The 72,089-nt window shown below is 47.7% G+C and overlaps 3 protein-coding genes across 8 annotated transcripts; 2 read left to right on the top strand and 1 right to left on the bottom strand.

Moving 5' to 3' along the window:
• The first annotated feature begins 344 nt into the window (after positions 1–344).
• SLC1A5 (solute carrier family 1 member 5) lies at positions 345–8,036 on the top strand. Its single transcript, XM_069985603.1, has 8 exons — positions 345–921; positions 3,977–4,019; positions 4,130–4,222; positions 4,302–4,468; positions 4,546–4,779; positions 5,048–5,242; positions 5,318–5,452; positions 7,166–8,036. The coding sequence occupies exons 1-8, from the start codon at positions 428–430 to the stop codon at positions 7,386–7,388; spliced, it is 1,584 nt and encodes a 527-aa protein (XP_069841704.1). The 5' UTR covers positions 345–427; the 3' UTR covers positions 7,389–8,036.
• A 7,462-nt stretch (positions 8,037–15,498) lies between these two features.
• On the bottom strand, positions 15,499–19,380 carry FKRP (fukutin related protein). 2 transcript variants are annotated; one of them, XM_069942991.1, is made up of 2 exons: positions 19,007–19,380; positions 15,499–17,854 (listed from the first exon to the last, which is right to left on the bottom strand). In XM_069942991.1, the coding sequence occupies exon 2, from the start codon at positions 17,824–17,826 to the stop codon at positions 16,375–16,377; it is 1,452 nt and encodes a 483-aa protein (XP_069799092.1). In that variant the 5' UTR covers positions 17,827–17,854; positions 19,007–19,380; the 3' UTR covers positions 15,499–16,374. The 2 variants fall into 2 exon arrangements, with proteins under 2 accessions (XP_069799092.1, XP_069799093.1); XM_069942992.1 differs by having other exon boundaries at positions 19,017–19,380.
• A 458-nt stretch (positions 19,381–19,838) lies between these two features.
• On the top strand, positions 19,839–38,292 carry LOC138765872 (guanine nucleotide-binding protein G(I)/G(S)/G(O) subunit gamma-8-like). Of its 5 annotated transcripts, XM_069942987.1 has the most exons (6): positions 19,839–20,029; positions 22,939–23,017; positions 26,062–26,175; positions 31,998–32,177; positions 35,561–35,645; positions 38,094–38,183. In XM_069942987.1, the coding sequence occupies exons 1-5, from the start codon at positions 19,892–19,894 to the stop codon at positions 35,614–35,616; spliced, it is 567 nt and encodes a 188-aa protein (XP_069799088.1). In that variant the 5' UTR covers positions 19,839–19,891; the 3' UTR covers positions 35,617–35,645; positions 38,094–38,183. The 5 variants fall into 5 exon arrangements, with proteins under 5 accessions (XP_069799088.1, XP_069799089.1, XP_069799087.1 ...); XM_069942988.1 differs by lacking the exon at positions 31,998–32,177; XM_069942986.1 differs by lacking the exons at positions 31,998–32,177; positions 35,561–35,645; positions 38,094–38,183 and adding an exon at positions 26,265–27,848.
• The last annotated feature ends 33,797 nt before the right edge of the window (positions 38,293–72,089 follow it).

Raw genomic sequence — 72,089 nt, 5'->3', positions numbered from 1 at the left:
GGATGTGGGGGTCATTACCTATCACCTCCAAGGGGTGTGGGTGGAGCTATGCAAATGAGCCCTGAACCCACTCTGTGCTATAACATTTCTGTTGTGTAAGCCTGTAACATCCCAACTGTGGAGGAACCACAAGTCCCAGCAGTTCATGAACGTCAATGGGGAGTAGAAGACGGAGTGATCCTGTAACACGTGACGTCAGCATCTTGGTGGCCGCTACAATCCAGCCTTCTTTTCTTGGGGATGTGGGCGTGGTTATGCTAATCTGCCGGCACACACCCCCTTCGTATGTCCACGTGTTCCCAGTGACATGCCCCGCCCCCTGTAATATAAGGAAGCGGTTCATCAGCCGGTAGCGCATAGGAGAAGCGGCGGCGTGCGCGCGAGGTCACGTGCGGATATCCTGCTGACAGACACGTGTACCGGCACCATGAAGGAATGTAACGGAGACGCCGCCGAGCCCCCGGTGCCCCCCGGCCTGCACCGGCCCCCGCAGCCGTCCGCCTCGTGCTGCGCCCGCACCCGCCGCTTCCTGAGCGGTAACGCGCTGGTGCTGCTGACGGTGGCCGGGGTGCTGCTGGGCGCGGCGCTCGGGATGGCGGTGCGGCCGCTGCAGCTGGACGCCGCGCAGATCTACCGCTTCTCGTTCCCCGGGGAGCTGCTGCTGCGGCTGCTGAAGATGATCATCCTCCCGCTGGTGGTGTGCAGCCTGGTGTCCGGCGCCGCCTCCCTGCAGCCCTCCGCACTGGGCAAGCTCGGCGGCTGGGCCATGCTCTTCTTCCTGGTCACCACACTGCTCGCCTCCGGCCTCGGGGTCTGCCTGGCGCTGCTCATCCGCCCCGGGGACGGAGCTCAGGCCCAGAGCGGGCAGGGGGACGGCGTGCAGAGCAAGGAGGTGGTCGACTCCTTCCTGGACCTCGTCAGGTGAGTCCGGGGACACGGGGAGGAGGGGTGTGAGGGGCCACAGGTAGGAGGGGCCACAGGTAGGAGGGGAGGAGGGGCCACAGGTAGGAGGAGGGGGTGTGAGGGGCCACAGGTAGGAGGAGGGGGTGTGAGGGGCCACAGGTAGGAGGAGGGGGTGTGAGGGGCCACAGGTAGGAGGAGGGGGGTGTGAGGGGCCACAGGTAGGAGAGGGGGTGTGAGGGGCCACAGGTAGGAGAGGAGGAGGGGGTGTGAGGGGCCACAGGTAGGAGAGGGGGTGTGAGGGGCCACAGGTAGGAGAGGAGGTGTGAGGGGCCACAGGTAGGAGAGGAGGAGGGGGTGTGAGGGGCCACGGGTAGGAGGAGGGGGTGTGAGGGGCCACAGGTAGGAGAGGAGGAGGAGTGAGGGGCCACAGGTAGGAGAGGAGGAGGGGGTGTGAGGGGCCACAGGTAGGAGAGGAGGAGGAGTGAGGGGCCACAGGTAGGAGAGGGGGTGTGAGGGGCCACAGGTAGGAGAGGAGGTGTGAGGGGCCACAGGTAGGAGAGGAGGAGGGGGTGTGAGGGGCCACGGGTAGGAGGAGGGGGTGTGAGGGGCCACAGGTAGAGGAGGAGGAGGGGGTGTGAGGGGCCACAGGTAGGAGAGGAGGAGGGGGTGTGAGGGGCCACAGGTAGGAGAGGAGGAGGAGTGAGGGGCCACAGGTAGGAGAGGAGGAGGAGTGAGGGGCCACAGGTAGGAGGGGGGAAGGGGCCACAGGTAGGAGGGGGGAAGGGGCCACAGGTAGGAGGGGTGTGAGGGGCCACAGGTAGGAGAGGAGGAGGAGTGAGGGGCCACAGGTAGGAGGGGGGAAGGGGACACAGGTAGGAGAGGAGGAAGGGCCACAGGTAGGAGAGGAGGAGGAGGGGGTGTGAGGGGCCACAGGTAGGAGGAGGGGGTGTGAGGGGCCACAGGTAGAGGAGGAGGGGGTGTGAGGGGCCACAGGTAGGAGAGGGGGTGTGAGGGGCCACAGGTAGAGGAGGAGGGGGTGTGAGGGGCCACAGGTAGAGGAGGAGGGGGTGTGAGGGGCCACAGGTAGAGGAGGAGGGGGTGTGAGGGGCCACAGGTAGAGGAGGAGGGGGTGTGAGGGGCCACAGGTAGAGGAGGAGGGGGTGTGAGGGGCCACAGGTAGAGGAGGAGGGGGTGTGAGGGGCCACAGGTAGGAGGAGGGGGTGTGAGGGGCCACAGGTAGGAGGAGGGGGTGTGAGGGGCCACAGGTAGGAGAGGAGGAGGGGGTGTGAGGGGCCACAGGTAGGAGGAGGGGGTGTGAGGGGCCACAGGTAGGAGAGGGGGTGTGAGGGGACACAGGTAGGAGAGGAGGAGGGGGTGTGAGGGGCCACAGGTAGGAGGAGGGGGTGTGAGGGGCCACAGGTAGGAGGAGGGGGTGTGAGGGGCCACAGGTAGGAGGAGGGGGTGTGAGGGGCCACAGGTAGGAGGAGGGGGTGTGAGGGGCCAGGAGGAGGGGGTGTGAGGGGCCACAGTTAGGAGAGGAGGAGGGGGTGTGAGGGGCCACAGGTAGGAGGGTCGGAGGGGCCACAGGTAGGAGAGGAGGAGGGGGTGTGAGGGGCCACAGGTAGGAGGGGGGGGCGTGCAGAGCAAGGAGGTGGTCGACTCCTTCCTGGACCTCGTCAAGTGAGTCTGGGGACACAGGTAGGAGAGAACAGGGGCCACAGCATCAGGGGAGACATGTAGGACCTCAGTGGATACAGAGAAATCAGGTGTATAGGGCAGAGGGTGAGTAACCCTGAACCAGGAGGATCTGCCTGCACAGCAGAGGATGGAGGCTGTTACATTGTATCCAGTGCTGTGTATATAGGGGAGACTTGGATTTGCCTGTATCGGTGCACCTCTTGGTTCATTTGGCTCCCCCAGGAGATATTCCTGCTCCGTATAACCCTCCTTTGTATCCCCCCCCCCGGTTTGTTGTGTCTTTTCCCGCTACCCCTGGATTTGCCCGCACCATGCTCCTCTTGGTTTATGTGCCCCCCTGGATTAGCCCGCACCATGCTCCTCTTGGTTTATGTGCCCCCCTAGATTTGCCCGCACCATGCTCCTCTTGGTTTATGTGCCCCCCTGGATTAGCCCGCACCATGCTCCTCTTGGTTTATGTGCCCCGCTGGATTTGCCCGCACCATGCTCCTCTTGGTTTATGTGCCCCCCTAGATTTGCCCGCACCATGCTCCTCTTGGTTTATGTGCCCCCCCCCTGGATTTGCCCGCACCATGCTCCTCTTGGTTTATGTGCCCCCCTAGATTTGCCCGCACCATGCTCCTCTTGGTTTATGTGCCCCCCTAGATTTGCCCGCACCATGCTCCTCTTGGTTTATGTGCCCCCCCTGGATTTGCCCGCACCATGCTCCTCTTGGTTTATGTGCCCCCCCCTGGATTTGCCCGCACCATGCTCCTCCTGGTTTGATTGGCCCAGATTTATCTTGTCTTGTTTCCCGCTTCCTCTGGTTCCCGTAGCAGCAGGTCTCGGCTCTGGCTGATGCAATGTTGACTACTGATTGCTGACAAGTGAGACGCGTGGGGAGGGGGTGTGGCTCTGTGACATCCGTCCCTCCCCTCAGCCCATTGTTTCCCTCGTGTCACTCTCCGTTGCTATGTACACGGGGAGAGTCCTGGCCCCTCCTCCCCTCCAGACGTCATAGTTTCCCTTCCTGGCACTGTGTGCGTGTGTGAGAGCCGGAACAATATTGACGTGTACAAGAGCGACCAGGAATGCATCGTCCGCCCTTCCCTTACGTGGAGGAAAATCTGATGTGGACACAGTTGTAGCAGTGATATTTGAGTGTAGCATCATGTGACGTCATACACTGGGCACTTAGCGTCGTGGTCAGCAATGTTATGTAGTTGGTGCCACAATGGCAGCCGGGGAATAAGATGTCTCCAGTGACTGGGGGCGGCATGAGGCGCACAGTAGCGGAGGACTGTTGTGTATAGATGGTTGGGATCAGCAGATATGGCGCCGTTATGTCTCACTGCGCTGGCGTCCATCACGTCTGACATTCGTTTTCTCTCTACAGAAACATCTTCCCATCGAACTTGGTGTCGGCCGCCTTCCAGTCGGTAAGTATCTTGTCCTCTGTAATCCAGAGATGTAATATGGCGGCGGTGGGTGGAGCAGTTCGCCCACGGTGCTAGCGGTCAGCGTTCTCATCCATGCGTCTCTCTTGCAGTACTCCACGTTCTATAAGGAGGAGGTCGTCAATGCTTCCGGCAGTGAAGTAAATGTATCCGACATCTTGCACGTGAACAAGACATTGATTAAGGTGAGAGGTCACGACAATCGCCACCTGCGTCTCCCCCCTCTCTCTGCCTGCCGCTTCTCACAACTTTGTCATCTTCTAGGTGCCCTATGGTCAGGAGGTGGAGGGCATGAACATCCTGGGCCTGGTGGTCTTTGCCATTGTTTTCGGGGTGGCTCTGCGGAAGTTGGGGGAGGAGGGAGAGATTCTAATCAAGTTCTTCAACTCCTTCAATGAAGCCACCATGGTGCTGGTGACCTGGATCATGTGGTAGGTGCCGCAGTCATGACCGCTGCTCTGGGGATGCTGGATGACCGCCATCCCCTAACAGTCCCTCTGCCCCTCAGGTACGCACCGCTCGGTATCATGTTCCTGGTGGCCGGGAAGATCGTGGAGATGGAGGATGTGGTGCTGCTCTTCACCAGCCTGGGGAAGTACATCTGCTGCTGCCTGGTGGGGCACGCCATCCACGGCCTTATCGTGCTGCCACTCATCTACTTCGCCTTCACCCGGAAGAACCCCTACCGATTCCTGTGGGGTATCGTCAGCGCCCTGGCCACAGCATTTGGCACATCATCTAGGTAGGTCTAGAATACAAACACTAGCAGAATAGTGAGTGCAGCTCTGGAGTACAATACAGGATGGAACTCAGGATTAGTAATGTAATGTATATACACAGTGACCCCATAAGCAGAATAGTGAATGCAGCTCTAGAGTATAATACAGGACATGAATCAAATTAGAGGTAATAGACTGTGTTAGTCGCAGTTTCCACTCGCTGTGTTGTGAAGTTACGTTGTTGCTGTGTCCCGTGGTGCTGTAGGATTAATGTGTCCGTTCTTCCTCCAGCTCAGCCACCCTCCCACTGATGATGAAATGTGTTGAAGAAAAAAACGGTGTTTCCAAACAGATCAGCCGATTCATCCTCCCCATTGGTGCCACAGTAAACATGGACGGAGCTGCGTTATTCCAGTGTGTTGCCGCAGTCTTCATCGCGCAGCTCAACAACCATGATTTGGACTTCATTGCGATCATTACCATCCTGTGAGTGTGGAGCCTGGAAAAGCTTCTATCTGTATTGGGGATGTGTTTCGCCCTCTGACTTCTCTTCCTTCTCAGGGTCACAGCCACAGCATCCAGTGTGGGGGCTGCAGGTATCCCGGCGGGCGGCGTGCTGACACTGGCCATCATCCTCGAGGCGGTCGGCCTTCCTACCAATGACATCTCTCTCATCCTGGCTGTGGACTGGTTGGTGTAAGTATTGGCCCCAAGCAGCCACCATACTGCAGCAATTATGAGAACGTCACGTTCTGATGTGACGTGATGCTATCAGGGATGGAGGCCGGTGTGGGGAGCAGCTGCTGAAACCTGACACCCCAGAGGCTGAAAATAACCCGCATTGCTGGGATTACCCCTCCTCCAGACACAACCAGAAAACAGAACAAATGTAGAAATATTTGCCGAATTACTCACACCCCTGAAACTAACAGAGCAGTCTGTCTAGTCAATGGCACCCGCAGCGTACACCCTGCCCAGTATGAGAGAAGGGTGGATAAAGTCAGGCTGCCGATACTTGATCTAAGCTCTCTAAGTACCTACGGGTGGAAGCTGTCAGTGTGAAGCTTGCCATTCACATTAAAGGGGTACACCGGTGACAATCTTTCAAATCTACTGTTTTCAGAAAGTTCTATAGATTTGTAATCAACTTCTATTTAAAGATCTCGTCTTCCTATAATTATCAGCTGCTGTATGTCCTGCAGGAAGTGGTGTATTCTTTCCTGTCTGACACAGTTCTCTTTGCTGCCACCTGCTCCAGCTGTTCCAATATTCCCATCATGCCTGGACAGCCAAAGCTTACCTGGAGGGCTGAAGGTTCCCCATCCCTGGTATAGCTGTTGTAGATGTCTGGGCAGTAGTCTCATATGTTATAGCTGAGAAGAGATGAGCGAATAGTGAAATATTCGATAATTTGAATTGAATAGCTCCCAATATTCGAATGAATATAGAAACCCATTGTAGTCTATGGGACAAAAATAAGCGGGACCTGGAAATCAATATTCGACCACTAGGAGGTCATCAAGTGCACAATGCACCTCAGGAAATGATGCCAACACCTCTGGATGCATATAAAACGGCAGGGGAAGCATGAATGCCTGGCTGCATCTAACACTAGTAAGAAGCCAACATCCCAATTTACCCAAGTGTATGCCGAAGATTCACGAACAAACTATGAACGTAAAGTAGAAGCGTACGTTTCGGTCTAGCAGTACGCATTTGTGTACATATCAGGTCAGATGAAGTGTAAAATACGTAATAACGAAATTAACGATAACTACAAGTCCATAGTAGCAAGATAACGGCTATTATCGCACACACACAGTATACAGCCGTATACACTATCAGTATATGTCTGAACACACTGCCTGTCTCACAACAGCTTCTAAATATAATATTTGTTATACTTTTAGCCCTAGCAAGGGCTTTAAGGGGTCCCTCCCTACCTAACTTCACGTAAAAGCTTTCTCTCCCTGGTATACAGCCTGTCCCTCTTTCGCTCCAACCAGCAAGTGACACGAATCTGAAATGACTTCTTATATTCAGGAGGTGACATGGTTTAGCCAGCCAATCAGTTAGTCCTGCCTATTCCTAGTGCCTGCCCTCGAATCAAATTTTTACTGCGTTATCATTCGAATAGTGTAATATTCGATCGAATAGCTATTCGCTCATCACTACAGCTGAGTGACATGGAGAGGCCAGAAAACCTTGGTGCTCCTCCAGGTCCAGCAGCCTGTGTAATGGCCTCTAGTCACCAGGCTCTCTACAATTTCCTTTTGGAAAAACATGTGCAGAATAGTGAGCGCAGCTCTGGGGTATTATAGATCAGTGCTTTATAGAGGTAATGTGGCAGGTTGTTGCTCTCCTTTGTTCTTCTACCTCTATATTGACTCCGTGCTTGTTGTCCTCCAGTGACCGCACCTGCACGATATTGAACGTAGAAGGAGACGCCTTTGGTGCTGGCCTGCTCCAGGTGTACAGTGACCGGACAGCAGAGCCCAGCGGTGAGGACGTGAACCTCACAGCGGTACGAGTGATGACAGAGGACCAGCCGGAGGGTGACCCCCTCTTGAAGAAGGACGTGTGTGTAGTGGTGGACGGCAGCAGCCCCTCAGACAAGGAGTCCACCATGTGAGACTGAGCGGATGATGTTTGGACTCATTTATGTTGATGGCCATTTTATTATTTTTTTTTTTAATATATTATAATATTTTTTTTACTGAACTTTTAACTTATGAGCTGCGACTTCAGGGCAAATTGGGTGCGTTCTACTCCAATCAGGGGCCCAGCCTTGCCCCCTGTACCTCCAATCACGGTGATGTAATTATCTGCCAGCAGGTCCTCCTTCCTGCGTCCGCCATGCTGCATGGAGCCACTTCCCAGGCTCCGCCCTCTTTTATAAGTCCGTTAGTGACTCGTGTGTCTGTAATTTTATTTTGAGACATTTGTAATGTTTCTTATTCTATTTTGGGACCAAATTTGAGTTGTGCAGTTTCACAAGCTGCTGTGCTGATTCCCGGGCTGAGGCTGCGGTGCGGTTTACAGGTTGTGGCCTCCTGTCCTGGGTGCGTTCGATCGGCTCTGCGTAAATAATTACCGACCCCCTGTTTTTCCTTAAGGGGCAAATGTGGGTGACATTGCTGCTGATCCAAGATTATGCACTAGGTGTGTACTCCCCAATGTGTCTGTTACGTGTGGAGCCTCCCAGAACCTCCCAAATTTGAGTGAATGGTTGAGAGAATGATGGGAATATAGTTCTCAACAAAATAAAAGTTGGACAACCTCCTCTGTCTTTATTATGAATTATACAATGATCTGAGGATTTATATGGTAATAACTGATCCTGAATACAGATCTGTCACACTGGAGGATTTGGTGCTTCATCCGAGGATAGTTCCGGCTATTTCCTGGAAAACGGCATAATAACTACGGTGCAAGGAATAATCTGGAATACCAAAGTTGCCCCCATCCTGAACAATGTCCACATAAGCAGTGGGAGGTATTCAAGGACTCTGCTGTGAGTTCTGGTCCTGGAAGCAGGAGGTCAGTGGTGCAGCATGAATAGTAGTACAGCCTCTCTGCTTACTGGAGGGGGTGCTGCTGCTCACAACTGACTACAGATGGCAATGGTTGGATGGCAGCAATATCGTTCTGTTAAAACTGATGGGAAGTCATCTGGCAACTGATCAGATGTCAGTGACTGGCAGGTCATCTGTGGCTGTAGTGATTTGCGCCACATGGTAATAACTATGGGGGGCATTTACTAAGGAGTCCAATATGTGTGACTCTTCTACTGAGGATTGGTGAATGTTTTGTTCCAATATCTTGTGATCGATTTATTAAAATGTGTCTCTGCCATAGATACATTTACTAAGTAAAAAGTCTCAAACAAATTCCCCCAGTACTGACCAGGCGTAGGCCTAGGCCAGTTTGTGCGACTTTTTATAAAGTCTGAAATGATAAATTGGGATTATGCGAATTTTTGGGTAAATACTTAAAACAGGCAGATTAAAAAAAAAAAAGTGCATCAATAAAAATATTTACCTGGTTCATAACTAAAACTTAAAAATAGGTACAAAGCCCTTAATAAACGTCCCCCTATATGTTTTATAACTCATTGCCATGAGTTATAAAACATGTTTATGCGATTCTAAACACACGGTGTGGTGTAAAAAAGAAAAAACTGCAATATACACTCACCGGCCACTTTATTAGGTACACCATGCTAGGAATGTGTGGTCTTCTGCTGCTGTAGCCCATCTGCCTCAAAGTTGGCCGTACTGTGCGTTCAGAGATGCTCTTCGGCCTACCTTGGTTGTAACGGTTGGCTATTTGAGTCACTGTTGCCTTTCTATCAGCTGGAACCAGTCTGCCCATTCTCCTCTGACCTCTGGCATCAACAAGGCATTTCCGCCCACAGAACTGCCGCTCACTGGATGGGTTTTTTTTTCCGGACCATTCTCTGTAAACCCTAGAGATGGTTGTGCGTGAAAATCCCAGTAGATCAGCAGTTTCTGAAATACTCAGACCAGCCCTTCTGGCACCAACAACCATGCCACGAGTTGCCGCCATGTGATTGGCTGATTAGAAATTAAGTGGTAACGTGCAGTTGGACAGGTGTACCTAATCAAGTGGCCGGTGAGTGTATAACTTCTACCGGTACAGTCATAGAATTTAGCCCAGTTTTAGATTACATTCTGAATGTTAATCCCATCAGCAGCTGCACAATGACTGTGTTATCGCTCCTGTAAACCTGCAGGACAGGAAAACATTTAATGACAGATTAACTAGAACCTTCCCCCTGAGTATATTAGGTAGTTAGCTGGCCAGCAAGCTAGTTATAAAGTAAAATAAATAAGGGAAATAGAGATGGGCCATACTGAAGCTGAAGCCTGCTCGAGAATAACTGTGGCTTAAGATGTTGGTTTCTACCATAAGGAGTCTTCGAAAACATAGATACAGTTTATGGATGTATCCATGTTTTCAAGGCAGCTTTAAAGAGTTTTTTTTTTTTTTTTTTTTTGCAGAAATCAATAGTCCAGGCGTTTTTACGAAACTTTGTAATTGGGTATTAGGCAAATATGCCATTATCTGCATTCAAAAAGACTTTCCCCAGGTCCCCTCCCTCCTCTTTCTCATCCACTGCTCATTATCAGGAAGCCCTGTGTAATCTATGGAGAGGGGGGGGGGAGGAAGATTAGTTGGCAGCAGAGAACAAAGAATTACACAGTGGGAGCTGTGTGAAAGCCAGTATTCAGTGGTCAGAAAGGTCAGTGCTGACTGTCAGAGGAGATAGCCCGGTGATGTAACTGTAAACTAACTCTTTGTTCTCCTGTCTTGATGCCTCATCTCCCTCAACCCCTCCCCTCTCCATAAGAGAACCATGAAGACGGGGGGGGGGGGGGGGGGGGCTTCAAACTCCTTTTTTATTATAAAAATGCATTTTTCGGTTAATAAACCAAAGTTTCTTAAAATCGCCCGTACTATTGATTTCTGCAAAAATCAATCCAACAACTTCAGCCAGCGGTATACAGAAATACTGATGTTAGACTCAGTTGTGCTCTTCTCTACAAGGTAAGGAAGGTGGTGCTGCTGACTGAACAATAGGAAAACACAATAACATTCAGAATGTGATCTTTCCTTACATTCCCCAGCAGCACAATATGGGGGGATATAACAAGCACAGACCCTCCAACAGACCTAGGAAAGGCTATCTTATTGGCCAACAAAAAAATGGGGTTTAAAGAAAGTTACAGCAATAGAGCAGTTAGCAGACTGGTTAATTTTTTCCCAGAGGAACAAGACTTAACTCATGAGGATCTAGATCCTGGAGTATTACAAGTTATTGCACTAAAGTCCACCTAGAGATGGAAGGTTTAGAACTGGTCGTACTGTTCTCCCCAGACACTTACCCCCTTATCTGTAATAGCTTCATCTGTAAAAGGAGAGCAATGGCCACAATCTGGACTCTGATGATATTAGAAGAAACGTCTGAAGAAACTCCATGACTTCTGAGACTGAGGGGGCACTGGGTTCAATCTTCTTACAGGAAGAACAATTTTGCAATATTCATTTTAATTCTGACATATGACTTCACTCCCTAAGTAAAAAGCCAAGCACAACACCCTGATAGAAGAACCCTCAGACTTTCATAGGGATTGGTCAGTATCTGCTGTCAAACTGAATGACCCCAGATTGTTGCCGATTAGAGATGAGCAAACCTGGAGCATGCTCGAGTCCATTCGAACCCGAACTTTCGGCATTTGATTAGCGGTGGCTGCTGAAGTTGGATAAAGCCCTAAGGCTATGTGGAAAACATGGATATAGTCATTGGCTGTATCCATGTTTTCCAGACAACCTTAGAGCTTTATCCAAGTTCAGCAGCCCCCGCTTATCAAATGCCGATCAATCGGGTTCGAATGGACTCGAACCTGAACCTGGTTCGCTCATCTCTATTGCCGATATACCAGATTCTACAAAACCTCCCTCGACTTATCGACATAAGGTAGGCAAACCAGGCTCTCAGAACAGTTTGAAGATCTGTTTCTACTTTCTGAATTCTAAACTCCTTGTCTGAGTGACTAGTAACAGAAGGAAAAGTGACTGGACTGCTGGAGCCCAGGATGGCACTGCAGGTACATGCCAGCCTAGCACAAGGGAAGCTTCTATCCTCACACAACCTTCCAGCACCCAAGCCAGGGGACAAAAGGGAGCACACAGCATTGGCACTAAAAGCAGCAGGAGATAAATCAATAAACATAAAAAAAAGTCTCTGCTGCCAGAAAGCGATAAAGAAGAGAACAGCGAGTCCTCATCCTAATAGGGGAAAGAAAAGTTCTCAGGCTCCAATAGGTGAGATGTCCTGGTAGTACCAGAGCTTTTTCTTGTAGTTCACCTACACCCTCTCTTACACAGTAGTTCATAGCACTGACAGCACCCAGGACTGAACAGGCTGCCCCTGTGTTGAGGGTTGATTTACATTACCCTACTATGGATGACATGCAGCTTTGCAAGGTGTTTTATAACAGCAGCAGAACAAGGAAGGAGTATAATAAACCCTGAACTGCTGCATATATACAGGAGCTGGTACATAAGTAGTTAAACCAGGGACAGCTGCGCCATGCTTTATGTTTAGTGAAAGAAGCCTTGATTTACCTTTCATGGACAGTGTGGATTGTCTTCAGCAAGTACACTGTCTTTCTCTCCTGCATATAGAAGATGCTAAGCTCGGGGCTCGCATCTCCAACTTCTTCTTGCCACTGGCTAGCTTACCGGAGGACCGAGACAGTGCTGGACAGGCCGCAGCGCAATCTTGGAGCGGAGACAGCGCGCAGCCTAGAAGACAAACCAGGTGCAGCACAGCCATGGCGGGATCAGCGAGGCCGGCTGCAATCCCTGCTCCGGATACCACACCCGCACAGAGGCCCTCGGTACAACAGATCTGGACAGCCGAGACGACAGCTTTAGGTGCAGTACAGGAGGCCGCCATCTTGCTCACACATGAGTCCCCGCTTACAGCCTGCACCGCTCACAGCCGCTTTGGAGCGGCCTCTCTAAGCTGACAGACCGCTCAGCCAATCACTTGCCTGGACCGCCGCGGCCAGTGATTGGCTGAGTGGTCAGCTCAGACAGGCTGCTCTGAAGCTGCTGCTGCGCGCGGAACCGGGGGAAGGAGTGCAAGAGGAGCCCTGGACCATGGTTATGTAAAGTATGCCTTTAAACAAGGGCTGCAAGGACATCGGTAATGATGTCCCTGCAGCCCTTGCTAAAAGATTAATCGGGCCGTGAAATTGGCCCAGTAAACGAACGCCGATCTAGCAGATCAGCGCTCGTTTAAATTATTGATCGGGCCCCCATCGGCCCGTGGAATAGGACCCTTAGGTGTTGTTAAGTCTGATATCACTACAGTGCAAACTCAGGTGCACGACCTGTAGACTTTCCAATCCTCTGTACAGCTCACCTTGGCTGACATGCAAACTCAACTAAAGGCCCAGGAGCATCAACAACAATTGATCTTTGCCCAAATGGACGACCTAGAAAATCACAATAGGAGAAACAATATTCGAATTAGAGGTTTCCCAGAAGCGACTCAAGCAAATGATTTGATCCCTTCTTTACTGGGCATCTTCAATTCTCTTATCGGCAGGCTGCCAGAGACTCATATAGAAATTGATCGGGCTCACAGGGCCCTGCGCCCACAAAAGAGAGATGTAATATGTAGAATCCACTACTGCTCCGTCAAGGAAGAAATTATGAAAAAAAGCACGCATGTCAGCTGAAGTGGACTTTGATGGTGCCAAACTTCTGTTTTTTCCTGATTTATCCAGACGCACCCTCCCATTAAGATCGCCCCTGGAACTACCGGCCCTGTTACAATCTCATAACATTTCTTACCGGAGGGGTTTCCCATTCGCCCTACATGCGCGCAAAACTGCAACACTGCGCACACCTACTGATCTTCCTGCTTTTTTTCAAGCATTCCAACTTCCTTACGTGCAATTACCCGATTGGGAAGCCACAATGGACGACCATTTCTCTATCAGCGGACCACAGCCCTCTTCAAGCTTCCAGCGAGGTAACCGCCTCCAATCCCCTATGCTGCAAGGAACCAAACAGAGGAGGAGAAGCGCTTTTCGGTCTGACTCTGAGCCCCGAGATGTAATCCATCTTATCTCCGACTTATCTAGCCTACACTCCTTATGCTATCAGAATTCTATGATTTATCTGCATTGCCCAATGTATGTTTAATGTCATCTTTTATGTTCTCCCTGATATTTTTCTTGCACAATATTTGTTCAATTGTATTGACCGGTTATGCTGATTGCTAAGATATGGTTTCTTGGTTACCTATCCCCCCAATAGGTTTACAGATATATGTCAGTCATCTGTTGGTTATAGTACCTTTGTTGTACGACTTAGGTTTAGCTCCTCTGAACTTTATCTGTAATTGATTGTGTCAGATTTGTGCTGTTATGTTGAACACTGCAAAGGTAGGCATATTGCCTACCTTATATTCTTGTACCTTATTTGTCGCTCTTCAATAAAACCCTTTAATAACAAAAAAAATGATGCTAAGCTCCACCAACACTTCCTGATTTATGTCCTGATCCGTTACTAAAGACAGATTTAGCCTAACAATGGATGGTTGACAGTCAACTGCAGGAACAGGAGACACCTAGTGGTCTGTTTTTCTTGGCTAAGGCAAGGATCACACTGTGTTTATGCAGCACATGACAGCAATTAGCATGCCCCCTTATACTATAGCATACTCCAGCTAGCCCCAAACATTTCAATGGCAATCATTCAGGCTGCCGGACAATAATTGAGCCATGTAATAATTATTAAATGATCCATGGTGTCCTTGATCAGTGCTCGCTTTGGTAAGTAGTCTGCCTGATGTTCTGGCACATTATAGCCAACTCCTATACTCCTAAAGCCCATGGTACACAACACACAGAACACAGCAGTGAGATTTCTGTGCATTGTGGCGACGACGATACAATTACCTGTCAGAAATGTGTCCACGTCCCAACTACTCCCTGAACAGCAGGAAGGACACTACTATGTCGACCTATGTGTTTTATTTCATCACAGTCCTTGCGATCGTTGCCCAATCTCAGTGGATAGAAGCATTATTTACATTCAGAGGCTGAACACCCATCCTGACCTTTCACAGCTGAGGGTTTGTTTCTCTCTTCGTTGTGACAAAGAGGAAATTATGACATATTGGGGGGGGGGGGGGGTGTTTGAGGATTTTCCCATTAACGGGATGCAGATCCGTCCTTGTGGGCACAGCTGACCCTTCATATCTATATATACATTCCCTGCGGAGGTGACCTATACCAGTAAACCAACACATATATCTGCAGGAGGCATGCCGGGTGTGGCACCTCACGCCTCAATTTACAAAACCAGCTCAAACCCGTCTATGCTTTACTTAGAAAAGCTCAAGGTCAGTGATGCCTATTATCACAGACAGACACTGCTACCCCCTAGTGGTTACACTCATCCACACTATATACATAGTACTGTATGCATATTATCCTTACTGCATATCTATCATCTCACACATATCACCCATATGATAAACTCATCATACTAAACTGCTCATAGAAATTAAGGAATCACCTAACCAACACACAAGATGTTTTATCAGTTCAAGCTAAAAAATCTTTACTTATATAAATTGTCTAACTCATTGAACAATTGATCCAAATCACAGAAAAATATTGATATGTTTGTTTACAGTCCTGGCATCTCACCATGTAGTATAAATGCCCCCATGTGGCGGTATGCACCACTAATGTGTGGGCACGCTACCAATGAGACAGTAGAAGGTACACACTCAGGTCCGGGGAATGTAAGGACCAGTCATTGAAGTCATCCAGGAGCTGTTCACATGCTCTGGCCACGAGGCCGGACATTATCCTGTACCACCAAGCGCCCAGGGTTTGGCAGTCCTCTGAGAAATTTGTCTTGTTAGCTAACAGCAGTGTTCACCGTGACATCTCCAGACTGTGCTCCCATCTGTGTAGAGAACCGGACGCCAATGGCCGTCATACGAGTCCTGGTGTTCTCTGGAGAATGCCAGTCAAGTTGCACGTCGAGCCCAGGTTCCACTAGAGCAGGGATGGGGAACCTTCTGGCCCTTCAGCTGTTGCCAAACTACAATTCCCATCGTACCTGGACAGCCAAAGCGAAGCTTTGGCTGTCCAGGCACGTTGGGAATTGTAGTTTGGCAACAGCTGAAGGGCCAGAAGATTCCCCATCCCTGCTCTAGCGGATATCGGCCCTCATGGAGTCTGTTTTTAGATCCTTTCTCTATATGTACCAGTTTGTTAATTACTATATTGAAGGTTTTTTTCCCTTAATTTTATGAATATATGCCCGTATCATTTGCGATTTGGAATCCAGTCCTCACTTGACGATTTTGATGATTTCCATAGCTACACCATCATTTTGTGAATTACACAGTTTATTTCAGTAAAGAATTCGGGGGGACATTTATCAAGGGCTTTGCGCCTATATTTTAGATGAACAATCTAATTTTTCAACCATTTTTGGTTTCGCCCCAAGTTCTATTTATGAACCAGCATTCGACAGGGGAATATTTTTTAGATGCGACTATTTTTTAATCTGCCTGTATTGAGTATTAAGAAATGGAGTATTCACCCCAAAATTTGCATAATCCGAGATTTGCGCCCAATTTATCATTCACAACTTTTTATACAGTTGCAAAAACTGGTGCAGGCCTCCGTCTGACCAGAACCTTTTTACTTATTTACTCTGACCGTGCGACTTTTCTATAAATCACACACAATATAATGGAACAGAATAAACACCGACCCACATTAGAATAGTCGGACACATTAGACTCCTCAGTACATGCCCCCCTTTGAATTTAAATAGTTTGAGATCCAATACTGCAATGAATCCTCTAGAACAGATTTTCACTTTTCACCGGCCTTCCCCCTCCTAGAAGACCACTTTTCCAGTGTAATGTTTCACCTTAAGTCACAAACATCGACCCATCAATATTTCCTGAGTTTCTTCAGTCCTGTATGTGCACATAGATCTAGTGGTGGCCCCTATAGTGTCCTCCTCATTCCTTCTCTCTGATCTCATCGCCTCGCCATCTTCAGCACAGCGGGGTTTGGATACTGAGGAACCTCTATGGCTTTTTCCCCAAACTTCATCTTCAGCAGCTCCACATGGTGATTTGGGGCCTGAACTAAAGCTCCAGCAAAAGGCAGAGTCTGAAGGGGCTGGAGGAAGCTTTCCGGAAACTCGATGTCCTGCGGGTGACCAGTCCAAGAGTCCCGGGTCATCAGCCCATCTCGGGGGTAAAAGGGCCACAGATCCACATGGAGGTGGTTACTCTGACTGTACTGAACCCTGAAGAAGTCGCCCTCTACGGCTCGTTCCCACACAAAGCCCTCTTCATCGATGAGGGACCCCCCCTGAGCCCCTCGCAGCTCAGGACACAGGGTGACGTCTTCCAGGTAGATGCCCAGATCCACATCATAGTCCCAGGGGATGATGTCTCCGTGCCGGGCGGCTCCCAGCAGACTCCCGCCCTCTAGCCAGTACCGCACGTTGTTTGCCTCCAGGACCTTAATGACATGAAGGGCAGTGAGTCTCAGGGCACGGAGGCAGCACGGAGGGGTCCACCGCCCCTCGTGGAGATATTCTGGGGTCTCGCCAACCACTGTCCCAAAGCAGCGTGGGGTCTCCTTGGTGCAGCCAAACCAGCGATCGCCTCCTTCAGGCCCACGCACCAGCCTCACGTTCAGCACCCGCATAGTGGCCGCTTCCTCCGCTCGCTCTGCCTGTTCTGCCTTCCAGCGGCCGTGGTCTGTGGCCGGGAAAGGAGTGCGAGGAAACATGACATCATCCATCACCTTCACTTGCCACCCCCGCAGAGCTGCCTGAATAAATATGGCTGCCTGCAGGGGGCGTGAGAGTGGAAAGGGCAAGTCAAACAAGTCTCTGGACCGCATGAGAACGACTGCAGCCCCAGACACTGCACCACAAAGCTGCCCGGCTCCTGCCACTCTGTACTGTGCTGTCCACTCCCGCTGAGACACGTTCAGGTGTAGACAGCGCAGGGCAGCGCCAGCTCCGGCCGCCACCAGCCTGACACCAGGGGGGGCATCCCGCAGTCCTCGTGCCATTCGCTCCAGAAGATCAGGAGGATCCAGAGCGCAGCCATCTGGGACCAGAGCCACCAGGCGCGTGTGAATGTGGGTCTCCAGCTGTGACGCTGTGGCAGGCTTCTCCGGAGATGGCTGAAGCCTCAGCAGGGTGATGCCAGGCACAGGCGGGTATGGAGCAGTCTCAGACGCCACAAGGATCTGCAGAGAGGGACGGGCACGCAGAAAGGAGTGGTGCAACTCTGCCAGGCCATGCTCAAAGGAGCGGAACTCCCGCACAAGGATGGTGACACCGGCAGACAGGGAGGATGGGGGGCGGCCAGCCGGGCGGACATGAAGATGCCAGGTGTAGTACAGCAGCAGGACGTTACACAGCAGAGTCACGGCCACCAGGGCATGGCAGAGCGGGCAGCGCATCATGAGCCCATCACACACAGCAGGGCCGGGCCTGGGGGGGGAGAAGACAAGACTATGAATACAGGACGATACCGGGGGTCTCTGCTGTTATTAGCATAAGCTCCTGTCTGACAGTCTGGTTCCTATGGATACAGGGACCTGTGGTTATATGAGAAGCATGGGCCCCCTACCTGACCCTCATGTACAGCTATAGAGGAGCATGGGGCCCCTACCTGTCCCTCATACACAGCTAAGGAGCATGGGGTCCCTACCTGACCCTCATACACAGCTATAGAGGAGCATGGGGCCCCTACCTGACCCTCATACACAGCTATAGAGCATGGGGCCCCTACCTGACCCTCATACACAGCTATAGAGGAGCATGGGGCCCCTACCTGACCCTCATACACAGCTATAGAGCATGGGGCCCCTACCTGACCCTCATACACAGCTATAGAGCATGGGGCCCCTACCTGCCCCTCATACACAGCTATAGAGGAGCATGGGGCCCCTACCTGCCCCTCATACACAGCTATAGAGGAGCATGGGGCCCCTACCTGCCCCTCATACACAGCTATAGAGGAGCATGGGGCCCCTACCTGCCCCTCATACACAGCTATAGAGGAGCATGGGGGCCCTACCTGCCCCTCATACACAGCTATAGAGGAGCATGGGGCCCCTACCTGACCCTCATACACAGCTATAGAGGAGCATGGGGCCCCTACCTGACCCTCATACACAGCTATAGAGCATGGGGCCCCTACCTGACCCTCATACACAGCTATAGAGCATGGGGCCCCTACCTGACCCTCATACACAGCTATAGAACATGGGGCCCCTACCTGACCCTCATACACAGCTATAGAGCATGGGGGCCCTACCTGACCCTCATACACAGCTAAGGAGGAGCATGGGGCCCCTACCTGACCCTTATACACAGCTATAGAGCATGGGGTCCCTACCTGCCCCTCATACACAGCTATAGAGCATGGGGCCCCTACCTGCCCCTCATACACAGCTATAGAGGAGCATGGGGCCCCTACCTGACCCTCATACACAGCTATAGAGGAGCATGGGGCCCCTACCTGACCCTCATACACAGCTATAGAGGAGCATGGAGCCCCTACCTGACCCTCATACACAGCTATAGAGGCGCTGCCCCCCCCCCGTACCCACACACATACGGGGCTTCTGCTATTCTTACCCTTAATTACCGTAATCCCTGGTGCAGACGGGCGCGGGGGCTGAGGGGAGGTTCCCGGGTCTCCCGGTACCGGCACTGACCCCGGGGGAGTCGCTCATTCCCTCAGCATCCTCAGCTGGTTACAATGTAGCGCATCTCATCATTTACATCAGCTGTAACCCACGTGTCTGACTCTTCCCGCCCACCTGACGTCACTTCGTCTAAACTTTATTGTTCTCCTTGGCACAGACATAGATAACGTCGGCTCATCCAGCATCTGACCACGCCCCGCCGCGACCAGTCCCGCCCACTTCTCAAAAGACCTCGTCCGTGAGCCCGAGCTGGCTCCTCCTTCGATCCCGCCTATTAGGAATATTAAGCAGCTCTTCTCTGTGTCTCGGTCTTCTTTTGACGTGGCAGCGTATTGAGGGCGTGGCTTACTGATGGAATGCATATACCTGCAGCCTAGGCAACTGTACAGCTATTGGCTGTCGGGAAACAGGATTCTATCCAGTGATTGGCTGATACAATGGGCGGGCGGATTTTACTGGCACAGAATAATGTCAGTCATGCGATATTAGGCAGGCTATGTACTGGAAGCGCGAGGCGGTATCTATCAGGTGCTGGGCGTGGCTGTGACAATCATGAATATGCAAATAAGTCGCCCTGTAATTGGTTAGGACGCACAGATGAAGAAGGCAGTGAGGGGAGTGTGGGCGGGGTTAATTTTCTTTTGATCCTGTCTGTCCTCAGGGGAGGCGGGATTTGTCACAATCCTCTCACTGTAATTGGGTAAGGCGCAGAGCGTCAAAGGAATAGCTGCTTGTGATTGGTCCCTTCGGCGCTCCGGCCCGCTGAGCTCTAGCTGCGGCTGCTCAGTCAGATCGCAGCCGGCTCGGGGGTGACATGCTGGGCTCAGGCAGCTCAGTGGACCGGGGGCGGCTCCGGCAGTTGTTGCGGGGGAGTGTGGCCGGTCTGTGCGAGCTGAAATTACTGCGGGAGCGGCAGGAGGTGCGAGTGCGGCGGGCGCTGCGGGGCGGAGAGGTAAGAGGGCGGCGATGGCGACAATGGTCCCCGAGATGATGTGTGTGTCCCCGGGCTGTGTCCATGTGTCATACCCTGTCCATGTGATCACAACACCCATCGTATCTGTATATACTGTATACCCTATATCCCCCCTGTATATACTGTATACCACATATCCCCCCTGTATATACTGTATACCACATATCCCCCTGTATATACTGTATACCACATATCCCCCCTGTATATACTGTATACCACATATCCCCCCTGTATATACTGTATACCACATATCCCCCCTGTATATACTGTATACCCTGTATCCCACCTGTATATACTGTATACCCTGTATCCCACCTGTATATACTGTATACCCTGTATCCCACCTGTATATACTGTATACCCCATATCCCCTCTGTATAGACTGTATACCCCATATCCCCTCTGTATAGACTGTATACCCTATATCCCCTCTGTATAGACTGTATACCCTATATCCCCTCTGCATAGACTGTATACCCCATATCCCCCCTGTATAGACTGTATACCCCATATCCCCCCTGTATAGACTGTATACCACATATGCCCCCTGTATATACTGTATACCACATATCCCCCTGTATATACTGTATACCCCATATCCACCTGTATATACTGTATACCCTATATCCCCCCTGTATATACTGTATACCCTGTATCCCCCCCTGTATAGACTGTATACCCCATATCCCCTCTGTATAGACTGTATACCCCATATCCCCTCTGTATAGACTGTATACCACATATCCCCCCTGTATATACTGTATACCCTGTATCCCCCCTGTATATACTGTATACCCCGTATCCCACCTGTATAGACTGTATACCCCGTATCCCCCCTGTATAGACTGTATACCCCGTATCCCCCCTGTATAGACTGTATACCACATATCCCCCCTGTATAGACTGTATACCCCATATCCTCCCTGTATAGACTGTATACCCCATATCCCCCCTGTATAGACTGTATACCCCATATCCCCCCTGTATAGACTGTATACCCCATATCCCCCCTGTATAGACTGTATACCCCATATCCCCTCTGTATAGACTGTATACCCCATATCCCCTCTGTATAGACTGTATACCCCATATCCCCTCTGTATAGACTGTATACCCTATATCCCCTCTGTATAGACTGTATACCCTATATCCCCTCTGCATAGACTGTATACCCCATATCCCCCCTGTATAGACTGTATACCCCATATCCCCCCTGTATAGACTGTATACCCCATATCCCCCCTGTATAGACTGTATACAAAATATCCCCCCTGTATAGACTGTATACAAAATATCCCCCCTGTATAGACTGTATACAAAATATCCCCCCTGTATAGACTGTATACAAAATATCTCCCCCTGTATAGACTGTATACAAAATATCTCCCCCTGTATAGACTGTATACAAAATATCCCCCCCTGTATAGACTGTATACAAAGTATCCCCCCCTGTATAGACTGTATACAAAATATCCCCTGTAAATACTGTATACCCCGTATCCTCCCTGTATATAACAGCCATCATATCTTTATATACAATATACCCTGTATCCTCCTTATATTTACTGTATACCGCATATCCTCCCTGTATATACTGTATATCCCATATCCTCCCTCTATGTAGCACTCATGATATCTGTATACCCCGTATCCTCCCTGTATGTAACACCCATCATCCCTGAATATCCCATATCCTTCCTGTATATAACACCCATCATATCTGTATATCCCATATCTTCACTGTATATTATACCCATAATATCTGTATATCCTCCCAGTATATAACACCCATCATATCTGTATATACTCTATACCCCATATCTTCACTGTATATTATACCCATAATATCTGTATGTCCTATATCCTCCATGTATATAACAACCATCATCCCGTTATATAGTGTATATCCCATATCCTCCCTGTATATATGGTATATCCCATATGCTTACTGTATATAACACCCATCATCCCTGAATTTCCCACAGCCTCTCTGTATAACACACATCATATCTGTATATACTGTATATCCCATACACTTCCTGTATACAACACCCATCATATCTGTATATACTGCATACCCCATATCCTCCCTGTATACAACACCTATCATATCTGTATATACTGTATATGCCATATCCTCCCTGTACGTAACGCCTATCATCCCTGTATGTAACACCCATCATTATTATGTATCCCATATCCTCCCTGTATATAACACCCATCATCCATGTATATACTGTATACCCCACAACATCCCTGTATATCCCATATCCTCCCTGTATATACTGTATAGCTCATATCCACCCTGTATAAAATACCCATCATCATTATTATATATCCCATATCCTCCTGTATATAACACCCATCATCCTTGTATATACTGTATAGCTTATATCCTCCCTGTATATAACACTCATCATTATTATATATCTCATATCCACCCTGTATATAGCACCCATCATTATTATATATCTCATATCCTCCTGTATATAACACTCATCATTATTATATATCTCATATCAACCCTGTATATAGCACCCATCATTATTATATATCTCATATCCACCCTGTATATAGCACCCATCATTATTATATATCTCATATCCACCCTGTATATAGCACCCATCATTATTATATATCTTATATCCTCCTGTATATAACACTCATTATTATTATATATCTCATATCCACCCTGTATATAGCACCCATCATTATTATATATCTTATATCCTCCTGTATATAGCACCCATTATTAAATATCTCATATCCACCCTGTATATAGCACCCATCATTATTAAATATCTCATATCCACCCTGTATATAGCACCCATCATTATTAAATATCTCATATCCACCCTGTATATAACATGTTTCTTTTCCTTGCTCAGGACCTGGACCGGCAGCTCTGGGAGCTGGAGAGACAACTTGGAGAATTGCGGTTGAGAGCAGAGCACGACCAGGAGAACGGTGAGCCAACCATGTAACGTAATATGGGGCTGAATGTATACGGGCTGGCGGGGCCTGGGATCGCTGTGTATACGGGGGTTCTGGAGCCGCTGTGCATAGGGGCCAATGGGGGCCTGCGATTGCTGTGTATACAGGGTGCCTGGGTTCACAATGTATACAGGCCAGCGGGGGCTGCTGTGTATATGGGCCGGTGGGGGCCTCAGGCTGCTGTGTATATGGGCTGGTGGGGGCCTGGGGCTGCTGTGTATATGGGCTGGTGGGGGCCTGGGGCTGCTGTGTATATGGGCTGGTGGGGGCCTGGGGCTGCTGTGTATATGGGCCGGTGGGGGCCTGGGGCTGCTGTGTATATGGGCTGGTGGGGGCCTGGGGCTGCTGTGTATATGGGCTGGTGGGGGCCTGGGGCTGCTGTGTATATGGGCCGGTGGAGGCCTGGGGCTGCTGTGTATATGGGCTGGTGGGGGCCTGGGGCTGCTGTGTATATGGGCTGGTGGGGGCCTGGGGCTGCTGTGTATATGGGCCGGTGGGTGCCTGGGGCTGCTGTGTATATGGGCTGGTGGGGGCTGCTGTGTATATGGGCCAGTGGGGGCCTGGGGCTGCTGTGTATATGGGCCGGTGGGAGCCTGGGGCTGCTGTGTATATGGGCCGGTGGGAGCCTGGGGCTGCTGTGTATATGGGCCGGTGGGAGCCTGGGGCTGCTGTGTATATGGGCCGGTGGGGGCCTGGGGCTGCTGTGTATATGGGCCGGTGGGGGCCTGGGGCTGCTGTGTATATGGGCCGGTGGGGGCCTGGGGCTGCTGTGTATATGGGCCGGTGGGGGCCTGGGGCTGCTGTGTATATGGGCCGGTGGGGGCCTGGGGCTGCTGTGTATATGGGCCGGTGGGGGCCTGGGGCTGCTGTGTATATGGGCCGGTGGGGGCCTGGGGCTGCTGTGTATATGGGCCGGTGGGGGCTGCTGTGTATATGGGCCGGTGGGGGCTGCTGTGTATATGGGCCGGTGGGGGCCTCGGGCTGCTGTGTGTGGGGGCCTGGGGCTACTGTGCTTCAAAATTATATTATTGAGATCTCTGAGCCAGTCATTACCAACAACTCCTACCTCCCTGGTCCTGTCATTGCTGCCACCTCCAGCCTCCCTGGCCCGGCTTGTCTCCTCCTCCTTTGACCTTCCTGGCTCTGTCATTTCCACCTGCTCTTCTGACCTCCCAAACTCCAGTACTGCCACCTCCTCCTCCCTCCATGGTTCTTTGAATTAAATCTCCTCCGCCTTCTCTATCCCTGTCGCTGCCACCTCCTCCGCCTTCTCCGGCCCTGTCGCTGCCACCTCCTCCACCTTCTCCGGCCCTGTCGCTGCCACCTCCTCCACCTTCTCCGGCCCTATCGCTGCCACCTCCTCCACCTTCTCCGGCCCTATCGCTGCCACCTCCTCCGCCTTCTCCGGCCCTGTCGCTGCCACCTCCTCCGCCTTCTCCGGCCCTGTCGCTGCCACCTCCTCCGCCTTCTCCGACCCTGTCGCTGCCACCTCCTCCGCCTTCTCCGGCCCTGTCGCTGCCACCTCCTCCGCCTTCTCCGGCCCTGTCGCTGCCACCTCCTCCGCCTTCTCCGGCCCTGTCGCTGCCACCTCCTCCGCCTTCTCCGGCCCTGTCGCTGCCACCTCCTCCGCCTTCTCCGGCCCTGTCGCTGCCACCTCCTCCGCCTTCTCCGGCCCTGTCGCTGCCACCTCCTCCGCCTTCTCCGGCCCTGTCGCTGCCACCTCCTCCGCCTTCTCCGGCCCTGTCGCTGCCACCACCTCCGCCTTCTCCGACCCTGTCGCTGCCACCTCCTCCGCCTTCTCCGGCCCTGTCGCTGCCACCTCCTCCGCCTTCTCCGACCCTGCCACCACCTCCGCCTTCTCCGACCCTGTTGCTGCCACCTCCCCTGCCCTCCCCTGTCGCTGCCACCTCCCCCGCCCTCCCCGACCCAGTAACCTGTGGCCACTGCTGAGATGGGGCAGGAGAGGCCCTGTTGCCGCTGTGCTCCATAGAGGGCGCCGCAGCTCCTCCTCTTAGGAATGGATGCGGGATTGTATGAGATGATTGACAGGTCGTGTTTATTCTTGCCCAGCGCACGTGTAGATCTGGATGTTTTCCATCTCCTGCCTAGTAGACCGTGCCCGGCGCCCATCACTCCACTCTATCAGGGGGCAGGGATGAAAATTAACCATTTCAATTGATACTTGATAGGTGCTGGGAGAAGGCTTCCTTCCACATTCAACAGAGACCCCGAACCCACCCAGCTGCCAGGCTCCCGACACCCACCATCCCAGCAGCCCCCCACACCTGCCATTCCCCTTGAGCACCCTGCACCTGCCAAGCCCCATGCTCCCCCCCCCCCCAGCCCGTCTCATCCGCTTTCTCTGCTGCCATCAGGTGCAGGATGGCAGCCGCCGTCTGGTGAACCCCCTTTGGTTCTCAGACTGATGTCGGCTGCTGACAGGGATGTGTATTTATAGGACTGAGCGTTGTGTACGAAGCCCCCTGTGCCTCATGCCCACCCAGTACACACAGCTGCTTCCCACCCACACAGTGCAGTCCTGCAGACACAGGATAGTCTGGAACCCCTCACAGCCGGGGGTAGTAGTCACCAGCTGATGACAGGGCCTGAGCCGGCAGGGAGATGCCCTCCATGATGTGGTTGGGAGTGTTTATACTGTACAGTGCATTGGGGTGTAGATATTACTGGCTCTGATGGTGGGGTATACACTGGAGGGTGTATATAATCTTGGTACTGATGGTGGAGGTATACACTGGGGGTGGATATACTCTTGGTACTTATGGTGGGGGTATACACTGGGGGTATATATATTCTTGGCGCTGATGGTGGGTGTATAAACTGGGGGGTGGATATACTCTTTTTACTGCTGGCAGGGTTAGACACTGAGGTGTGTATGTCTATATCATGGGGTATATATTTTATACTTCGGGCGGAGATATTACCTACATGCTCCACCCCTTTCTTGACTCCTCCCACTTTCCCACTCATCATTTCTATATCTCTTTCTCTCTCTGCAGCGGAGTATGATGCAGACGGTCCTGAGTCATGTGACGTCTTCGTGGACCGTGCCCCCCGGGTGGGACAGGCCGAGGCTCGGATGCAGTACGCCAGTGAGCGCCCCAAGAGCGCAGGTGAGATCCGGCACGGCGCCCTTCCCTCACAGCTTCTGTGGCTTCTCCTCTTCTGTATGTAACTGCCCCCCTCTTCTTTCTGCCCTCAGGTGATCTGGTTGTGGGATCCCATCACCCTCGTTCCTCTTCTTCTCGTCTTCTGGTGCCCCGCTCCATGTCTGCCCCTTACCCTTCTCCCTCATCTCCCCCTCCTCCTCCTCCGCCGCCGCCTCCTGCTCGCCGGGCTGAGGGCTATATCCTTTCTCTCCTTCGCCGCCAGCTCCGAGCTCCTTACATGCGTTCTGTCTCCACCGAGCGTCCTCCTGCCCCAGCCCCGCCCCCGGTGTGTAGAATGGCCAGCACCTCCTACACCCCGACTCACCGTGGCCCCCGCAGAAAGCACCCCCCTCTCTTAAAGGGCCACAGTGTGGAGGGGTCGCCACCAAAACCCCCAAGGAAATGCCTTTCTGCAGAGGAGCCGCCAAGAAAAAGAGGTGGACGGAGGACACCAAGGTCACTCTCAGAAACTAGCCTGAGAGACCCCGCTCCACCGCCAGAGGAGACCGTGGACCTCCGGGTCCCCCCAGAAGTGTGGCAGGGCTCAAGGGGCCACCTAGATGGCTGGGTCAACCCCCGCAATTATAAGCAGAGCTGGGCTAATAACAGGGCTCACACCGAGGGCTGGGCAGATCCACAGGCCTTTGTTCAGGAGTGGGGAGACCCTCGAGCCCATGTCCAAGAAGGGAGCCGCTGTTATACCCTAGGAAGAGAGGGAAGGCCCCAAACGGCAAGGATCGGCCCCCCCTGCAGAAAGTGGAGGTCCACGGCTGAGATAAGTGCAGGGGTCCCAGAGGGAGAAGCCAGGGTGGACTCAGAAGGAGAGGAAGAGGAGGAGGAAGAAGGGGGCTTGGTATGGCCAATGCAGCTTCCTCCCCGGGATGCCGAAGGGCGCCCCCAAGTGTTTAAGGTAAAAGCTTCTCAGGCCCTTAAGAAAAAGATTATGAGGTTCCACACAGGGTCACTCAAGGTTATGACAACCGTGTGACCGACACCCCTAATCCACACAGGGCCCCCTCCAGCCATGTATAACCCCACTGCACTTATCCCATTAAAGAACACTACAGCCATCATCTGCACAGCCTGAAGTGGCTGATAACAGGGAGCAATAGATTGTCTTCACCTGTCCTGCAGTCAGCCCCTTCCCTGCCTGAAGTGACTGATACCAGCGAACAATAGATGAGACTGCGGGTGTAGTGTTCCTTTGTGGCTGCTGTCTTTGCTCCGACTCCCACGATGCATCATGGCAGTTTGCTTCTGTTCTTGATCAAGATTCTCGGAGGACCACAACTCCCATGATGCATGTATGTCTGTGAGGTCGCATGACTGTTTAACCCTTTCTCCGCCTGCCCTGCGGGATCTCTTGTGAAGATTCCTAGTGCAGACTTGACTACAACCTCAGCAGTATTATCCTCCCTGGCTATCCCTGTGGGCCTCTCCCCCCCCCTCTCGGTGATCTGTACAGTAATATGTGTATAATGACCAGGTCCCTGTGTACAGACGTGTATATAGGAGGCGCCGTTGATTTGGTATTGATTGTATATATGACCCTGAGCGTGTACAGGAGGCGCCGCTGACAGCTGTAAATATCCGCCGTCACTTTGTATGAGAACCTGTAAATAAAGTGTTTCTTGTCACATGCTTTGTTGCGTCATTACTTGCGTACAGCAGGGGGCGGTAAAGAGCAGGTCTCAATGGCCACCGCCGGTAGATGAATGCTTGTAGAGCACAGGTGTCAAACTCGCGGCTGTCCAGGCGTGATGAGAGTCGTAGTTTCACAACAGCCGCCATTGTAGAGGTTGTTTCCTACTGTCGAAATTCCATGAATGGCGCATTGTGATCTATAGCTCGTGTCGGTCTTCACTGTAGCTCTAGCATTATATTCATATAGCAGGGTTATAGGTCACTTCACAATTATTGGGAAGTTTGGGTCACAGTCGCGCACACAACTTGCTGTGAAGTCAATGCTGCCAGTCATGTGCGACCTGCGACCACAAAGCCTTGGAGGTTGTCGAAACGCGCCATATTGAGACTCATGTAGCTGTAGCCGCATACACGATGACTGGCGGATTGCTCCTTAACGTTGGCGTTGCCTCACAACATCCTTCTACACTACGGTACGGTAACAATTGTATCGTCTCCATTGTTGGGTGACGGTCGTCATCCCCGTTGCGGTTATCGGAGGGATGGCTTGTTGTCAGTCAGATGAGCGGTCGCCATGGCTGCCTCAGACGTCCCCCCGCTCTAGTTTGGGGGTGCGGTTGACGTTGCTCTCAGGTTCAGGCTCCATCACATCTGCCCCTCACACAAAGTGCCGTCTGTCTCATCCCCGCGTCGCCATGGAAACTGAACAAAAACCTCCAGTCCAAATATAACACAGAACGTGATTCATGTGGAGGGCGAGCAGCGCTGCCGCGTGTGAGAGGTGGGGGGTGGTAATCCGCAGGCTGGAGACGGCTGCGTCCTCAGGGACTATAATCTTCCTCACCTCACTCTATTATATTCATTATTACGCCTCCATATTGTATGTTAATATTCCTTCAGAGAAGATGGACGGGCGGCCATTGAGCCGTGTCACGAGGGACAAGCTGCCACCATTCAGTGTGGATCACCAGACGCACGACAACTTCCCTCTGTTGTGCAAATAATATTCACATCCCTCGGGTGAAAACGTTATAAATGGAAGCCATATTGCAGATGCGACCAGTCCTGGACATGACCACAGATTGTGTGAGGTGGAGTCAGGATCAGCTGTGACCGAAGTGTGGGTGGAACCCGCAATCCTGAACTCTGACCCCATCAGGAACAAATCTCCAAATATGATAGGCCCCTATCAGTATGGGGTCAGAGATGAACGGTTCCCCTGGGGGATGATGGGAAGTATGGTGTCTCTATGGTCGGGGTGCAGGGAATTGCAGGTCTGCCCTGTGGAGGGGTGACGTTATTGGGGGACTGGAGGAGGAGGCGTTGGGGAGAGGTAGAGATGTCATCTGGTGGAGGTTGTGATGTCATCAGGCTGAGTTCGAGGTGGTAATGGTATTGGGAAGGAGGGGACGACATCATCGTGGGGAGACCATAGCATGGGGGGGTGATGTTATTGGTGGAAAAAATGTTATTTGGGGTAAAAAAAAATAAAAATAAAATACATCTGTGAGTGCAGTGATATTATAGGAGCAGGATATTATTTGGCTTTATTAGGTGGGGGGGGGGGGGGATATTATGAGACATTATCGTAGACAGGAACAAAGTAATGTTGTCGGGAAGGAGGAGGAAAGGTAACATCCGGGAGAAGGAGGTGGTGTTATCATGACAGATAGGGACGTTATTTGGAATAAGGAGGTAATGTTTACAAGGGACAGATGGGGATGTTATCTGGGAGAAGGAGGTGGTGTTATCGGGGGCTGGTAGGGATGTTATGTGGAAGGAGAAGGTGCTGGTGTTACCAGAGACAGATAGGGACACGATCTGGGATGGGGAGGTGGTGTTATCATGGATAGGTAGGGATGTTATCCAGGAGGAGGAGGTGGTGTTATTGGGGGCAGGTAGGGATGTTATCCAGGAGGAGAAAGAGGAGGTGCTGATGTTGTTATCCAGGAGGAGGAGGTGGTGGTGTTATCGGGAACAGATAGGGACAATATCCACGAGGAGGTGGTGGTATTATCAGGGACAGGTAGGGTTGTTATCCAGGAGGAGGAAGAGGTGGTGATGTTGTTATCCGGGAGGAGGTGGTGTTATCATGGACAGATAGGGACGTTATCCAGGAGGAGGAGGTGGTGTTATCATGGACAGATAGGGACGTTATCCAGGAGGAGGAGGTGGTGTTATCATGGACAGATAGGGACGTTATCCAGGAGGAGGAGGAGGTGGTGTTATCATGGACAGATAGGGACGTTATCCAGGAGGAGGAGGAGGTGGTGTTATCATGGACAGATAGGGACGTTATCCAGGAGGAGGAGGAGGTGGTGTTATCATGGACAGATAGGGACGTTATCCAGGAGGAGGAGGAGGTGTTATCATGGACAGATAGGGACGTTATCCAGTAGGAGGAGGTGGTGTTATCATGGACAGATAAGGACGTTATCCAGGAGGAGGAGGAGGAGGTGGTGTTATCATGGACAGATAGGGACGTTATCCAAGAGGAGGAGGTGGTGTTATCATGGACAGATAGGGACGTTATCCAGGAGGAGGAGGTGGTGTTATCATGGACAGATAGGGACGTTATCCAGGAGGAGGAGGAGGTGTTATCATGGACAGATAGGGACGTTATCCAGTAGGAGGAGGTGGTGTTATCATGGACAGATAAGGACGTTATCCAGGAGGAGGAGGAGGTGGTGTTATCATGGACAGATAAGGACGTTATCCAGGAGGAGGAGGAGGAGGAGGTGGTGTTATCATGGACAGATAGGGACGTTATCCAGGAGGAGGAGGAGGTGGTGTTATCATGGACAGATAGGGACGTTATCCAGGAGGAGGAGGTGGTGTTATCATGGACAGATAGGGACGTTATCCAGGAGGAGGAGGTGGTGTTATCATGGACAGATAGGGACGTTATCCAGGAGGAGGAGGAGGTGGTGTTATCATGGACAGATAGGGACGTTATCCAGGAGGAGGAGGTGGTGTTATCATGGACAGATAGGGACGTTATCCAGGAGGAGGTGTTGTTATTAGGGGACAGATATGGCCCTATTACACCAACAGATATCTGACAGTTTTTTTTTTTAGCCAAATCCAGGAATGGATTATAACCAGAGAACAGGTAATAAAGGAAAGACTGAGATTTCTCCTCTCTTCAAATCCATTCCTGGCTTTGGCCGAAAAAAATCTGTCAGATAATCTGGTGTAATTGTTTTTTTTAATAAAGCCACCATGAAAAGACTCATTATTGTCATTATAGTTTATTGCCGATTTGGGTTGTGGAATTAGTTTGGAGGTTTATAGTATCACATACAGACCGCTAGGTGAGGGTAGATCATGCTGGATAACCTACTGCCTGGTGGGTCTGTCAGGGCGGGCGGCAGCAGAGTACAGGTAGGGGTGACCAGGGATGTGAAGCAGCATCTCCCTAATATCACTGCATCCTCCTTCTGTAACAGCAGGGGGCAGTATGATCACACACTAGTAATATTCTGACCATACATGTGTCATATAGAAGTATATGGTGAAATACAAATCTTATACATCATTCCAAACATTACATATCCCACAAAGAGTATAGTGATATTACTGGAGCCTTCCTACCCTGGGGAGAGCCCTTATAGTCTGTATAGCAGGGGTGGGGAACCTTCGGCCCTCCAGCTGCTGCAAAACTACAATTCCCATCATGCCTGGACAGCCAAAGCTGTCCAGTCATGATGGGAAGCTGCGCTTTGGCTGTCCAATCATGATGGGAATTGTAGTTTTGCAACAGCTGGAGGGCCGAAGGTTCCCCATCCCTGCTGTATAGTGACAGGAGGTCGTCTGACTGCGGCAATTCAATAACAATCTGCAAGGAAGAGGCTTACTGCCAGGAAGTGTTATCAGAGGGCGGCTATATCGGTACAGATTTTAGCCCATAGATGTCGATCGGTTGTATTTATAGGTCAAATTTTTCAAAAATCTGTATTTAAGCAATATCGTCCAAAAAAAAAAAAAAAAAAGTTCATCATTGAAAGAAAAATCTATAAAAACAAAAACAACTTGACTTATACGGAACCAAAAATTGAACGTATTGTAAAATAAAAACAATGTATATTATAAGATTGTGCATCTGAGGTGTTATATTAATATAATAAGCTGCTGCTGCCCAGGTGTGCACACCCCATCCCCCTCCTCCGAGTGGAACAATAAGGAGACATCTGTTCGCTCGTCGCCGCCCTCTCTCCGGGGACAGTCATTGTGGAGAAGGCGACCCGGCCATCTGCCAGAACCTGAAGAAGCAGCCGGGAGCCTGCACTGTCCTCCTGCCCCTCTACAGACGCAGGATACAGGTGGGTACACTGGGTGTGGGGGGCTTCATCTTCAGGGGTATTGTGGATGGGGGGTCTGGAGCAGGTGACTGGGATAACATGGTTGATGGCGGAAGATACAAGACTGGCCGAGAATCCTCAGCTGCTGAAATCCTAGTGATGCCGGGATGATTCCTGCAAAATCACAGCAAAACTGCTGCTAATGTACCGCAATACAGCGCCATTTGCCTGATATAGCGGCAGAACGTAATGTGTGAGCATAACCTCATATATAATCCATATAATTCACCATGATATATAGCGGCAGGATGCAACGTGTGTATACGGCCTAATATGTAATCCATATAATTCACCCTGATATATAGCGGCAGAAGGCTACGTGTGTATACGGCCTCATATATAATCCATATAATTCACCCATATATATATATAGCGTCAGAACGCAACGTGTGTATACGGCCTAATATGTAATCCATATAATTCACCCTGATATATAGCGGCAGAAGGCTACGTGTGTATACGGCCTCATATATAATCCTCATCATAAACCTGATATATAGCGTCAGAACGCAACGTGTGTATACGGCCTCATATATAATCCTCATCATAAACCTGATATATAGCGTCAGAACGCAATGTGTGTATACGGCCTCATGTATAATCCATATAATTCACCCTGATATATAGCGGCAGAAGGCTACGTGTGTATACGGCCTCATATATAATCCATATAATTCACCCATATATATATATAGCGTCAGAACGCAACGTGTGTATACGGCCTAATATGTAATCCATATAATTCACCCTGATATATAGCGGCAGAAGGCTACGTGTGTATACGGCCTCATATATAATCCTCATCATAAACCTGATATATAGCGTCAGAACGCAACGTGTGTGTATACGGCCTAATATGTAATCCATATAATTCACCCATATATATATATATATGTATAATCCATATAATTCACCCTGATATATAGCGGCTGAACGCAATGTGTAAACACAGCCTTATATATAGTCTTGGAAGCAATGCGTTGCAGAAGCCTATGATGTGGAGGATACATAGACTTAGTATATTCATATGGGACCCTATGCACTTGTGGGGGCTACAGTATACTGGGTCATTGTGTATAATGGGGCAGATAGCCTCCATACACTACAGTCTGCCCCCATTATAACATACACAAAGGGGGTGGGGGATGGGCTTGTGCCCTGCGGTGTAATTGCTGCTGTGATTACCTGTCAGCTCCCTGGGGTGATAGGCTGCCCGCTGGGACAGGACCCGCACCTGCTGCCATATCCAGTGCCTGCCAGTGCTACATGACTAAAAGTATGTGCCCCCTGTATGTAACCAGTGGTCATCAGCCCCGGCCATAGCTAACCTTGTAGCCTCCATAGTCTGGAGAACATTCAGAGGGCAGAGGTCAGTGACTGCGATCCTGGACGTCACCACATCCTGATCACTAGAGAATGACTATATCATGGGAGTCCAAGAGAAACCACAACCCAAGGGTTAAGAGATCACCATACATGACCGACAGGAGCGTTCCTCCAGAGCATCGTCAGCACCAGGACTGTTCATCCAGAGCATCAGCACCAGGACTGCTCATCCAGAGCATCAGCACCAGGACTGTTCATCCAGAGCATCGTCAGCACCAGGACTGTTCATCCAGAGCATCGTCAGCACCAGGACTGTTCATCCAGAGCATCAGCACCAGGACTGTTCATCCAGAGCATCGTCAGCACCAGGACTGTTCATCCAGAGCATCAGCACCAGGACTGTTCATCCAGAGCATCGTCAGCACCAGGACTGTTCATCCAGAGCATCGTCAGCACCAGGACTGTTCATCCAGAGCATCGTCAGCACCAGGACTGTTCATCCAGAGCATCGTCAGCACCAGGACTGTTCATCCAGAGCATCGTCAGCACCAGGACTGTTCATCCAGAGCATCGTCAGCACCAGGACTGTTCATCCAGAGCATCGTCAGCACCAGCACTGTTCATCCAGAGCATCGTCAGCACCAGGACTGTTCATCCAGAGCATCGTCAGCACCAGGACTGTTCATCCAGAGCATCGTCAGCACCAGGACTGTTCATCCAGAGCATCAGCACCAGGACTGTTCATCCAGAGCATCGTCAGCACCAGGACTGTTCATCCAGAGCATCAGCACCAGGACTGTTCATCCAGAGCATCGTCAGCACCAGGACTGTTCATCCAGAGCATCGTCAGCACCAGGACTGTTCATCCAGAGCATCGTCAGCACCAGGACTGTTCATCCAGAGCATCGTCAGCACCAGGACTGTTCATCCAGAGCATCGTCAGCACCAGGACTGTTCATCCAGAGCATCGTCAGCACCAGGACTGTTCATCCAGAGCATCGTCAGCACCAGCACTGTTCATCCAGAGCATCGTCAGCACCAGGACTGTTCATCCAGAGCATCGTCAGCACCAGGACTGTTCATCCAGAGCATCGTCAGCACCAGCACTGTTCATCCAGAGCATCGTCAGCACCAGGACTGTTCATCCAGAGCATCGTCAGCACCAGGACTGTTCATCCAGAGCATCGTCAGCACCAGGTCTGTTCATCCAGAGCATCAGCACCAGGACTGTTCATCCAGAGCATCGTCAGCACCAGGACTGTTCATCCAGAGCATCGTCAGCACCAGGACTGTTCATCCAGAGCATCGTCAGCACCAGGACTGTTCATCCAGAGCATCGTCAGCACCAGGACTGTTCATCCAGAGCATCGTCAGCACCAGGACTGTTCATCCAGAGCATCGTCAGCACCAGGACTGTTCATCCAGAGCATCGTCAGCACCAGCACTGTTCATCCAGAGCATCGTCAGCACCAGGACTGTTCATCCAGAGCATCGTCAGCACCAGGACTGTTCATCCAGAGCATCGTCAGCACCAGGACTGTTCATCCAGAGCATCAGCACCAGGACTGTTCATCCAGAGCATCGTCAGCACCAGGACTGTTCATCCAGAGCATCAGCACCAGGACTGTTCATCCAGAGCATCGTCAGCACCAGGACTGTTCATCCAGAGCATCGTCAGCACCAGGACTGTTCATCCAGAGCATCGTCAGCACCAGGACTGTTCATCCAGAGCATCGTCAGCACCAGGACTGTTCATCCAGAGCATCGTCAGCACCAGGACTGTTCATCCAGAGCATCAGCACCAGGACTGTTCATCCAGAGCATTGTCAGCACCAGGACTGTTCATCCAGAGCATCAGCACCAGGATCACTGATCTAGTCATACAGTCATACAGTAGTTTGGAGTATTCGTGGCCGTGCGCCAATAGGAGACGGATACCATCTTACTGGCCGTAGTTTGGGGGGTTCACATACTTCTTATTCTCTGTATACTATCATTATATTGTCGCTTCTTTACAGAATGTCAAACAATTTGGCCAAAATCGCTGAAGCTCGAAAAGACGTGGAGCAGCTAAAGATGGAGGTGAACATAGAGCGGATGAAGGTGAGGAGGGGTCCGCCCTGAACTCTTGTAAATAAGGGTCATGTGACCAAAGCTCCATGCATTCATTACAAACATAGCTCAGCAGTGGTGGCAGTAAGGGGCAATGTATAAGACCCGGGGAAAAACATTTAGAATCAACCGGTGTCAGAAAGTTATATAGATTTGTAATTTAATTCTATTTAAAATGTTCAAGTCTTCCAGTTCTTATCAGCTGCTGTATGTCCTGCAGGACATGGTGTATTCTCTCCAGTCTGACACAGTGCTCCCTGCTGCCACCTCTGTCCATGTCAGGAACTGTCCAGAGCAGCAGCAAATCCCCATAGAAAACCTCTCCTGCTCTGGACAGTTCCTGACATGGACAGAGGTGGCAGCAGAGAGCACTGAGTCAGACTGGAGAGAATACACCACTTCCTGCAGGACATACAGCAGCTGAAGTACTGGAAGACTGGAGATTTTCAAATACAAGTAAATTACAAATCTATATAACTTTCTGACACTAGCTGATTTTAAAGGATTTTTATGCAGGAGTACCCCTTTAATGGGGTTATCCAGGATTAGAAAAAACACATCTTCCTTGCAAAAACAGCGCCACCCCTGTCCTCAGGTTGTGTGTGGTGTTACAGTTCAGCTCTATTAACTTCAATGTAACTGAGCTGCAAAACCACAGGAGAAGCGCTGTTACTAGAAGAAAGCAGCCATGTTTTTCTAAGCCTGGACAACCCCTTTAATATCTCAATGTATGTAGAGATGGCAGGGTGAAAATGACCTAAAGAATTACAGAGATCTCTCTGCCACCTGACCACTTCATCCTATAGTAGCTGGGACACAGGTACCAGGACGCTGCACTAGGATTTCCTAATACTTTACCGAACTCATCTTGTCCTTTAAATGCTGCAAGTTGTCACTGCCAGAGGGAGCAAAGACTTCCTGAAGCATAATCAGAAAGGTAGTCACAGCCCTGCCCCCTGTATATCATGTGTAAAGAGAGGTAGTCACAGCCCCACCCCCTATATATCATGTGTATAGAGAGGTAGTCACAGCCCCGCCAAATGTATATCATGTGTATAGAGAGGTAGTCACAGCCCCGCCCAATGTATATCATGTGTATAGAGAGGTAGTCACAGCCCCGCCAAATGTATATCATGTGTATAGATAGGTAGTCACAGCCCCGCCAAATGTATATCATGTGTATAGAGAGGTAGTCACAGCCCCTCCCCCTGTATATTATGTGTATAGAGAGGTAGTCACAGCCCTGCCCCCTTTATATCATGTGTATAGAGAGGTAGTCACAGCCCCGCCCAATGTATATCATGTGTATAGAGAGGTAGTCTCAGCCCCGCCCAATGTATATCATGTGTATAGAGAGGTAGTCACAGCCCCGCCTCCTGTATATCCTGTGTATAGAGGTAGTCACAGCCCCGCCCCCTGTATATCATGTGTATAGAGAGGTAGTCACAGCCCCGCCCAATGTATATCATGTGTATAGATAGGTAGTCACAGCCCCGCCCCCTGTATATCATGTGTATAGAGAGGTAGTCACAGCCCCGTCCACTGTATATCATGTGTATAGAGAGGTAGTCACAGCCCAGCCCAATGTATATCATGTGTATAGAGAGGTAGTCACAGCCCCGCCCAATGTATATCATGTGTATAGAGAGGTAGTCACAGCCCCGCCCCTGTATATCATGTGTATAGAGAGGTAGTCACAGCCCTGCCCCCTGGCTATCATGTGTATAGAGAGGTAGTCACGGCCCCGCCCCCTGTATATCATGTGTATAGGTAGGTGATCACAGCCCCGCCCCCTGTATATCATGTGTATAGATAGGTAGTCACAGCCCCGCCCCCTGTATATCATGTGTATAGAGAGGTAGTCACAGCCCCGCCCACTGTATATCATGTGTATAGAGAGGTAGTCACAGCCCCGCACCCTGTATATCCTGTGTATAGAGAGGTAGTCACAGCCCCGCCCCCTGTATATCATGTGTATAGAGAGGAATTCACAGCCCCGCCCCCTGTATACCATGTGTATAGAGAGGTAGTCACAGCCCCGCCCCCTGTATATCATGTGTATAGAGAGGTAGTCACAGCCCCGCCCACTGTATACCATGTGTATAGAGAGGTAGTCACAGCCCCGCCCCCTGTATATCATGTGTATAGAGAGGTAGTCACAGCCCTGCCCCCTGTATATCATGTGTATAGAGAGGTAGTCACAGCCCCGCCTCCTGTATATCATGTGTATAGAGAGGTAGTCACGGTCCCGCCCCCTGTATATCCTGTGTATAGAGAGGTAGTCACAGCCCCGCCCCCTGTATATCATGTGTATAGAGGTAGTCACAGCCCAGTCCCCTGTATATCATGTGTATAGAGGTAGTCACAGCCCCGCCCCCGGTATGACATCACTGATGTACATTTGTAGTGTATCACCCTCCTGACGTTGCTGTCTCGCAGGTGTCGGTGGTGGTGTCGGACATCCTCTCGTTCTGTCAGTCTCACTCCCTCTCGGATCCGCTGGTCTCTCCGCTTCCGTCTGCTGAGAATCCTTTCCGTGATAAGCGGCTGGGCTGCGCTGTGCTGTGAGGATCAGCGCTCATTCTTCCATCTCTCCTCTCTGCTGTCTACAATCCTGAACTCATTAAAGCTGTAGTTGTCGCCCTCTTGTGGTCAGTGTCTGTTATTATTATTATATAACAAGTCTGTTCTGGAATCTCCCTGCAGCGCAAACATCTCCCTTCTGTATAATCACATGTAGAATATATATATATTTATAGAACGTCCATCATGTATATTAACAGGTAAGTCATACAGAGAAATACACCAGGTCATACCAGCTGTAGATATATATTTATATACAGTATATACCCAGGTCATACCAGCTGTACATATATAATTATATACAGGATATACCCAGGTTATAGCAGCTGTACATATATAATTATATACAGGATATACCCAAGTTATACCAGCTGTACATATATAATTATATACAGGATATACCCAGGTTATACCAGCTGTACATATATAATTATATACAATATACAATATACCCAGGTTATAGCAGCTGTACATATATAATTATATACAGGATATACCGAAGTTATAGCAGCTGTACATATATAATTATATACAATATATACCCAGGTTATACCAGCTGTACATATATAATTATATACAGGATATACCCAGGTTATACCAGCTGTACATATATAATTATATACAGGATATACCCAGGTTATACCAGCTGTACATATATAATTATATACAGGATATACCCAGGTAATACCAGCTGTACATATATAATTATATACAATATATACCCAGTTTATACCAGCTGTACATATATAATTATATACAGTATATACCCAGGTAATACCAGCTGTACATATATAATTATACACAATATATACCCAGTTTATACCAGCTGTACATATATAATTATATACAGTATATACCCAGGTTATACCAGCTGTACATATATAATTATATACAGGATATACCCAGGTTATACCAGCTGTACATATATAATTATATACAGGATATACCCAGGTTATACCAGCTGTACATATATAATTATATACAGGAGATACCCAGGTTATACCAGCTGTACATATATATTTATATACAGGAGATCCCGAGGTTATACCAGCTGTACATATATAATTATATACAGCATATACCCAGGTTATACCAGCTGTACATATATTATTATATACAGGAGATCCCCAGGTTATACCGACTGTACATATATAATTATATACAGGATATACCCAGGTTATACCAGCTGTACATATATAATTATATACAGGAGATACCCAGGTTATACCAGCTGTACATATATAATTATATACAGGAGATCCCGAGGTTATACCGGCTGTACATATATAATTATATACAGGATATACCCAGGTTATACCAGCTGTATAATTATATACAGGAGATCCCCAGGTTATACCAGCTGTACATATATAATTATATACAGGAAGTAGTCACCCAGAGGTGACTACTAGAGGTGACGGTCGCAGCTCACCTCCCGCACAGGTCACATATTTTGCATATAAACATGTAAAAAAAAAAATCTAAAATGCACAAAACTGGTAATGCAAATCCTTCTAAAGTGCTACATTACAGTACCACTAGGTGGCGACAATGTCCACATCATGTTATTCAGCCTGGAGAATGATACACAGACAAGTTGGGGTACAGGATAGTGACACGCTGACACTTGGGGTACAGGATAATGACACGCTGACACTTGGGGTACAGGGTAATGACACTGACACTTGGGGTACAGGATAGTGACACTTGGGGTACAGGATAATGACACTTGGGGTACAGGATAGTGACACTTGGGGTACAGGATAGTGACACTTGGGGTACAGGATAATGACATTTGGGGTGCAGGATAGTGACACTTGGGGTACAGGATAATGACACACTGACACTTGGGGTACAGGATAATGCCACTTGGGGTACAGGATAATGCCACTTGGGGTACAGGATAATGACACACTGACACTTGGGGTACAGGATAATGACACTTGGGGTACAGGATAATGACACTTGGGGTACAGGATAATGACACACTGACACTTGGGGTACAGGATAATGACACTTGGGGTACAGGATAGTGACACGAGGTACAGGATAGTGACATTTGGGGTAAAGGATAATGACACTTGGGGTACAGGATAATGACACTTGGGGTACAGGATAGTAACACTTGGGGTACAGGATAGTGACACTTGGGGTACAGGATAATGACACACTGACACTTGGGGTACAGGATAGTGACATTTGGGGTGCAGGATAGTGACACTTGGGGTACAGGATAGTGGCACGCTGACACTAGGGGTACAGGATAGTGACACTTGGGGTACAGGATAGTGACATTTGGGGTACAGGATGGTGGCACGCTGACACTTGGGGTACAGGATAGTGACACTTGGGGTACAGGATAGTGACACTAGGGGTACAGGATAGTGACATTTGGGGTGCAGGATAGTGACACTTGGGGTACAGGATAGTGCCACGCTGACACTTGGGGTACAGGATAGTGACACTTGGGGTACAGGATAGTGACACACTGACACTTGGGGTACAGGATAGTGACACTTGGGGTATAGGATAGTGACACTTGGGGTACAGGATAGTGACACTTGGGGTATAGGATAGTGACACTTGGAGTACAGGATAGTGACACTTGGGGTACAGGACAGTGACACTTGGGGTACAGGATAGTGACACTTGGGGTACAGGATAGTGACATTTGGGGTACAGAATAGTGGCACGCTGACACTTGGGGTACAGGATAGTGACACTTGGGGTGCAGGATAGTGACACTTGGGGTACAGGATAGTGACACTTGGGGTACAGGATAGTGACACTTGGGGTATCCTGTACTGTTCTCTTGTGTGTCGCACTATTACACAATGTCTGCTGCCCGGTATCTGGTCATGTGACCGCTCCCCCACTTCCTTGGCGTGATCCTCCCCCGTGGCGCGGCCCCCGCACTATTTACCGCCGCTCTCTATTGCTGCACACAGGAAGCTTTTAGTGGCCTCTGTTTGCCCAGTCGCCGTGTTTGCGGCAGATTTCACCTGGTCTCGCTGCTCAGCCGATTACACGTGTCACTGGGCCCCGACTCATAGACAGGAACATAAACATGTGGCGTCCGCTGCCAAGATACACAGAGCGTTCCCGGAGCCGGAGGACACAAGAGAGGGAGACGCCGCAAATCTCCAGTGTACAGTGCGGCATAGCGGAATGATGTCACAACCCCCCATTATAAAGCTTCCTGGCGCCAGAGACGACATAGGACATCCCGTCCAGCATTATAACACCAGGGACTAGAAGGGAATCACAGGTGAGAGAGGAACTGCCCAACTATATGTACCCAACTACTGCGGAGAGCTGAGAGGGACATTCAAGGCAACGCTTCAAGCCCCCATAGCCACACCCACAGCATACTATACCAACATAGCCACACCCACAGCATACTACACCCACATAGCCACACCCACAGCATACTACACCCAAATAGCCACACCCACAGCAAACTACACCCGCATAGCCACACCCACAGCATACTACTCCCACATAGCCACACCCACAGCATACTGCACCCACATAGCCACACCCACAGCATACTGCACCCACATAGCCACACCCACAGCATACTACACCCACATAGCCACACGCACAGCATGCTACTTCCTTATAGCTACACCCACAGCATACTACACCAACATCCACACCCACAGCATACTACACCAACATCCACAGCATACTACACCCGCATAGTCACAACCACAGCATGCTACTCCGCTATAGCTACACCAACCGCATACTACACCCACATAGCCACACCCACAGCATACTACACCCGCATAGCCACACCCACAGCATGCTACTCCCCTATAGCCACACCCACAGCATACTACACCCGCATAGCCACACCCACAGCATGCTACTCCCCTATAACTACACCCACAGCATACTACTCCCACATAGCCACACCCACAGCATACACCTACATAGCCACACCCACAGTATACTACAGCCCCATAGCCACACCCACAGCATACACCTACATAGCCACACCCACAGTATACTACAGCCCCATAGCCACACGCACAGCATACTACACCCACATAGCCACACCCACAGCATACTACAGCCCCATAGCCACACCCACAGCATACTACACCCACATAGCCACACCCACAGCATACTACACCCGCATAGCCACACCCACAGCATGCTACTCCCCTATAGCTACACCCACAGCATACTACCCCCACATAGCCACACCCACAGCATACTACACCTACATAGCCACACCCACAGTATTCTACACACATTCAGCCACACCCCCAGCATACTACAGACACATAGTCACACCCACATTATACTATGCCCACAAAGCCACACTCACAACATAGTACACCCATATAGCCACAGCCACAGTATACTACATCCACATAGCCACACCTACAGCATACTGTACCCCCATAGCCACATCTAAACCCTTTTCCTATTGCTGTTCTCACAGTCATAGGGTAGTGTCATACGCATATCAGTATATAAAAAAACCATATATTATCACCACATCGTGACCACCACTATTACCACCAAATAGTGACTAATACCATTACTAAATAACATCCACTATGCAAAGACCACAATTTCCTCCATACACCAATTCACTAAGAGGTAGACACTAATGGTACACAATATCTGCAAACCATAGAAGTGATCACAGTGCAGTTACATCCAGTGACTCACAGGGAGCATCTTCTTTAATCTTGCTTCTCCTTTTCTCTGCCATCTGGCTCTACCATCATATAGACTTCTCTCGGTGAGACCTCATCTTCACAGAATCTGCCAGACAAACATTTTAGGCTCTTTGCTTCAGCGTCATCCTCACCTCTATATAAAGGATAAAATATATGTATTGCTCCACACAATAACAGTGCCCACTTTGTGCCCCCAATTCATGCCCAATTTGGACCCTCAAACAAAACTTAGTCTCTCTATGCCCTGAAATAGGATAATGGCCCAATCTGTACCCTCAGAGATAAGCCCACTCTGTGCCCCCATATAGTAATCTGGCCCCTCTGTGCTTCCATATACAAGTTAGGCCTTCTATGTGCCCCCATACAGTAGTAAGGCCCCTCTGTCTCCATATAGTAGTTAGCCCCTGTGTCCACCATATAGTAGTTAGGCCCCTCTGTGCCTCTGTATATTATAGGTGCTCTCTGTGCCCTCCCTTCATATATTAAGTCCCCCTGCGCCCCCATATAATAGTTAGGCTTCCCTGTGTAATATCACACATCATACACAATCCCAAATCTGTGCTTACCTCTAGACAGTGACATGAACCTCGAAGTGTTCTGGTGTAAGCGCAGCCCTGTACTTACCTAACGAACCTCCAAGTCATGTACAATGGATCAATTATCATCTTTAGACTATGTTCCCACAGCGCAAGAGACCGGCCGTTAAGTCACTTAACGGCCGGTCTTTGAAAAGATCATCCTGGCCGGTAGTGCAGTACTGGCCGGATGATCTTTCCTGCCGCAGAGTTCTGATGCAGCGCATACGTGAGCGCCCGCATCAGAACTCCCCACTGCACACTATTGAGCGTGCGGCCGCAGCCGCTCGTACTATAGTGTGCACTGACATCGTTTTCTGCGGTCGTTATTCACTGATTAGCGGCCGCAGAAAACTGACATGTCAGTTCTTTGCGTCGCCACTAGGGATCCCGGCCAGAGCGTACACGATGTGTAAAGGCTCTGGCCAGGATCCCATAGAAGATAAGGCAGCGTGTCTTTTCGTACAATGTACGGCCGTTGTTGCCGATTGCAACAACGGCCGTGCATTTACGAAAAGATATGCTGTGGGAACATTGTGGGAGCCTTACTTTATACTTGGTAACTTTCCCCTCAAAGTTCTAATCCCATTATATATGTAATAGTTATCGGTCATCGCTATAACCCCATTATATATATATATATATATATATATATATATATATATATTCTAGTAACCAGTTATCGCTATAACCCCATTATATATATATATTCTAGTAACCAGTTATCGCTATAACCCCAATATATATATATATATATATATATATATATATATATATATATATTCTAGTAACCAGTTATCGCTAAAACCCCATTATATATATATATATATATATATTCTAGTAACCAGTTATCGCTATAACCCCATTATATATATATATATATTCTAGTAACCAGTTATCGCTATAACCCCATTATATATATAATAGTAACCAGTCATCGCTATAACCCCATTATATATATATATATATATATATTCTAGTAACCAGTTATCGCTATAACCCCATTATATATATAATAGTAACCAGTCATCGCTATAACCCCATTATATATATATATATATATATATATATATATATATTCTAGTAACCAGTTATCGCTTTAACTCCATTATATATAATGGTTATCAGTCATCGCTATAACCCCATTATACATATATATATTCTAGTAACCAGTCATCGATAACCCCATTATATATAATAGTAACCAGTCATCGCTATAACCCCATTACACTCATTATACTATCACTTATCCCTGAAACACCAGTGTAATATAAATGATTTACTAGACTGATGGTAGAATAATAGGAGCGGATATGAAGGGTTATTAATAATCCATTGTTATAAATGATGACATGTGGGTTAAAAATAAATAAATGAAAAATACACAAAGGAACAAAATACAGGACCCATAAACCCTGCATAAGGCCAGATAATCCAGCTCGGAGCGTATGACGGCGTGTATACACTGCTGCCATAACAGGATATGATATACACGAGCGTGGACTATAATAATACCCTTCATATTCCATCATTATTACTCCATCAGTCTAGTAAATCCCATATACTATAATGGTGTCCGTGATAACTGGTAGTATAACGTGTATAATAGTCAGATAAAGATCACTCCTTCTACAATGATTCTTTCATGTCTAAATTAGAGGGGAAAGATTTAAAGTGTAAACTAATTATTTTATCTAAGGAAATTCCTTTAAGAAGAACACTCTATTGTACTTTCGAGGGTTAACTTTCACTGTGTTGTTCTGTTGTGCACACTTGTACCGTGTTGTAGTATTGAGCTTTGTTTGGTATGTATTGTGTCTTTGTTATGTTCACTGTAATTGCACTGTACCTGCACCAAGGGGTTAATACAAAGCCAAGCTATGACACAAGAAGCTTAGAAGCTGGTAGTTTTCCACTGTTGCTGTGAGATAGTCTGCAGGGCTGAGTTTTTGGAGGGAAAAAAACAGACACGTTGACCTTTTCGGTGTTGTTAATGTCTAGAAAACTGCTTCTCTGGGCTAGCTACCTCAGGATCTACTGTCCTATCACAGAGGATTAGTCCGTCCTTCTACCCAATCAGATCCCACCCCCCTTCCCCCCGCAAAGGCCAGTGTTATATATAGTGGGATTGGTGTTGGGTTAGGGGGTCTGGAGTGCAGTTCTAGTTGAGCGTGAGTACTGAGTGTGGATGAGACAACACTACAGAGGGCCTGCTGAGAGACTTTCCTGGGCCTGGCCAGCTGGCCTGGGCCCATGTGCAGGACTATTCTCTATTTCTTTATAACTTCTGAGAATCTAGCTATTTCCAACTACAGTGCTGCAGGCAATGGGCTGTGGAACTCCGAAACAAAATCCTATACATGCTGCTCAGCCAGTCGGCGGTCGAGGCAGAACCTCACTACAGTCGCTGACTTCTTCTACAGCTATCCAATTCCACACATCACCACCTTGCCCCCTTAGGTCACTGCACTCTTGTTCACTGCTTAAGAACTCAACATGTTATATCAGTCATGTAATACAGACACTCCATGTAATATCAGTCATGTAATACAGACACTCCATGTAATATCACACATGTAATACAGACACTCCATGTAATATCACAGATGTAATACAGACACTTCATGTAATATCACACATGTACAGACACTCCATGTAATATCAGTCATGTAATACAGACACTCCATGTAATATCACACATGTAATACAGACACTCCATGTAATATCAGTCATGTAATACAGACACTCCATGTAATATCAGTCATGTAATACAGACACTATCTACTGCTTCAGTTTTTAAAATGGCAATTTGCATATACTCCAGAATGTTATACAGAGTGATCAGCTTAACAGCAATTACTTGCAAAGTCAATATTTGCCTAGAAAATGAACTTTATCCCCCAAAACACATTTCAACATTATTGCAGCCCTGCCTTAAAAGGAGCAGCTAACAGCGTTTCAGTGATTGCTCCATTACCACAGGTGTGGGTGTTGATGAGGACAGGGCTGTAGATCAATCTGTCATGATTAAGTAAGAATGACACCACTGGACACTTTTAAAGGAGGCTGGTGCTTGGCATCATTGTTTCTCTTCTGTTAATCATGGTTATCTCTAAAGAAACACGTGCAGTCATCATTGCACTGCATAAAAATGGCCTAACAGGGAAGAGTATCGCAGCTAGAAAGATTGCACCTCAGTCAACAATCTATCGCATCATCAAGAACTTTAAGGAGAGAGGTTCCATTGTTGCCAAAAAGGCTCCAGGGCGCCCAGGAAAGACCAGCAAGGGCCAGGACCATCTCTTAAAAGTGTTTCAGCTGCAGGATGGGGCTACCAGCAGTGCAGAGCTTGCTCAGGAATGGCAGCAGGCAGGTGTGAGTGCATCTGCACTGTGCACTGTGAGACTGCGGAGACTCCTGGAGCAAGGCCTGGTCTCAAGGAGGGCAGCAAAGAAGCATCTTCTCTCCAGAAAAAACATCAGGGACAGACTGATATTCTGCAAAAGGTCCAGGGAGTGGACTGCTGAGGACTGGGGGAAAGTCATTGTCTCTGATGAATCCCCTTTCCGATTGTTTGGGACATCTGGAAAACAGCTTATTGGGAGAAGACGAGGTGAGCGCTACCACCAGTCTTGTCTCATGCCAACTGTAACCGGCATCCTGAAACCATTCATGTGTGGGGTTGCTTCTCAGCCAAGGGAATCGTCTCTCTCACAGTCTTGCCTAAAAACACAGCCATGAATAAAGAATGGGACCAGAATGTCCTCCAAGAGCAACTTCTCCCAACCGTCCAAGAACAGTTTGGCCACCAACAATGCCTTTTCCAGCATGATGGAGCACCTTGCCATATAGCAAAGGTGATAACTAAATGGCTCAGGGAACAAAACATAGAGATTTTGGGTCCATGGCCTGGAAACTCCCCAGATCTTAATCCCATTGAGAACTTGTGGTCAATCATCAAGAGACGGGTGGACAAACAAAAACCAACAAATTCTGACAAAAATGCAAGCATTGATTGTGCAAGAATGGACGGCTATCAGTCAGGATTTGGTCCAGAAATGGATTGAGAGCAGCCGGAGAGAACTGCAGAGGTCCTGAAGAAGAAGGCGCAACACTGCAAATATTGACTTGCTGCATTAACTCATTCTAGCTGTCAGTATAAGCTTCTGTTACCCATAATATGATTGCAATTCTATTTCTGTATGTGATAAAAACATCTGAGGGCAGCAGATCATGTGAAAATATAATATTTGTGTCATTCTCAAAACTTTTGGCCATGACTGTAATACAGACACTCCATGTAATATATAAGATGTAATACAGACCCTCCATGTAATATATAAGATGTAATACAGACACTCCATGTATTATATAAGATGTAATACAGACATTCCATGTAATATATAAGATGTAATACAGACACTCCACGTAATATATAAGATGTAATACAGACATTCCATGTAATATATGTATGTATTAATGCATCCCTGCTATTTCCTGGCTATGAGGGTTTGGTACTGTGGGTGACTATAAATAAAATAGATAAATCTCCCCCTTTGTGTATATATATATATATATAGTGTGGGGTAACCCTTCCTCTGTATATGTTTATTATTGCTATGTTTATGTACTGTACAAGTCTATGGGATTATCTTATATTGTGCAGTAGGAATATAAGGAACTAAGTTATTGCATTATTTCTCTATACATGTTGATATTTGTTTCGTCATTTGTTTCCTTTACATCTTGTTCCTCGTTTTAGGCCATGTTCCCACAGAGGATTTTTACTCAGAATTTTGCTCTGTATTTTGCAACAAAAACCAGTAGTGGATTAAAAACACAGAAAGGCTATGTTCTCACAATGTTCTAATTTAGTGGATTGCTTTCCTAGCCGGCCGAGGTCTGCTACTCACCTCTCTGCAGCCTGATCTTCAGTCTTCTCATAGAGTCTCACTCACAGATTACACTGATCAATGCTATACTATGGTATAGCATTGATCAGTGTATGCAATCTATTGATTTCATGTAATAGTCCCCCAGGGAACTTAAAAAGTAGGGGAAAAAATATTTTTAAAAATTGTGTAAAAACATGACACTGCCCCTCCCCTAATAAATGTTCAAATCATCCTCCATCCCATTATATGAATAAACCACGTAAAAAAAGGTAAATAAATAAGCATGTTATATACTGTAGTGCGCGTAATTATCTGATCTATTAAAATAAAACAAAAATGTTTCCATAGGGTGAACGGCGTAAACTAAAAGAAAGAAAAAAACACCAGGATTTGAAAAAAGTGATCAAAAAATGACAGCCCCTTAGGTGAAAAAAATAAAACCGTTATAAGAGTCACGATAGGGCCAAAAAACAAACAAACTTTAGAAAAGCTATATAAACATGGATATCGATGTGGTTTTACACACAGTGATGTCACAGTACAGGGATAATACACACCGTGATGTCACAGTACAGGTATAATACACAGTGATCTCACAGTACAGGGATAATACACAGTGATGTCACAGTACAGGGATAATACACACCGTGATGTCACAGTACAGGGATACTACACAGTGATGTCACAGTACAGGTATAATACACAGTGATGTCACAGTACAGGGATAATACACACAGTGATGTCAAAGTACAGGTATAATACACAGTGATCTCACAGGACAGGGATAACACACAGTGATGTCACAGTACAGGGATAATACACATAGTGATGTCACAGTACAGGGATAATACACACAGTGATGTCACAGTACAGGTATAATACACACTGTGATGTCACAGTACAGGGATACTACACAGTGATGTCACAGTATAGGTATAATACACAGTGATGTCACAGTACAGGGATAATACACACAGTGATGTCAAAGTACAGGTATAATACACAGTGATGTCACAGTACAGGGATAATACACACAGTGATGTCACAGTACAGGGATAATACACAGTGATGTCACAGTACAGGGATAATACACACAGTGATGTCACAGTACAGGGATAATACAGTGATGTCTTAGTCCACATGTAATATAGCTGCCATTGATGACTTGGCAGCGGTTTTCTTCTCTATATATGACACGTGGCAGCGGTTTTCTCCTCTGTATATGACACGTGGCAGCGGTTTTCTCTTCTGTATATGACATGTGGCAGCGGTTTTCACTTCTGTATATGACATATGGCAGCGGTTTTCTCCTCTGTATATGACATGTGGCAGCGGTTTTCTCCTCTGTGTGGTCCCTTCAGTTTAGATCTGGCAGTGATTAACCCTTACATGTCCCCCTGCTGTCCCCTGCACAGGGGGAGCAGAGTAGACTTTACGGCTGTTTTACCTTATTTGGGGTATTGTGGAGGAAAGAACGGGGCGTACATGGCTGCCGGCGTGCGGAGTCTTGGACCATTCTCTGCACGTTATGAGCTTCCTGTGTGCGATAAGTGCGGGAGATGAAAGCACCAGCAGAAGATAAATCCGTGTTTATGATGGTGGCGTCTGCAGAATCCAGACAGGAGGGAGGATGTGTATGTACGGGAGACCCCCAACACAGATACAGAGACCTGAAGAGGGGACCTGACCACCCAATATAGGAGCAGACACATAGGCCATATACTGATGTCATAGAGATTACAGACTATAGGACCAGATATATACCCCGCGGTCCAGCATATAGTGGTTCAGTAAATACAGGAACTGGCCGTATGGTACATGAAGGTACAACATATAGTGGTACAGTAAATATATATTGGTACAGTATATGGAGGTATAGTATATAGCAGTACTGAGAATGGACGTATAACATACTGGGGTTCCTTGGATTACGAGTATAATTCGTTCGGGGACCGCACTTGTAATACAAATCATCTTTGAACCAAAGCAAATTTTCCCATAAGAAATTACTGACATGCAGACAAATGGTTCCACACCCCAAAAATAATAATTTTTTTTTGTGAATAACAGGTAAAACAAACATTTAAAAGGTGGATATATCATATTATAAGTTACTGTACAGTATAGCAGTCAGCATGTGGGGTATAATGTATAGTAACTGTATAACCCTGATAACAGTAGCTGGATATGTGATATATAATTTACTGTACAGTATAGCAGCATGTGGTGTATAATGTATAGTAACTGTATAACCCTGATAACACTGCAGCTGGATATGTGATATATGAGTTACTGTACAGTATAGCAGCATGTGGTGTATAATATATAGTAACTGTATAACCCTGATAACACAGCAGCAGCTGGATATGTGATATATAAGTTACTGTACAGTATAGCAGCATGTGGTATATAATGTATAGTAACTGTATAACCCTGATAACACAGCAGCTGGATATGTGATATATAAGTTACTGTACAGTATAGCAATCAGCATGTGGTGTATAATGTATAGTAACTGTATAACCCTGATAACACTGCAGCTGGATATGTGATATATAATTTACTGTACAGTATAGCAGCATGTGGTATATAATGTATAGTAACTGTATAACCCTGAAAACACAGCAGCTGGATATTTGATATATAAGTTACTGTACAGTATAGCAGCATGTGGTATATAATGTATAGTAACTGTATAACCTTGATAACAGTAGCTGGATATGTGATATATAAGTTACTGGACAGTATAGCAGCATGTGGTATATAATGTATAGTAACTGTATAACCCTGATAACACAGCAGCAGCTGGATATGTGATATATAAGTTACTGTACAGTATAGTAATCAGCATGTGGTAAATAATGTATAGTAACTGTATAACCCTGATAACACAGCAGCTGGATATGTGATATATAGGTTACTGTACAGTATAGCAGCATGTGGTGTATAATGTATAGTAACTGTATAACCCTGATAACACAGCAGCAGCTGGATATGTGATATATAAGTTACTGTACAGTATAGCAGCATGTGGTGTATAATGTATAGTAACTGTATAACCCTGATAACACAGCAGCTGGATATGTGATATATAAGTTACTGTACAGTATAGCAGCATGTGGTGTATAATGTATAGTAACTGTATAACCCTGATAACACAGCAGCTGGATATGTGATATATAAGTTACTGTACAGTATAGCAGTCAGCATGTGGGGTACAGTGGCGTAGCTACCATGAAGGCAGGGAAGGCGACTGCTATGGGGCCCCTGCAGGAAGGGGGCCCGAGGAAGCCTGCCCTGCCTTCATGCTAGGTACCGACCACTGTACCCCCAGGGGTCCAGAGAGGAAGAGGGACCGCCACTGCACTGTTCAGCCCCCTCACTGTAGTGCCGGGTGAGCGGGCTGAACAGAGGAGCAGGACCTGCCAGGTCCTGCATGGCACAGGAGAGGAGTGAAGGACCTTTGGGTCACATGACCCAAAGGTCCTGAATACTTCTATGTGAAGATCAGCCCGGACTACAGGAGGAGGAGGAGGGGGGAAGCCTGGGAGCTGTAAGTGCTGTGTATGTGTGTCAGTGAGTGTATAAATGTATCTGTGCGTATATGTATATATCAGTGTGTGTATATATGTGTCTGTGGGTAAATGTATATGTCAGTATGTGTATGTATCTACAGTATATGTGTGTGTGTGTGTATGTCAGTAGTGTCTGTAACACTGGTGTATATGTGTGTGTTTTTGTATGTCAGCAGTGTCTCAAGTGATTGACAGGTTTGCTCCCAAAGATGTTCTGCAGCAGCTTCTATTAATGCTGGGCTCTAATAAAAGAACCCACCATTAATATCTGCTGCATTTTCTTTTATTTCTGGTTGAGTATTTCTTATTACACTGAGATGATTTCCCTGTGTACAGTCTATTCATGGTGTATACATCAGCACTAGTGTAATCACATTACAGCGTATATATGTGTGTATGTCAGTGGCGTATCTGTATATATGTTAATGGTGCCTCTGTGTGTGTATATGTGCGTCATTGTCTGTGTTTGGCGAGGGAAGGGGGGGGGGGGGGTAGGGGAGCGTACAGGATTCATGGGGCCCCGTACAGTTTTTTGCTATGGGGCCCCATGAATCCTAGCTACGCCCCTGGTAGGGTATAATGTATAGTAACTGTATAACCCTGATAACACAGCAGCTGGATATGTGATATATAAGTTACTGTACAGTATAGCAGCATGTGGTATATAATGTATAGTAACTGTATAACCCTGATAACACAGCAGCAGCTTGTAGATACAGGATGGAGCTGTAGATCTCCATAATGCAGTAGTGTAGTACAACAGGCTAGAATAGAGAAGCAGGGCTGCTGTCAGAGGTCTGTGTGGTCACATGACAGCAATGGGGAAGGGGGTGTGTGCTCAGCATGGACCAATCAGGAAGTATCACTAAGCTGTGCAGGAGGACAGTGACAGAAACTTTTCTATAGAGCAGTGTGAATGGTGTAAGTATAAATGTAGGCACATTATAGCAGCAGTGTGTATAGCGGAGTGTGAGTACAGGCACATTATAGCAGCAATGTGTATAGCTGAGTGTAAGTGCAGGCACATAGCAGGAATGTAGAGGATGGGAAACACAAAGGCTGACAGACTGCAGGAAGCATGAAGAAATAAGCAGGGCAGATGTGGGCACATAAATGCAGCACTCCACATTACCTCCACAGTCCTGTTCCCTGATGCAAGCCACAGCCTGAATAGCAGCCACAGAGAACCTGTCAGTTTACACAATGGAGCGTGAATGGCCTATTGACTGAATAATATATATCTAGGTATAGTATATGGAGGTATAGTATATATTGGTAGAGTATATGGATCTATAACATATATATTGATACAGTATATGGAGGTATAGTATATATTGGTACAGTATATGAAGGTATAGTATATAGCAGTACAGTGAATGGAGGTATAATATATATTGGTATAGTATATGGAGGTATATATAAAGCAGTACAGTGAATAGAGGTATAATATATATTAGTATTGTATAAGAAGGTATAGTATATATTGGTACAGTATATAGAGGTATAGTATATATTGCTTCAGTATATGGAGGTATAATATATATTGGTATAGTATATAGCAGTAGTAAAGGAGAAGTCAGTTGAAAATTTTTATTTAAGTATTGTATTGCCCCCCAAAAATGTCCCTCCAGTGCCCTGTGTCCCTCAGTGTCCCCCTGCCATCATCCTCTCCAGCAGCCACAGGCCGCACAGCTCTGGGACTCGGGTCGTGACATCAGCATGTTATCCAGGAAGTGACATCACTATGTTATCAAGGAAATGACATTACCATGTTATCCAAGAAGTGACATCACCATGTTATCCAGGAATTGGCATCGCCATGGTATCCAGGAAGTGACATCACCATTTTATCCAGGAAGTGACATCACCATGTTATCCAGGAAGTGACATCACTATGTTATCAAGGAAATGACATTACCATGTTATCCAAGAAGTGACATCACCATGTTATCCAGGAATTGGCATCGCCATGGTATCCAGGAAGTGACATCACCATATTATCCAGGAAGTGACATCACCATGTTATCCAGGAAGTGACATCACCTTTTTATTCAGCAAGTGACATCACCATGTTATCCAGGAAGTGACATCACCATGTTATCCAGGAAGTGACATCACCATCTTATCCAGGAAGTGAAGCCTTGATGCAGTAGTAAGTGCAGGGAAAAAAAGCACTTTATAAGCATTTCCCGTAATAAGTGTATATTGTTGATCTGTATAACTTTTGGGGGACAATACAATACTTTAATAAACATTTTCGCCGGCCTTCTCCTTAAGGCCTGTGTATTATTTCTGACAGTCCTATGATATAATGAGGCCTTGTAGCCGCTGCTATGGCTTATGATATCAGGGGCTGTCGCTCAGGGATTAGCGCGTTACATGGTTTTAATGGTTATAATATACATCTTTACACTCAGTGTTCTGTCTGCAGATCGGAGGAGAAATTCCACACATTCCCTGCGCAGGAACAGCAGAGACATCAGCGACCTCACATTTCTAGAATAGCAGAGAGTGCACCAACTGGAACATGTCAGAGGAGCAGCGCAATGGGAGGACAAGACTGTTACATGCTGCACTGAGGGTCACTGAGTGAGGAGCTATAGGCTCTCCATACTGCCTCTGGCCACAAGAGACCGCTCTCTCCCTCAGTGCTCTGGCGCATGAGTGACATCACTTGTGCGCTCAGAGCAGGGAAAAGACAGGGACAGGGACATGTTCTGCCCTTAATCTAGGTGAGTATGTACCAGGAGAGATGATTAAATGGGGGGAGGGGCTAAATAACGGAGGGGATACCTCTACGTACTAAAGGAGGGGGTAACCACCAGGGGTATTACCTATAGGGGGGCGTGAGATGCTATCTACTGGGGAGCTAACCAGGGGAGTTAACTACAGGGGGATGTCAAAGTGGGCAGCATTACAGTGTAGAGCAATACTGATGTTGACTTTGTATAGAGATGAGGATGATGCAGGAGCAAGAGCCTAAAATGTTTGTCTGGTAGATTCTGCAGGGATGATTTGTGGCTTCATAATGGCCCGGCCAAATCAAGAAGAAAAGGAAAAGTGAAGATGCCTCCTGTCAGTCACTGGATGTATCTGCACTGTAATCACTTACATGGTGTCCAGAGCCTGTGTAGCACTGGTATCTACACCTCTATATGGGGCAGTGTATGGGAGAATACAGTGGATGTTATTTAGTAATGGTATGGTGGTATTAGTCATTATATGCTGGTAATAGTGGTAATGATAATGGTGGTGTTAATATATGTTTCTTATACACTGGTATTATTGGTTTCTGTATGCTGAATTTTAGTAATGGTATGGTGGTATTAGTCACTATGTGGTGGTAATAGAAGTGATGATGATATATGTTTCTTATATACTAGTACTATTGGTCTTGGTATACTGGATTTGGCCAGTATCAGTGTGACGGTGTCCCTCTTTGCTCTCAGCAGAGTTGGAACGTATGACGTCCGTGGGGTCTGTCAGACTGTTAGTGACCATTGTGTGACAGCTCTGACAAGGCCATCATGGTTTCCGGAACAACAATAACAACTTCAACAGAACTTTATGATGGAGCCCGTGGGCTTTTGTTGTTTTACTGGGAGGAATGGCGGTTTATGCTGCTCTATTTATACCCGCTAACCTTTAAGGAGGGACATCATGGAGATATGTAAGATACAGTGCGATGCTGAGCATTCTTCTCTATGCCCTGACCAGTTACATTGCCTTACCTTGCTGCAGCTGCCGCCCTAGGCTGTGTTAGGGGCTCCCGGGATGGATCTGTTATCCTTTCAGGGCCTCCGAACTATACGGCCCTCTACTACCAGCAACTGCTTGTGTGACACAGAACAGACTCCTATGGCTTATGAGCTAAACTTAAAAGATTGGGGGCAAAAAGTAACAAAGACCGCCCCCCCCACACACACACACTCACATACACACATACACCATCACTACACACATAAGAAAAGATTTCACACATACACACATACACAGTTATTATATTATATCATTGCTTATATACCAGGAGCAAATATTACCAGTGCAAAAATATTACCTTCATACAGTGCTAAAATATTACCTTCATACACTGCTGAAATATTACCCCTCCATACAGTACTGCAATATTATCCCTATACAGTGCTGAAATATTACCTCTATACAGTGCTGAAATATTTCCCCTCCATACAGTGCTGCAATATTATCCCTATACAGTGCTGAAATATTACCTCTATACAGTGCTGAAATATTTCCCCTCCATACAGTACTGCAATATTATCCCTATACAGTGCTGAAATATTACCTCTATACAGTGCTGAAATATTTCCCCTCCATACAGTGCTGAAATATTACCTCCATACACTGCTGAAATATTACCCCTCCATACAGTGCTGAAATATTACCTCCATACACTGCTGAAATATTACCTCTATACAGTGCTGAAATATTACCCCTCCATACAGTGCTGAAATATTACCTCAATACACTGCTGAAATATTACCCCTCCACACAGTGCTGAAATATTACCTCTATACAGTGCTGAAATATTACCCCTCCATACAGTGCTGAAATATTACCCCTCCATACAGTGCTGAAATATTACCTCCATACACTGCTGAAATATTACCCCTCCCTACAGTGCTGAAATATTACCTCTATACAGTGCTGAAATATTACCCCTCCATACAGTGCTGAAATATTACCCCTCCATACAGTGCTGAAATATTACCCCTCCATACAGTGCTGAAATATTACCCCTCCATACAGTGCTGAAATATTACCTCCATACACTGCTGAAATATTACCCCTCCATACAGTGCTGAAATATTACCTCCATACAGTGCTGAAATATTACCTCTATACACTGCTGAAATATTACCCCTCCATACAGTGCTGAAATATTACCTCCATACACTGCTGAAATATTACCCCTCCATACAGTGCTGAAATATTACCTACATACAGTGCTGAAATATTACCTCCATACAGTGCTGAAATATTACCTCCATACACTGCTGAAATATTACCCCTCCATACAGTGCTGAAATATTACCTCCATACAGTGCTGAAATATTACCTCTATACACTGCTGAAATATTACCCCTCCATACAGTGCTGAAATATTACCTCCATACACTGCTGAAATATTACCCCTCCATACAGTGCTGAAATATTACCTCCATACACTGCTGAAATATTACCCCTCTATACAGTGCTGAAATATTACCCCTCCGTACAGTGCTGAAATATTACCTCCATACACTGCTGAAATATTACCCCTCCACACAGTGCTGAAATATTACCCCTCCATACACTGCTGAAATATTACCTCCATACAGTGCTGAAATATTACCTCCATACACTGCTGAAATATTACCCCTCCATACAGTGCTGAAATATTACCTCTATACAGTGCTGAAATATTACCCCTCCATACAGTGCTGAAATATTACCCCTCCATACAGTGCTGAAATATTACCACTATACAGTGCTGAAATATTACCTCCATAAAGTGCTGAAATATTACCCCTCTATACAGTGCTGAAATATTACCCCTTCATACAGTGCTGAAATATTATTCCCCCATACACTGCTGAAATATTACCCCTTCATACAGTGCTTAAATATTACCTCTATACAGTGCTGAAATATTACTCCTCCCTACAGTGCTGAAATATTATCTCCATACAGTGCTGAAATATGACCTTCATAGAGTGCTGAAATATTACCCCTCCATACAGTGCTGAAATATTTCCTCTCCATACATTGCTGAAATATTACCCCTCCATACAGTGCTGAAATATTACCCCTCCATACAGTGCTGAAATATTACCCCTCCATACAGTGCAGAAATATTACATCCATTCAGTGCTGAAATATTACCCCTCCATACAGTGCTGAAATATTACCCCTCTATACAGTGCTGAAATATTATCTCCATACACTGCTAAAATATTACCCCTCCATACAGTGCTGAAATATTACCTCTCCATACAGTGCTGAAATATTACCTCCATACAGTGCAGAAATATTACCCCCATACAGTGCTGAAATATTACCTCCATACAGTGCAGAAATATTACCTCCATACACTGCTGAAATATGACCTCCAAACTGCTAGTGAATACAAATGATACAACTATATAATGCCTAAATAATCCTGCCACAGCATATCACTTTTATATGACCTTATATGAGTGCAGTTACATCCAGTGACTCACAGGGGACATCCTCTGTTTTTCTTCTCTTCTCTATATGGCCCAGGCTTCCAGGATAATTTCTTTCAGCCAGGACTCTCCTAGAACTCAGGGGGTGTGAATGTATAAGACTATGGGGTATGTTTGCCTAATACTCCTCCCTGACTGTATAATCCTGCCCATCACCTGTCACTCCAATTATTAGAATTAGATTCACGCCCATCTGACTACTAACTGAGTAGTCAAACTATACAGTGACAATGCTCAGGAAAGGGAGTACCATGAATCTATGAGAGGTGTCAGGACGGCCTGAGCTGTTTAACGGACAAACGAAAAACAATATCGCTTAAATTTGAACGATGTAGCGATTTTTTGCACAATAATCTTTCTGTGTAATAGGGCCCTAGGTGTTTGGGCAGTGACGCACCTGGAACAGGGGGCCCTGCCACTCGTCTGGGAGTGCAGGTGATGGTGCCAGCCCTGGGGGAGGGAGACTCAGGTCCCTGATGCTGCTGCGATGTGACTGTCCTGAGGAGACCCCCCCCCCCTAACCCCCGCCTGTTCTGGGTATACAGGACCATGTGTTAGTAAACATCCCCACCTGTGTGTATGTGCGCTGTATACAGCAGTTCTGTCAATAAATAACTACCCCCCCACCCTCCCACCGACAGCTGCAGCTGCCACATTACGCTGCTGGGTTAGCTCCAGGTTCTGCCAAGTGGTGCGGTGATGGGGGAGAAGGGTCTGGATAGGAGGGTGCAGTGATGGGGGAGAAGGGTCTGGACAGGGGGGGGGGGGGTGCAGTGATGGGGGAGAAGGGTCTGGACAGGAGGGTGCAGTGATGGGGGAGAAGGGTCTGGACAGGGGGGTGCAGTGATGGGGGAGAAGGGTCTGGACAGGGGCGGTGCAGTGATGGGGGAGAAGGGTCTGTACAGGAGGGTGCAGTGATGGGGGAGAAGGGTCTGGACAGGGGTGGTGCAGTGATGGGGGAGAAGGGTCTGGACAGGAGGGTGCAGTGATGGGGGAGAAGGGTCTGGACAGGGGGGGTGCAGTGATGGGGAGAGGAGTCTGGACAGGAGGTGCAGTGATGGGGGAGAAGGGTCTGGACAGGGGGTGCAGTGATGGGGGAGAAGGGTCTGGACAGGAGGGTGCAGTGATGGGGGAGAAGGGTCTGGACAGGGGGGTGCAGTGATGGGGGAGAAGGGTCTGGACGGGGGGGTGCAGTGATGGGGGAGAAGGGTCTGGACGGGGGGGTGCAGTGATGGGGGAGAAAGGTCTGTACAGGAGGGTGCAGTGATGGGGGAGAAGGGTCTGGACAGGGGGGTGCAGTAATGGGGGAGAACGGTCTGGACAGGGGGTGCAGTGATGGGGGAGAAGGGTCTGGAAGGGGGGGGGTGCAGTGATGGGGGAGAAGGGTCTGGACGGGGGGTGCAGTAATGGGGGAGAAGGGTCTGGACAGGGGGGTGCAGTAATGGGGGAGAAGGGTCTGGACAGGAGGGTGCAGTGATGGGGGAGAAGGGTCTGGACAGGGGGGTGCAGTGATGGGGGAGAAAGGTCTGGACAGGGGGGGTGCAGTGATGGGGAGAGGAGTCTGGACAGGGGGTGCAGTGATGGGGGAGAAGGGTCTGGACAGGGGGTGCAGTGATGGGGGAGAAGGGTCTGGACAGGAGGGTGCAGTGATGGGGGAGAAGGGTCTGGACAGGGGGGTGCAGTAATGGGGGAGAAGGGTCTGGACAGGGGGGTGCAGTGATGGGGGAGAAGGGTCTGGACAGGGGGGTGCAGTGATGGGGGAGAAGGGTCTGGACGGGGGGGTGCAGTGATGGGGGAGAAGGGTCTGGACGGGGGGGTGCAGTGATGGGGGAGAAGGGTCTGTACAGGAGGGTGCAGTGATGGGGGAGAAGGGTCTGGACAGGGGGGTGCAGTAATGGGGAAGAACGGTCTGGACGGGGGGGTGCAGTGATGGGGGAGAAGGGTCTGTACAGGAGGGTGCAGTGATGGGGGAGAAGGGTCTGGACAGGGGGGTGCAGTGATGGGGGAGAAGGGTCTGGACGGGGGGGGGGGGCAGTGATGGGGGAGAAGGGTCTGGACGGGGGGTGCAGTAATGGGGGAGAAGGGTCTGGACAGGGGGGTGCAGTAATGGGGGAGAAGGGTCTGGACAGGAGGGTGCAGTGATGGGGGAGAAGGGTCTGGACAGGGGGGTGCAGTGATGGGGGAGAAGGGTCTGGACAGGGGGGTGCAGTGATGGGGGAGAAGGGTCTGGACAGGGGGGGGGTGCAGTGATGGGGGAGAGGGGTCTGGACAGGGGGTGCAGTGATGGGGGAGCAGGGTCTGGACAGGGGGTGCAGTGATGGGGGAGAAGGGTCTGGACAGGGGGTGCAGTGCAGACCCTCAATGTGCTAACAACAATGACAGCTGATGGGGTGAGGTGATGAGTTACCTGTGAGCCGGGACACAGCTGGGATTCTGGAACAATGTGACCTGACGGCTGCAGTGTAAAGCATGGTGGAGGGAAGAGGGATATGTGGCTGCAGAAGACGTATCAGCCACATTGGGCAGTGTTCACCATAGTGCTGTCCATTACCCTGCAATCACTGATCCCACTGAAGATGGCGGAGAGTTAACCCCATGCTGCCCGGGCCGCTGCTGTGACTTGCAGTGTTTGTCTTTGAGGCTGTTCCAGGATCGGGCACAGGAGTCGGTGACTCAGCCTCGGAGTCATGTGAGGATCCTCCATACAATGGCAGGAAATGGTGCAAGGACAACGATTTCCTACAAGCATCTGGAGGGAGAGAGAATATGAGGAGCGCAGCCAAGATGGATACTGCCGAGACCCCATCACCAACCGAAGATAACATCACTGGATATAGATCAGACTAATGACATCATACAGTATATAGATCAAACTGATGACATCATACAGTATAGACATCAAACTAATGACATCACTGGATAAAGATCAGACTAATGACATCATACAGTATATACATCAAACTGATGACATCACTGGATATAGATCAGACTAATGACATCATACAGTATATACATCAAACTGATGACATCATATAGTATATACATCAAACTGATGACATCATACAGTATATACATCATACTGATGACATCATATAGTATATACATCAAACTGATGACATCATACGGTATATACATCATACTGATTACATCATATAGTAAATACATCATACTTATGACATCATACGGTATATACACCATACTGATGACATATGGTATATACGTCAAACTGATGACATCATACGGTATATACATATTACTGATGACATCATAAGGTATATACATATATACACCATACTGATGACATTATATGGTATATACATATTACTGATGACATCATACGGTATATACATATTACTGACTACATCACGGTACAACATACTGATGACATCATACAGTGTATACATCATACTGATTACATCACAGTACATGTATACATCATACTGATTACATCACGGTACATGCACCATACTGATGACATCATACGGTATATACATCATACTGATAACATACAGTGTATACATCATACTGATAACATACAGTGTATACATCATACTGATGACATCATATGGCATATACATCATACTGATGACATCATACGCTATATACATCATACTGATGACATCATACAGTGTATACATCATACTGATGACATCATACAATGTGTAGATCATACTGATGACATACGGTATATACATCATACTAAAGACTCCACATGTTAGCAACTCTGATGACATCACATGCTATGTACCACACTAGTGGCATCACACACCAGCATCTCTAATGACAGCACACTACACTGATGATATGTATCACTATCACACAGTAGAACCTTTGATGCCATTACATGGTATACACTGAAATAGTCCCTAAAGTTTAAAACATATTAAATATTAAAGGGATATTCCAGAGGGGTATGTCCTGCAGGAAGTGGTGTATTCTCTCCAGTCTTCCAGTACTTATCAGATGCTGTATGTCCTGCAGGAAGTGGTGTATTCTGTCCAGTCTGACACAGTGCTCTCTGCTGCCACCTCTGTCCATGTCAGGAACTGTCCAGAGCAGGAGAGGTTTTCTATGGGGATTTGCTGCTGCTCTGGACAGTTCCTGACACGGACAGAGGTGGCAGAAGAGAGCACTGTGTCAGACTGGAGAAAATACACCACTTCCTGCAGGACATACAGCAGCTGATAAGTACTGGAAGACTTTTAAATAGAAGTTACAAATCTGTATAAGTTTCTGGCACCTGTTGATACATACATTTTCTCTGGAATATCCGTTCAGGCTATGTTCCCACACAATATTTTGCTCAGTACTGTGTGTGTGTGTGAATATAGCCTAAGAGACTCTGTCAGCAGGTTTATGGTGTCCTATCTAAGTGTGGCATAAACTAGTGAACAGCTATGATGTATCACTTACATTGTTCTGTGCAGCTGATCCTCCTGAATAACATGGACAATAACTAGTCCTCTCCATTATGTGTGTGTCCTCAGCAGTCCTGGATATTCATGAGAAGCAGAAAACTCCACCCACCAGCTGCTAATTGGCAGTTATCTATCTGTGCTGTGTATGGGCAGTCAACAGTCAATCAGCAGCTGGAGGGCGGGGGAGGGGTGCGGCAAGAATCCTATTCTGCTGCATATTAGGAGAACTGCTGAACAGAATGATGTAAGTAATACACCGATCAGTTCAGCATTTCTGTCACTAGTTTATGCTGCTCTCATTTAAGGCGGCATAAACCTAGTGATAGATTCCCTTTAAGCTGCTTTCAGTAGATAAGACATACCACCTATCAGTCAGAGATGTCTTATCATTGTTGTGTGCTTGTACATATCTTATTGTCTGTGAGGCAGAAAATGTTCTCTTCTGTTGTGGTTTCCGCCTCTAGTATACATCGGCCCACACTTTTGGGGTGATGTTATCCCACCTCATGCTCGATGACAATCACATGACATTGTGCGGTTTAGTTTTTCTGTGTTATCAGGTCGTGCCCTGGTTACAATCCACATTTAATATTAGTTACAGAAAGTTTCCAGGGGTTTGTTCCTCTATTGTGATTGATGTGTTCTTGTTCTCAGTAAGGCCATGTTCCCACTTAGTATAATACCGACCGGATCACAGAATGGCCGTTGTTACTGAAGATCAGCCCGATTTTTACAAAACATATGTTGTGTGAACATGGCCTAATAGTGTGTGTGTGTGTGTGTGTGTATATATATATATATATATATTAGCATTTCTCATGATGAAATATTACACCTGATGACATCACATGGTATATAACCCACTAATGACATCACATATATGCAACTCTGATGACATCACTTACTGCACTGATGATATCAAGCACAACACATATATATATACGTATACATGATACTGATCACATCATATGGTATAAACCACATGGATGACATCACACACCAGCAACTATAATGTGACCCTCGAAGTGGACATCAGCAACTATGATGACACTTTATACGACACACAGATGACATGACAGTCCTGCAACCATTAGGACACAACACAATATACACAGCAATGACATCACACACCAGCAACTATATATATATATATATATATATGAGAAGATGATGATATCACAAGAGCAACTATGATGACATCACATGATGTACACGATACTGAACGTCACATGGTATACAGCACAGTCACTGCTTTATAATAGTAACTATGATGACATCACATGGTATACAGCACAGTCACTGCTTTATAATAATAACCATGATGACATCACATGGTATACAGCACAGTCACTGCTTTATAATAATAACCATGATGACATCACATGGTATACAGCACAGTCACTGCTTTATAATAATAATCATGATGACATCACATGGTATACAGCACAGCCACTGCTTTATAATAGTAACTATGATGACATCACATGGTATACAGCACAGCCACTGCTTAATAATAATAACCATGATGACATCACATGGTATACAGCACAGTCACTGCTTTATAATAATAATCATGATGACATCACATGGTATACAGCACAGCCACTGCTTTATAATAGTAACTATGATGACATCACATGATATACAGCGCAGCCACTGCTTTATAATAGTAATCATGATGACATCACATGGTATACAGCGCAGCCACTGCTTTATAATAGTAATCATGATGACATCACATGATATACAGCACAGTCACTGCTTTATAATAATAACCATGATGACATCACATGGTATACAGCGCAGCCACTGCTTTATAATAATAATCATGATGACATCACATGGTATACAGCGCAGCCACTGCTTTATAATAGTAACTATGATGACATCACATGGTATACAGCACAGCCACTGCTTTATAATAGTAACTATGATGACATCACATGATATACAGCGCAGTCACTGCTTTATAATAGTAACTATGATGACATCACATGGTATACAGCGCAGTCACTGCTTTATAATAATAACCATGATGACATCACATGGTATACAGCGCAGTCACTGCTTTATAATAATAATCATGATGACATCACATGATATACAGCGCAGTCACTGCTTTATAATAGTAACTATGATGACATCAGAGAAAGAAGATGTCGGGAAAAACATTATGTTCACACCAGTGATGACATCATGCGGTATGCAGCACACGACCAGGAGACATTAATCCTCTTGATATACACATAGGACGCTCTCATTCATAACCCTGTGTAATACATAGAGTAAACACAGTCCAGACAGGCTGAAGATGCAGCAGATTTATTACAGCGGCTCAGGCTGTGGGATCACTTTGGCACGTGTTCACACTGATGTTTATACCATGGGGCAGAGGATGAGCCTGGCACCCGCTACAATGCCCCTGACTCCGGGCCAAGGCTGAGAGGGGAGGGAGCTGATCCACTGTGCACCACTCTTTATTACACAATCAGCGAGTGTAAAACAGGACGCCAGCCCTTTAACTGACGTCTGACCAGATTAGGGTGACCCGGTATACTATATGTGACCCCACAGGGTGTGGCGGCAGCTCCCCCTGTGTCCTCCCCTCGGTATCAGTGTGTGCTCCACGTGTCCCGGGGTAACCGCACCCCTGCAGCGCTCTCTGTGTATTTATTAGGTGTGTGTTTATTCCTAGCGATAAGACCCGGAGGGAGCGCGTCATGTCCGGGGACACCCAGACCTCCGAGAACACCCGAAACCTCCCTGGGACTATAAAACTTTTCGCAGCTTATTGTTTCTATCCATTTCAAAGCCCTCTGCTTGCTGTCAGTGAATGGAAACAGTGGCCTTGAAGTGAATGGAGCTCAGTTGTGAAACCACACAGGGGTGGCGCTGTTTTTGCAAGAAAGTAGCTGTCCGGCGAGCGCTATGTTAACCCTTCGAGAGGGGCTCAAATGACGCAACTCCCAAAATAGGTGTAACGGCCACGTAGGCTCCATCATAGCCTTTCCTGATGATTCCTGGCACATCAGGGGTTAAACCCTACTCCGTTATCTGGCGGCAGCTGCGCCATTCCTGAGGGCTCCTGGGGGTCTGACCTTGTCTGATATCATTCTGTGCGCAGGTGAAACAAACATAAGACATGACAGCAAACACCTCTCCACCTGCCCGGGTGTCAGTCCTTACTGCAGTTCTGGCATTCCCTTTGTGCACCAGGGTGCTCAGGATGAACACATAGGAGTCCATGCTCAGTGGGGCTCCAGGGGCCACAGAGTCTGGTGGAGACGGTGGGGCTGATCCTCGTGTCAGGAGCCGGAGATTATAACAGCTGTTTATAAGCGCCGTGTAATGTTATACCGCGGCAAACAATGATGGAAACGTTTATAAACACAGAGACGAAGCTGCAGCGGCAACACTGGGGGAGGGGGGGGGCGAGACGCGGGATGGTACACTGTAATGGTCCTTTTACACGGAATGATTTATTGTTCGAATTTGCACGATAACGATCGAATTCGAACGATAATCGTACGTGTAAATGCAGCGAACGATCAAATGACGAGCGAGAAATCGTTCATTTTGATCTTTCAACATGTTCTTAAATTATCGTTGGTCGTTTGCAAAAAATTCGCAGATCGTTCCGTGTAAACAGTCTTTCAACGATTTCACCTATGTGTGAGATAGGCTTAAGCGATCTCAAAACGATTTTTCCGTACGATGTATTGTTCCGTCTAAACGCTGATCGTTATAAAAAAAAACATTGTTCATTCAAAATCGTTAATAGTGCGATCGGGCGAATTATCGCTCCGTGTAAAAGGACCATAACAGGAGGATCCTGCAGTCCTATGTAATTCTCAGCACGTCTCTGTGTTGCCCGTAGCAACCAATCACAGCTCAGCATTCACTTCTCACATTGCTCTGGTAAAATGAAAGCTGGGCTGTGGTTGCTATGGGAGCTGTGAATGGTTGCTACGGGCAACAGAGGGTCTTATAAAATGAAAGATGGGCTGTGGTTGCTATGGGAGCTGTGAATGGTTGCTACGGGCAACAGAGGGTCTTATAAGATGGTGCCTCTATCATGAAAGCTGAGCTGTGATTAGTTGCTATGGGCAACAGAGAAATCTTACTATAAGATGAATAACGTCACCGCTCAGACCCCCATTGCCTAAAACAGGCCAAAAGAGTGTCATACACCACTATCTATGTTTATTTGCTGTATTGAATAGGGCAGTGATATGGGGTGGGGGTCTACACTGATCCACTGTAACAAACGCCCTGCTGTGGGAGTAGAAGCAGACAAATCTTTAACGGAAAATTATAAGGCTAAACAAATCTTTTAAAATCCATGAACCAGGAGGCGCAGGATGAAGATGTTATGGGGAAGGCGGCTGTGTGTTATTCTGGGGGAAAGGTGACTGGTGACTGCAGTTAGTGACATCATCACCGAGGCAGCAATAAGGGCGATGATTGGCCGGAGCTGCCAGTTCTAAGACACTGGGAATGTGACATGTGATGCCGGACGCCAGGGAGAGACGGTCCTGCGCCAAACTTTACTTTAATACATGGGAAACCCGACTGATGATGTGGGAAGGGTAACAAGGGTGACTGGCCGACAGGTCCTGCTGAGTGTGGTCGGCTGTGGTCACTGCTAGTATCTGGCTGGGCATGGGGCTAGTGTGAGGCCGTACAGTAATGTACATAAGTATTTACCCCTCTACAGGAACCTCAGTGATCACAGCGGAAGAGGAACGGCCTAAACCCAGATCACCTTATTAACCTCTTCACTGCCCTAGACTACCAGGGATTCTACTATTACCGCTCTGTCGCTGCCCTAGACCACCAGGGATTCTTCTATTACCGCTCTGTCGCTGCCCTAGACTACCAGGGATTCTTCTATTACCGCTCTGTCGCTGCCCTAGACCACCAGGGATTCTTCTATTACCGCTCTGTCACTGCCCTAGACTACCAGGAATTCTTCTATTACCGCTCTGTCTCTGCCCTAGACCACCAGGGATTCTTCTATTACCGCTCTGTCACTGCCCTAGACCACCAGGGATTCTTCTATTACCACTCTGTCACTGCCCTAGACCTTTGAGCGGAGAGTGGTAGCAGCGGAGGCGCACAAGCCTTTCCATAGACTATGGCACACTGAGGCAGGTGGAATTCCGACTGATTTACTCAGTGTGAACATACCCTTACCACTCTGTCACCGCCCTAGACCACCAGGGATTCTTCTATTACTGCTCTGTCACTGCCCTAGACCACCAGCAATTCTTCTATTGACCCCCCCCCCCCCGCCCTAGACTACCAGGGATTCTTCTATTACCACTCTGTCGCTGCCCTAGACCACCAGGGATTCTTCTATTACCGCTCTGTCGCTGCCCTAGACCACCAGGGATTCTTCTATTACCGCTCTGTCACTGCCCTAGACTACCAGGGATTCTTCTATTACCGCTCTGTCGCTGCCCTAGACCACCAGGGATTCTTCTATTACCGCTCTGTCGCTGCCCTAGACTGCCAGGGATTCTTCTATTACCGCTCTGTCGCTGCCCTAGACCACCAGGGATTCTTCTATTACCGCTCTGTCACTGCCCTAGACCACCAGGGATTCTTCTATTACTGCTCTGTCACTGCCCTAGACCACCAGGGATTCTTCTATTACCGCTCTGTCACTGCCCTAGACCTTTGAGCGGAGAGTGGTAGCAGCGGAGGCGCACAAGCCTTTCCATAGACTATGGCACACTGAGGCAGGTGGAATTCCGACTGATTTACTCAGTGTGAACATACCCTTACCACTCTGTCACCGCACTAGACCACCAGGGATTCTTCTATTACTGCTCTGTCACTGCCCTAGACCACCAGCAATTCTTCTATTGACACCCCCCCACCCCCACCCCCCATTAGATGCAGATTTTCCACTTCTTATTAATAAGCCATGAAGGGAAAACATTAGCAAAAATTCTGTAAAGTGTCACCAAGCGCCTCCCCCCCTCCCCTCCCCATTACTGCTGTAAAGTGTCACAAAGCCCCCACCACCATCACTGCTGTAAAAGTGTCACTGCCCCTAGACCACCAGGGATTCTTCTATTCTATTACTCTGTCACTGCCCTAGACCACCATAGATGTAATCATTAACCCTTTTCTTTACCATCTGGTCATGTATGACAGCAGGTTTATAATTTGTTAATGCTTGCAGGAACATGGTGTAGCATTCTCTCTCCCCCCCCCCCCCCCTAAAAAAAATAAAAAATTAAATGCTGATTTTCCACTTTAATGAGCCATGAAGGGGAAACGTTAGCAACATATCTGCTGTTACCACCAGGGCTGCTTCTTTTACTGCTCTGTCAGTGGACTAGACCACTGCGGATGTAATCATTAACCCTGTAACAGCAGGATTATGACTCTTAATGCTTGCAGGGACATGGTGCAGCATTCCGCACAGCCCCCCGTCCCCTCATTAGATTTTCTAATATGTTAATGAGCCATGAAGGGGAAACATTAGCAAAATATCTGCTGAAAATTGTCACCAAGCACCCCCTGCCACCATCACTGCTGTAAAGTGTCACCAAGCTCTCCCCATCACTGCTGTAAAGTGTCACCAAGTGCCCCACACCACCACCATCACTGCTGTAAAGAGTCACAAAGCGCTCGCCCCCCACCATTATCATCACCCCTCCCCGACACCTTTAAGGGCCCTATTCCACCGGAGGATTATCGTTTGCATAATCGTTAACGATTAACGATCTCAAACGACCGCTATTGCGAAAGACCTGAAAACGTTCACTCATTTCCATGGAACGATAATCGTTACTTATGATCGTAATTGTGATCGTTTTTCTTCGCTATTTCTTCGCTATTACGTTCGTATCTATTGCGAACGACGTCTTATTCAATGCGAACGATTTGCGAACGTTTTGCAAACGAGCAACGATAAAAATAGGTCCAGGTCTTATAAAGCGATCAACGATTTCCCGTTTGGTCGTTAATTGCTATTCAACCGAACGATTATCGTTTAGATTCAACGATAATCTGAACGATAATCGTCCGGTGGAATAGAGCCCTTACTCCCTTCTTTCCAGTACATCACCAGCGCCATTCCTCATCGCCCCGCAATGAAAAGTAATGACGGCATCTTCACTAAACCCATTCATCTTCATCATCGTCGTCTTCGTCTCAAGATGAAGTAATAAAAGGAAATGAGGAGAATTGTTATGAGACGAGGAACCCGCAAATGTAAATTTCTTCTCTGCCATCGGAAAGTGCCGCCATCTTGTCACCGGTGAAGAGCGAGTTTTGTTTGGTTCAGCTTCCCTTTCTCTTCTTCACTTCCTCTCAACAAAAATCTGTTGTGTAAACTTGTGTGATACCTGAAGGATGAATCCCGGGGTCTGGAGGACGGGGCGCAGCGTCTGCCTTGTGTCTGCGCGCCACGCTGACACCATTAACCAGGCCTGTCAGCCGGAGACAGAAATAGCTGACGCTACAATAATTCACAGGAGGGATGCCTGCACCCATGTGTAATCCTCAGTTCACCTAGTGTCAATTCCTGATGTTAGGCAGTTTTTTTGCACTGCTTTACATGCTTTATACAGTGGTACCTTGGTTTAAGAGTAACTTGGTTTAAGAGCGTTTTGGTTTAAGAGCTCACAGTTTTTCAAAATTGTGACTTTGGTGTAAGCGCTCCCTGTACTGGGTGGGAGGGGGAGCGGGGGAGGGGCATGGTCTGCATAGTGGGGTCTGCATACTGTACTCTGACCCAGGAAGTCTCCCTCACCTTCCAAATCATAGCAGATCCACTTCGGGCTGGGGCTTACATCAGGGGACAGGACTGTGGTGGGTAATCTCTTCATAGCTGTAACCCCTCTCTCTCCGGACAGAGAGCGCTGCATGTATGTGCCCACATCTGCCCTGCTCATTCCTTCATGCTCCCTGCAGTCTCTGTCCGCCCTTGTGTTTCCCATCCTCTCCATTACTGTACAGTAACTTATAATATCACAGATTCTGCTGTTTCTGAATGTTTGTTTCATTTGTTTTACATGTTATTCAGAATAATAAATCATTATATTTGGTGTGTGGAACCAATTGTCTGCATTTCTATGATTTCTTAAGGGTAAATTTGCTTTGGTTTAAGAGTGGATTTGGATTACAAGCGCCGTCCCGGAGTGAATTATGCTCCTAATCCAAGGCACCACTGTACTAGTTTAAAGGGGAACTCCGGCTAAATGTTTTTTCTTTCAAATCAACTGGTTTCAGAAAGTTATACAGATTTGTAAATTACTTTTATTTAAAAAAAAAAAATCTCAAGTCTTCCAGTACTTATCAGCTGCTGTATGTCCTGCAGGAAGTGGTGTATACTTTCCAATCTAACACAGTGCTCTCTGCATGTCAGGAACTGTCCAGAGCAGCAGCAAACCCCCATAGAAAACATTTTCTTCTTCGGAAGTTCCTGACATAGACAGAGAGCACTGTGTCAAACTGGAAATAATACACCACTTCCTGCAGGACATACAGCAGCTGATAAGTACTAGAAGACAACATTTTTAAATAAAAGTAAATTGCAAATCTATATAACTTTCTCACACCAGTTGATTTGAAAGGAAAAAAATTGCTGGAGTTCCCCTTTAACGCTGTCGTGCACCTTTGTATTGGCTGTGAACAAGGGAGCCCATTTACTTACTCAGGCCCATAGCATTGCATTAGGAACATTCTAGTCCATGGGAGTGTCCTGGTACAGATCCTGCTACCACATTATATTGGTTGTTGTATGGTTGCAGCAGGGTTATTATGTTTTGTTACATTTATCTCACAATGTTGTATTATATGTATGTATAGGATATGTATATTACCATACATTAGATGTATGTTAACACTGAATTTCCCAGTTTGCTGACATCTAGTGTCAGAGTTTGTAAGTGCATGCCAGAAAGATTTACAAATACTGCTACCTATACTTAAAGGGGAACTGTCAGCAGGTTTGTGTAAACCGCAGGTGTCAAATTCAGGCCCTCCAGCTGTTACAAAACTACAATTCCCATCATGCCTGGACAGCCAAAGCTTTAGCTAAAGCTTTGGCTGTCCAGGCATGATGGGAATTGTAGTTTTGCAACAGATGGAGGGCCTGAGTTTGACACCCCTGGAATTAACCAGCTGATATCCCCCAGCAGCTGTGGGCAGTGTCGGACTGGAGTGCCTTGGCCCACCAGGGGAAATCATTCTTGGGGCCCACCCTTCTGCCACCGCACTTATCTATGGCAACATTAATAAAGGTACATTAACACGGCGTGATATGGGGCAGTGTAGGGCTGCAAATGATTGCTAATCAGCAGGGCAGGAATATATAGAGATGTGCAGCCGACAGCAATGATCTTAGCCGCACAAAAGATCAAATCAGCCGACTATGGGACATTTGCTTGCATGTCAGCCAATCTCTGGCACTTTTACATGGGCCGATCATCGGCTGAATAG

Source organism: Dendropsophus ebraccatus, chromosome 10 (assembly GCF_027789765.1).
Source record: "Dendropsophus ebraccatus isolate aDenEbr1 chromosome 10, aDenEbr1.pat, whole genome shotgun sequence".
NCBI lineage: Eukaryota > Metazoa > Chordata > Amphibia > Anura > Hylidae > Dendropsophus > Dendropsophus ebraccatus.
This window is presented reverse-complemented; position numbering and strand designations above follow the sequence as displayed.

Excerpts from the sequence above, each read along its gene's own strand:
- SLC1A5 (XM_069985603.1), top strand. The coding sequence starts at position 428 with ATGAAGGAATGTAACGGAGACGCCGCCGAGCCCCCGGTGCCCCCCGGC. Across the intron at positions 4,223-4,301 it reads TGAACAAGACATTGATTAAG|GTGCCCTATGGTCAGGAGGT; the intron begins GTGAGAGGTCAC and ends GTCATCTTCTAG. Across the intron at positions 4,780-5,047 it reads GCATTTGGCACATCATCTAG|CTCAGCCACCCTCCCACTGA; the intron begins GTAGGTCTAGAA and ends TTCTTCCTCCAG.
- FKRP (XM_069942991.1), bottom strand. The coding sequence starts at position 17,826 with ATGATGCGCTGCCCGCTCTGCCATGCCCTGGTGGCCGTGACTCTGCTG.
- LOC138765872 (XM_069942986.1), top strand. The coding sequence starts at position 19,892 with ATGCTGGGCTCAGGCAGCTCAGTGGACCGGGGGCGGCTCCGGCAGTTG. Across the intron at positions 23,018-26,061 it reads AGAGCACGACCAGGAGAACG|CGGAGTATGATGCAGACGGT; the intron begins GTGAGCCAACCA and ends CTCTCTCTGCAG. Across the intron at positions 26,176-26,264 it reads TGAGCGCCCCAAGAGCGCAG|GTGATCTGGTTGTGGGATCC; the intron begins GTGAGATCCGGC and ends TTCTGCCCTCAG.